Genomic DNA, 72089 nt, shown 5'->3' with positions numbered 1-72089 from the left:
TCCCTCTCTTTCTCTTTTCACCTGAGTACTTTACACCTCTGCCTTGTGCTGTGGCTTGGATTGAACCTGACCCTGGAGCCTCAGGCATGAAAGTCTTTTGTATAATAATTGCTCTACTTCCCAATCCCCCCTGGGCCAACATTTAAAAAAGAAATGTGGGAGAGGGATAAAGTCAAAGGAATCTTACCTTTCAGTTCTTTCTTTTCAATGACTCTTATTGCTATAGTTTATTACCAAATAGCCTGTGGTTCTGAGAGACAGCTACCAGGTGGTTTCATTGATATGTTACATAGAATTAAATCACATAAACTTGTAAAAAAAAAAAAAAAAAAAGAGGAAAAAAGTAGCCAAACTATCCATAAGAGTTTGTGAAACTATCCCAGAAGGACAGGGCATAGAACTGTGGTAGTGGCTGTTGTATGGAACTATATACCCTTGTAATCCTATGATCTTTTAAACCATAGTTAAATCACTTCTTTTTTTTTTTCCGGAGGTAGGAGTTGGGAGAGGTGGCAAATAAATCAGTTCTTCTACAATAAAGCAAAATGAACTTGAAGGGGGCTGGGGAGACAGCATGCATAATAGTTATACAAAAGACTTTCATGCCTGAGGTTCTTTGAGGTCCCAGGTTCAGTCCCTAGCCCCATTATAAATGAGAGCCAAGCAGCACTCAGATCTTTCTGTCTTTCTCTGTATCTCTCTCTCTCATTAAAATAAAATAAAATATCTTTTTAAAAATAAATAAACTTGACGGGGAGTCGAGAGGTAGCACAGCGTGTTAAGCACACGTGGCTCCAAGTGCAAGGACCAGCATAAGGTTGGAGCCCCCAGCTCCCCACCTGCCGGGGAGTTGCTACACAAGCAGTGAAGTAGGTCTGCAGGTGTCTGTCTTTCTCTCCCCTCTCAGTCTTCCCCTCCTCTCTCCATTTCTCTCTGTCCTATCCAACAATGACAACAACAATAATAACTAAAACAATAAAAAAAGGAAAAGAAAAAAAACTTTACATATATATATATATATATATATATATATGTATACTTGATGACAAATGTAGACATGTTACTACTAATAAAGTAGTTGTAAGGAAAAGAAACTAACCAATACTATAACTTTTTATTTTTAATACCAGAGCACTGTTCAGCTCTGGCTTTTGGCAGTTTGGGTCACTGAAGCTGGGAATTTAGAGCCCCAGGCACAGAGAGTTTCTTTGCATAACCATTATGCTATACTCTCTCCCCACTGTAACTATTTTGGTATTTATCAAGAAGAATCCATTTCAAGTATGACTTCAGGACAATATTCAAATAAGCCTTATGTGGAACATGATTTAGCCTTCAATTTTAAGATGATATTGCTTAAGTCAACTTATTTATAAAACATAAATATATTAAATATAGTAGGCACAGAAAATAATGTTTATGTAATTTTATTAGAAAAAGAACTGTAGGTGCATTATTGTTGGGGCTATGTGTAAGCTTGATAGAGCTTAGGGAGAACTCCCCCATCCTTGGATGGAGGTCTGAGAAGATACCCTCTTGTGAGTCTCTCTCAACCGAGGTGAGCAAAGGAGAGAAACTGTCTCTCAGACTAAGTTCTTCCCTTCTTGACTTTCAAGCCCACAGAAACCTCAGTACCCCTTTCCATTAACTGCAGGCCACATAGCCACCTATTTTAAGATTCACTTACTCAAAGTTCACCCCACCTTCTGATCACAGAGGAGAACACACCTTATCACACACTCCGTCATACACCTTAGACCCCAGACAAGAGAAATTCCAAACTATATGGCCTTTTGATATCCATCTTCTCTCTGTCTCACCCTACTGATTTAACCCCTATGCTTCTCTCAAATACCTTTGGATAATTAAGTTGCTTGCATCATGGAGAATAACTGTCTTGTATCTCACCAATTCCTGCCATACCAGTCCCCTACCATAGGGGCAAGCTGACCTTTAAGAAACCTGTAATTTCTGCGTGTGAAGCGACTCCCCTGCAGGTGGGCAGCCGGGGTCTTGAACAGAGATCCTTACACTGGACCCTGCATTTTTTGCCACATGCGCTTAACCCGCTGCACTACCGCCAGACTCCCCAAAGCCATTTTTCTACAAGTAAATCTCTCAGTCACTTGTAAAACTGAGAACTCTGTCTACACAAATTCAATTACTTACTTACTCCATTATAAATCCATGAGATCTTGGCAGGAAAATGATCATAATAGCTTATCATATAAGTAAAAATACCAACAACTTACAGCATCAGGTTGTCTTGACCTCCGCTGTGCAATGTAGGGGCTGTCTGCATAGCCCTGCTGTAGAAGGACTTTCTTGTCCATACTTGTAAGGCCATCTGCCATGCCTTCTTCACCCTGCACACACTATATGTGAAAGCTATAAGTAAATCACCAGACTCATATGTAGATTATATGCTTTGTGTCCTTTTCAGTTTATTATAATTTATAATGAAACTACATTTGAACACTACAGTAATTTCAGGTGTGCACCATTTAGAAAATCAACATCCATCTTTGCGGCATCAACTTAAGCACGAGGTCCCATTCTATTCTCCACCACACATTTGACCTAATTAAGTGATTCAAACATTGCCACAGTGCTTTCCACTGCTCGCCTTTAATTTGGTTTTTAGCATTCTAAACGTTTACTTTTGTTTCATTCATTGTTCTCTCATTGCAACTATTCCATGCCAATTCCTACTTCATGACAGAGTTTCTCCCGAGTAAATGAGGGGAAATTGAGCATATGGTTTATTTGAATCACAAGTTTCCAAAGTCAGTACTTTCAGAACTCACAGCAATGTGTAATCAGTCTCTGGACCCTGTAGACGGAATTTTATTGGCTATCCCAAGCTACTAATTTGTTATTATTCTTTTATTAATAAAGTGATATACACAGTAGTTTCTATGCCTGGTATACTTAAATATCCATGCGCAATAAAATAAGGATGTGTTAAAATGTTTACCTGAAGAACAAATTTCCTTCATGATATACAAGTTACTATCCCAACCTCAAACCTGGACTTTCTGGATCTATGCTAGCCATAGTATCCACTATACCGCCATCTAGCATACTAGATGAACTAATTGATTCACTGATTAATTTTTCCCATGTTAATTCCTTTTTTAGGATATATGCTTTGTAAGGGCAAAAGTTGTTTTATTTTTTTCCTTTCGTTACCCTTGTTTTTCATTGTGTCGTCGTTGTTAGATAGGAAGGACAGAGAGAAATGGAGAGAGGAAGGGAAGACAGAGAGGGGGAGAGAAAGACAGATACCTGCAGACCTGACTCCCTGCAGGTGGAGAGCCAGGGCTCAAACTGGGATCCTTATTCCAGTCCTTGCACTTTGTGCCACGTGCACTTAACCCGCTGGGCTACCGCCCAACTCCCAAGGCAAAAGTTTTTATCTGTTTTAATCACTGACTTATCACCAGTGCCTTAAAGGTAATTTACATATAGCTAAGCATTCAATAACTATTTGTTGAAAGGATAAATAAGGAATGTTTAAATTAGAATGATCATTTCTAAACTTATTTCCGAAATGTGTATATTGAAAAATCAAATAAGCAAATGAGGGTCTTTTCCAGAATAAAATATGCATACACTGACCTTTATTTATAAAACACTTTATTCATACTATGTCAATACTTATCAGTTCTATGGGAAGATTAGCAAATAATAATTCTCTAAAGCCAAAAGTAAACAAGTGTCTTCTTTGAAAAAAAATGAAAGTCTTATGTTAAAATTTGGGTTGGTGGTGGGAGTGATATGCATTTATTTCAAGGTGATAAGAAATTACTACTTGGGAGTCGGGCTGTAGCGCAGCGAGTTAAGCGCAGGTGGCGCAAAGCACAAGGACCGGCATAAGGATCCCGGTTCGAACCCCGGCTCCCCACCTGCAGGGGAGTCGCTTCACAGGCGGTGAAGCAGGTCTGCAGGTGTCTATCTTTCTCTCTTCCTCTCTGTCTTCCCCTCCTCTCTCCATTTCTCTCTGTCCTATCCAACAACGACAACAACAATAATAACTACAACAATAAAACAACAAGGGCAACAAAAGGGAATAAATAAATAAATAATAAAAAATAAAAAAAAAAAAGAAATTACTACTTGTGTATTAACGACTGTCCTGTAACCTATTTCCCCCAAGGACATTGTATAAAAAAGACAGAAAAATTTTTGAACCACTTAATCACCACAAATAGAGCATGCACGTACAGATGCCTTCATTCTATCTTTCCAACATTACAATCAGATCACTCTAAATTTCACAACATAGACCCTGCAAATAATTTGTGGCCAGATGTTAAAAGATTGTGAAATGATCCTCCCTAATACCCTAAGCAAGAGATTATTATTTGTGTCCATCTGTAATGATCTAGAAAATGTATTTTAAGATAAAAGAAACCAATGACACCCATATTTTTTCTGGTTGCTCTTCCAGCTAAAGACAGTGTGATTTAGAGCATTCTAAACAGTTCCCACATAGACTAGGAAAAAAAAAGATATGTCTACTTATTAACTTATCATTTTAAGTTTACCTACAAAAAATATAAAACAAATATAAGCAATCTCCCACCAAAATGCATTATTCTTATTAAAAACTTAATTGAATTAAGAATTATATTTAAATGGTTTTGTTTTGGTCATTGTAAACTATACTTTCAAACTTTCCAAATTCAAGATTGACCATTCCTGTATGATTATGGCAAAACATTAAATTATATTATGTTTACTCTTATAGTCATGAAAAGGGAGGGGGCTTACACTTAACTGATATTAGATGAAAGTATAACAATCGCAGCAGTTCCTTATGTTAAAAATAATGTCCAAAAAAATCAACTCCAAAAATGGGGAAAAAGATTATAACGGAGTAAAGACAGCTATAAAATGAAATCGCATCAGTATAAAATATGAGATATTTTAAGTTTAAAAGTCAAGCTGTGAGACCAACAGAGTTCATAAAAGCTTCATCGGACATAGAAAATACTTGTCTTATTTCCAATTGATAAAACTGCTGACAGAAAAAAGATGACTGCATCATCTGGCTAGAGTTTTCACTTCTGAAAATGGAGATGATAGTCTTTTAGTATTATGAATGAACTAGTCAAAATAAGCAAGATATTTAAAATAATCCGTGACACAGAAATAAAACTTAACTACTAAACTAACACAAGACACACCAGATAACAAAATATTCCTATAATATGTGTACTGTTTTCTGTAAATTTCATGAAAATTTCACAATTCCTCATTTTTATTACCTTGTCATCTATCTTGGAGTTTCTTGGAGACTGTTGATGTGTGATACTTGATTTTCTCTTTCCTGCATTTCTCTGACTATACTGCTTACACCCCTCTTTCATTTCAGATTTGTATTGCTGATAGTTTAGCTTATCTTTGTCTGATGGTGTTGGCAAAGTTTCAAGTATTATGTTCTGCTCCTAAAAAGAAGGAAGAAAAAAATTTTCCACCCAAAAAAATTGAAATAATTATTTCTCTCTCTTATTTACTCTATCATATTTTGTGATTATTTTATTAGGGAAATAATGATTTAAAAGACACATGACTATCATTACTCATCTTCTCTGATAGGTATCTACATGCCTGCCCAACCACTAACTTAAGTTCTCCTCCATCATCATGCACTGGTTTAGACAATGCCCACCCAACCCCTCTTGCCCCTTCCCTTTCCTTCCTTGTGTCTTTTTTAAATTATTATTCTTAAAATACTTTATTTAGTTAGTTAGAGACAAAGAGAAATAGAGGGGGGTGGGGAGATAGGGAGGAAGACATAAAGACACCTGCAGCACTGCTTCGCCATTTGTGAAGCTTTCCCCATTGCAGGTGGAGGCTTGGGACTTGAAGATGGGTCCTTGTGCATCGTAGCATATGGATGCAGCCAGGTGTGGCATGTCACCACTTGGCCCCTCCTTGTGTCTTAAGGTCAGCCTGTAAGTGAGATCATCTAGTATTCTTCCTCAAGGAATCTTGCTAAGTGAGATTAACTGTAGCATCTTCATTATTTGCTTTTACATATAAGCCTTAAAGATAGACAATTATAACATATGTTCTAAACAGATAAGGTGATAATTTAAAATATTTAGCCAACACAGTATTACTGAGATCAAAGCAGATAAAAGTGCTCAGAAAGTACACAGGGCACCAGTCTACAGTACTTATAAATATCAGTAAGCATGCATCTGTTTCTTATTTGAAAATCAATCCTGGCTCTAAAATAATGTGAGAAAGAGAAGGGGAGGAGAAGAAGAGGGAGGTGAGGGAGGTGAGGGAGGGGAGAGGAAGGTAGGGGAGAGATGGGGAGGAGAGAGGAGGGGAGGTGAGGGGGAAGGGAAGGGAGGGGAAGGAAGGGAGGGAGGGGAGGGGAAGGGACCTTTAGGAAGAAGAGAGAAAGTTTTTTTTTTCTTCCTAGGATTTATAGCTAAGACTATTTAAAGTTCTGGAAAAAAATCCACTGCCAATAATTTCTTCCAGTATAATGATGGTGGAGGAACTAAAGAGGCCATTTCAAGAACAGTGAGATATTCGATAGTGGATAAGAGAACACTAAAATAAGCACAAAGCAAACATGAGGGGGCCCCCTATTGGGCTGGAGAAGAACAGACACTCCAAATGGAGTATAAGGTCAGTAGAAGCTTTGAAAAGCACTGCACATATATGTCTGTCCCAGAGAAGAAAGATGCAATAAATTAGCAAGATGACAAATGCAGATGGCACACCAAGGCAAAGATCATGTGTTCCCTAAGTTACAAGGCTACAGCCTGCAAGTTAGACAAAAGGCTCTCACAAGAGCCTCCTATGATGGCACCCCAATATCAAAATTTGAACATTAATCCCCCAATAAAGACATTTGGGGGGGATTTATGATGACTCAGGACCATTTTGATTACTACAAAGACATGATTCAAAGGCAAGGGGAAAAAATTGGACTTCCAAATTTATAGGAAAATGAGTTTCTGTGGTCAGACCCAATAGAGTGCACACATTACCATGCAAAAGGACTTGAGTTCAAGCCATTGGTCCCCACCTGCAGGGGACGAGCTTCATGAGTGATGAGGCAGTGCTATAGATCTCTTTCTTTCTCCCTTTCTCCCTCCCCCTTCCATCTTTATTTTTGTCTCTATCACAAAGAAAAACAAAAAAAAAAAAAAGGAAAAAAATGGCCACCAGACGCAGTGGATTTGTCATGCATGCACTAAAAACCCCACCGATAATACTGGTGACAAGAAAAAAAAAAAACTGTTTTCATGTGTTTCAGGTTGTTTTTGTTTTTCCTCCAGGGTTATCCCTGGGACTCAGTGCCTACACTATTAATCTGTGGGGAAGAGGGCCCACTGTCTGGGAAGTCCAAGTCATTATTTCCATGAGAATCTGAGCGATTTGACCCCTAGCCCTCTCCTCTTCACAGAGGCAGGTAGGCTGGTCCCTCCTGTCCTTGTGAATTTATGATGCAATGGGCTTTGAACAAAGGCCATGAATTACTGTCTATGGCCAACCGAAACCCACTGCAAATATCCTGGCTTTGCTCAACTACCCCCTTCCCCCTGCCCTGAGGTGCTGTTGAATCACCTTTAGAGAGAAGCCTGTCTATGCCTGGTGAGCTCATGACCAGACCTTATTCCCTAACTTCTCAGTAATGAACAAACACCTGATAGGTGAAGACTTAACCCTGTATTGTGTGTGGTTTAATGATTACCTTAACCTTTTTCATAACCCTTGGGTATATCTACTTGCTTGTACCCCCCAATAAACAAGTTGTCTCTCTGAAGCTTCTCCCAGAGAAGGATGTAGTGTGATTGATTCCTCTGTGAACTTTCCCTCGTCACCAGGACCCCCAAGGACCCCCAGGGGCCACCCCAGTCTCCGCTGTCAGTGGCCAGGGAGGGGAGAGGCCAGGACAACCCATATGAATCCACTGCTCCTGGAGGCTATTTTTCCCCTTTTGTTGCCCTTGTTGTTTATCTTTGTTGTTATTATTGTTGTTGTCATTGCTGTCGTTGTTGTTGGATAGGACAGAGAGAAATCGAGGGGAGGGGGGAAACAGAGAGGGCTTCCTGCATGTGAAGCGACACCCCCTACTGGTGGGGAGCCCGGGCTCAAACCGGGATCTTTACGCCAGTCCTTGGCACTACGTGGCTTAACCTGCTGCGCTACTGCCTAGCGTCCAGGGATCTTTATAATTTGTCACATGATACAGACTAGGGTACCAGTGGTACATATCAAAAATGAGACTTAGGTGACCATGAAAGTCAGCTACAGGGGAAAGACTGGCAAAGATAGAAACTACCAGACTATTCATAGAATACTTGTCAAAACTTCTGGTCATGAATAAAAATTCTAAATATTTTTGGAGTATATGTTCCTGAGAGACACCATGGAATAAGTATAGCCACTTGCTCCACTTCATACTATCATTCCATACTATCTTAGTAGACTAGAGAATGATAGTTTCCAAGAAATCAATCTTACCAACACTCACTGAGATGTTACTATATGAAATTCTGAAACTGGTCAGAATGTATATTGAACATAATGAGGCTTTAGGTTAAATATAGTGCTGAAACACACACTAAAATTCTGAACGTTGGTAAGAAGAAATAAATAAATACTAACCAGTTTATTCAGATGATTCTGAGAATGTAGTATTTGACATGGTGTGACCCAGCCAAGAGCCGAGCATGAATCTGGTGGGCTAAAATAAATGTGTGCTGTACTAAGTGGAGTATGTGAAAACTCATTCTAAAAATAAAAGCATTAAGCACACTTGGCACAAAGCACAACGATCCACGTGAGGATCCCTGTTCCAGCCCTCAACTCCCTATCTGCAGGGGAGTCACTTCATAAGAGGTGAGGCAGGTCTGCCCCTCTCTGTTTTTCCCTCCTGTCCATTTATCTCTGTTCTAACCAACAACGATGACATCAATAACAACAATAATAAGTACAAGAATAAAACAAGGGAAACAAAAAGGAATAAACAAATATTAATTTTTTTAAATAAGTAAAAATAAAAGCAAGTGATATTGATTATATGTAACATGTAATATTGATTTCAAATACTTATTGCATTAAATACTGTAAAAATTACCTCATTATCTGAGTCAACAAGGCTTCCCAAATCAAGTCGTGGGATCCTGGAAAAAAAAAATCTGTGCATTCCCATAACTTAAAAAATAAAACTTTAATAGTTCTAAACCATATGTCACATTTTATATATGTCTTTTGCTAAATATTCATTAATTTGGAGCTTCTTATTAACAAAGTAATTATTAGAAATAAAATTACAAATATATAAATTATATTTAAAGCAAAGATAAGACTAAAACATCATTTACTATTGATTTTAACCTACTTCAACATTATGTTTTAGAGATTATTATATTTATTGTATGTAATAATATATTCCAATCTAATTATATATTCAATTATGTTGTACTATATGTATTTCACTTCAATTCTATGCTCATTTATAATACACATACTTTCAAACCAGCCATGGTGATATGATTTACACAGTAAATAGGTAATTTTATGAATTATGACACCATCATAATCATTATTATTATATATGACAAAAACTACTTTAATTTTAGCATAGAGTTTTTAGGTCATTCACATGTCTATAAATGCCCCTGTAGTTCACAATAACAGATATATGATATATATATTTGGTTATTGCTGGGACTCGGTGCCTGCACTACTAATCCACTGCTCCTAGAGGCTATTTTTCCCTTTTGTTGCCCTTGTTATTTATCGTATTGTTGTTATTATTGCTGTTATTATTGTTGGATAGGACAGAGAGAAATGGAGAGAGGAGGGAAAGGCAGAGAGGGGGAGAGAAAGACACCTGCAGATGTGCTTCACCGCCTTTGAAGCAACCCCTCGCAAATGGGTAGACGGGGGTGCGACCCGGGATCCTCACGCTGGTCCTTGTGCTTTGCACCATGTGTGCTTATCCCACTGCACCACTGCCTGGCCCCCAAGTTTGCCATTTTCTACTTGTCAATTATTAGTGTATGCCCATTTAACAGTTTAAATGTGAAGAAAAGTGACTTACACAGGTAGGCAAGAATTCTGAATTGACCATGATTTGGAAGTCCATCTTTGCTTTAAGTGAAAAATAAAAAATTACAATCAAATCTTGTAACCCATTATGAATCACGAATAAAAAAAGGAAACAGGAAACAATTTAAATCAGTATGTAAAGGTACTTTATTTATATTTTTCAAAGATAAACAATGAGTAGATACAAATGGAGTATTATAGTTTTTCTCAGTAGACTTCCTATAAGAAATATTTATTATGCTCCTCCCTACTGTGCTTGATATAAAGATATGATGAAAAACTACATAGCTAGTCCCTTTGGTAGTTCTACCTGTTGAAGAAGACATTCACTTAAATAAGAATATGAAAAAGAAGGGCTAAGTCATAATATAGTAACCAAACAGTCAATGGGAAACACTATAATACTGTACATGATAATTGTAACTAATGAAAAAGGCTAATCTGACTCAAAATAATCAAATAATTCAGATTCAGTCCATAATATTGGCAATGATAAGTACCTCAGAGGACTGTCTTTCATAAAAGGGAAAGTTAAAAGCACAGATCTTGAGGCTGAGAGACGGATCACTGGATAGAGTACACACATTACTTTGCACAAGGACCAGGGTTCAAGCCCCTGGTTCCCATCTGGAGGGGGCAAGCTTCATAATAGTGTAGTTCAGCAGATGTCTTTCTTTCTCTCTCCCTTTCTGTCTACCCTTTCCTTCTCTGTTTCTCTTTGCCTCTACAAATCAATTAATCAACCAATAAAGGGAAAATGGCCACCAATAGCAACATATTTGCCATGCAGAAACTAAGCCCCAACAATAACTCTAGTGGCAACCAGAAAAAGACATATGCACCCCAATGTTCATAGCTTCATTATTCAGAATATCTAAAAAGTAGAAGCAGCCTAATGCTCATCAACAGATGACTGGCTAAGAAGATGTCAAATATATACTCCATGGAATACTACTCTTCAGTCAAAAAGGATGATAACTGTGTAGAAGGTGTCAAATATATACTCCATGGAATACTACTCTGCAATCAAAAAGGATGATACTGTGGCCTTTGAGACAAAATGGATGTAACTGAAGGTGATTATGCTTAGCAAAACAAGTAAAGAGGTGAAAGGCAACTACAGGATGTTTTCACTCAAATGTGGACTCTGGAGATCTGATTTACATGAACTTGCCAAAAAAAGAAAATCCAAACAAAAAAATAAGCAAGCAAACTTTTCAGACTTGTGAGAACTATGGTAGCTATCTTTGGGAGGTGGGAGGTGGGATTCAGAAATTTGGTGGTAGGTGTGGTGTGGAATTATACTTTGTCATCTTACAACCTTGTAACAAACTATTAATAACAAATAACAAATTATAAATAAAGCCTATTAAGTAAAACAATAACCCTACTAACAAAAAATAATAAAAATTTTCAAAACTAGGAATTTCTCAAAAATATCAGTCTGTGAGAATACAGGTCAGACAACATGGAAAAAGTTGGGAAAATCATTAGTGAATTACCCTACAAGAAGAAAATGATATAGTATACATACTTGTAGTGGCTTCTTTTTTCCAGAGAATGGCTGAGTTTGGCTTGGAGGAGAAGCAGCAACCCTTTCTAAATCCATTTAAGCTCATGTATTTTTCATGACATATACTTTGAAAAAAAAAAGAAAAAAAAAGAATATTGAATGTTAACTTCTAATTTTAAATAAATTAGACAAATTACATAGTATTACATGGAAAGAAATTACTGAATCATCTTTACTTTTTTCACCAAAGTCAACTTTTAATGAATTAAAGCTGGTATAAACGTTTTCCCCACCCTACCACTGAAGGGTTTTTTTTTTTTTGTAGTTATTATTGTTGTTGTTATTGATGTCATCGTTGTTAGATAGGACAGAGAGAAATGGACAGAGGAGGGGAAGACAGAGAGGGAGAGAGAAAAGTAGACACCTGCAGACCTGCTTCACCGCTTGTGAAGCGACTCCCTTGCAGGTGGGGAGCCGGGGGCTCAAACCAGGATCCCTATGCCGGTCCTTCCGCTTCACTTAACCAGCTGAGCTACCCTCGGACTCCCACCACAGAAGTTTATATCCTAATCCCTATGATATGTTACTAGACATGACAATAGTAACTTTTCTTTAATAATTAAGGGTTTGAAGAAGCAACAATTATTCTTGATTATCTGGTAGGCCTAATGTAATCACAAATGTCCTTACAAAAGGCAGAAGCAGAATACAGTAAGAAGAAAGAGGAGATATAAGGTTACAGACATAAGGCAGAGAAAAGCAAAGTCGCTATGCAGCTGGCTTTGAAGATGCAGGTAGAGATCTAGAATCCAGTAGATACAGAATGGTTTCTCCCGTGGAGTCTCTAAAAGGAACAAAACCTGCTGGCATCTAGATTCCATTCGACCCTATAGAAATTGAAAATACAAAAAAGAAAGAGAAACCTGTAGAGTAATAATAAAATAATAAATAATAAAATAAGTAAAACTAAAATAATAAAAATGGTATTTTATAGCAACAACAGGAAATAAATGTGTGTACCCCTTCTATGTCACGGAGCTATATAAGTTTATTCTTTTCCTAATAATTAATGAGTTTATTTTGCCAAAGAGACTGAGACTCAGAAATGTAAACTTTACCTTGATAAATTATTTGCCACTCAGTTTTTAAAATTAATTATTGGATCAAAATAAAAATCAAAGAGGGAAAAGATGAGAGAAAGAGAGAGAGAGGGAGAAATACCTGCAGCAAAGCCTCACTGCTCATTACAGATGGGACTGGGGGTTTGAACCTGGATCCTTATGCATTGTAACATGTACTCAACCTGGCAAACCTCTGGCCTCTGATTTGCTGGTTGTTTCAGAGGCTGAATTCCTGAAAGTCTCAGACTGATGTGAAATATTATGCCCTTGCTGGTACAAATCATATAAGGAAGGGAAAGGAATTAGCCCCAGAGACTAAAGAACATCAGAAACTTACACTTGGTGGGGGAAGGATCAGCAATTTTCAAATAAATGCACGAACCCATCTGTGGATGTGTGCTAAGGATTACCCTAGTTTTGATGCCCTGAGTTTTCAATTGGGGTATGCTGGGCATGGAAGAGTAGAAGGAGGAAGAGCTCAACTGAATGTCTTTGGTCCCAATTCAAACTGCTCCAAATCCAAACTCAGAGATGGTATTTCTAACATGCAGTGAATATTTTTGATTAACAGATGTCTTACCAGATTTTCTTTCTACAATAAAGAAACTCCCCTCCCACTGCTCTCATCTTCCAATTGTAATTATCATCACCTCTCTGTTAATCCTATCAGAGCAAAGAATAAATTGATGAAGTCCACCGGCCCCCATCCCATAAAAACATCTATAATACAATTTAGAGTTTAATTCCCATTCAGGCGGGTGTGGGGGCGGTTTGAAGACAGGGAGGGTGGGGGGAGAAGAGAATCTTGGAACTTGGTGACAACAGTCCCAAATAATTGAACTGAATTTGGAATGGATCATTTCTAACCTCAGATAAAACTGATTACTCCACAGCACTTATGATTACATTTCAGTGCATCAATGATGTTCCAGAATGAATTCTCCCTCAACTACCCATCACCTCTGCCCTGGGATTCATTTACTCAGTCCTCAATCAGAATATAAAGTCACCTAGACTTGACCTAACAAGCCAAGTTCAGAGTGGGAGGGCTGGAAAATGTATCATCCAGAGCTATTACACTAAGAACTCTCTTTAAACAGTTTCAGGCCCCAGAAACTGGAATCCTACAGCTTTCTGCAGAAGCTAGTCCAGCTCCGGCCTGTATGTGCAGGTTACCTGGCAACAAGCTCCTCCACAGAGAGCCTCCAACCTCCTTTAACTTCCTGGAAGAAGAGTAATCCCTTTCTCCCTCCTTGTCACCTCCTGACCCCAAACAGAGATGTCGCCCCTCTCTCCAGCTGGCCAAGTACTGCTAGAGACACCATGGGCCTCACAGAAAATGGCATACCAAAAAGCTTTCGGTAAAGAAATCTTTGCAGCTTGCAGAGTCTCACCAAGGACAGTCTGTGCAGCTCAGCTAAAACCTGGCAGGAAACTGGAGAGGATTTTTTTACTGGCGCTAAACTCAAGGAGATAATGAAAGCCCGGCCCGGATCAAGGCGGTTCTCCTGTAATTCTTAATTTAAATGAATTCTATACAACATATTTTAAAGAATGTCTTGTGGATGTTCACATTGATGTCGTGTGTGTGTGTGTGTGTGTGTGTGTGTGTGTGTGTGTGTGTGTGTATGTTTGGAGGGGAGGATTAATCTTATCCATTAATTGAAGTGTTGTGATTTTGAAGATATTGTAGTAAAGACATGAGCCTTGCCCTATTGGGTTTGCATTTATTCAACTGAAAGGAAATATGAGAACAGTAAATTAAATAAGGGGATAAAGGTTATGGGGAAATATGAAGCAGGTAAAAAGACCAATAGGGGTGATAAGTGTAGCCAAGATTATGTATTTTGAAAAGACATAATTTGAACAAATATTCTAAAGAAATTAGGAATGAATAGTGTAACTTATATGGGGAAAATAATTATAGGCAAACAAAATAAGAGCAAGTCTGTAATACATGCTGAAAATTAAAGTTTAGCTATTTTGTTTCATTTTTTCTTTTCTTTTTTATTTTTAAATAAGGGCTAAGGAGTGTATAATATTTCATCTAATACACAGAAGAAATAGGGGTAATTAGGTCATATCCATTTACTACATTATTTTAATTCTTTTTTTTTTTTTTTTTTACCAGAGCACTGCTCAGCTCTGGCTTATAGTGGTGCAGGGGATTGAACCTGGGACTTTGGTGCCTCAGGCATGAGAGTCTTTGCATAACCATTATGCTATCTACCCCTGCCCCATTATTTTAATTCTTAAAAATTAACCTGGTGTGTTTTTGGGGAAAGGTGGCACACATGATTAATTGCACAAATTATCATGTGCAAGGGCCTGTGTTCAAACCTCCAGTCCCCAGCTACAGAAGCTTCACTAGTGGTGAAGCAGTGCTGCAAGTCTCTCCCTCTCTCTCTTTTTCTCTCTCTCTTCTCCTGTCTCAACTTCTCTTTTCCCTATCAAAAATAAATAAATAACTTTTAAAATAATGTGTATTTTTATTTCAAAACTGGCTTTGATCTGAACATTTAAGTATACATAAACATTTTCAATGGGACTAATTTTGAAAAGGAAGAACAAATTAGGAAAAATAACATGATTTGTGGAAAGAGAACTGAATTAGATTTATAATAAATTATAATTCAGAAAAGTTACAGCAGCAGTGGGAAGATAGCATTGTGGCTTATGTAACAGACTTTCATGCCTAAAGCTCTGAGGTCCCAGGTTCAATCCCCCACACCACCATAAACCAGAGCTAAGCAATGCCCTAGCAAACAAAAATCAATCCAGAAAAGTTATAGCATGTTAAAGAGAATGGTTCTTAGAAATATCTCAAACCACGACTGTGCTTTCATTGATGAGTTGACATCATTTGTGTGTGAAATAAAGGATAAAATGGAGGTGACCCTCCTATATCTGTTCCCTTTTCATTGTTTCAAAATGTTTATACTCCATTATTTCCAGACTTTGTACATGTACACATATTTTGTATGTAGTACATACTACTACACTTCAGAATTAATAAATAATTGAAAACTGATATTACAGCATATACTAAAAATACAAAGCGAAGTGAACAGAATTCGCTAAGAAACTAATGCTTCCAAAGTCTTGGTCATTATTACTAAATACGGAGTTAGCGTTATCTGCGTCGCTGTTTAATGAAGTCTACTAGACAAAAAATTGGAGTTCAGCTCCCAACTTGACTTTCAAAACGACACATTTTTGTCACAAGGAGCTACTTAGCTACACTTTTCCAAGTGTCTAGTTTAATTTTTCTAGGCAACCACTCTTCAGATGAGAAAGCAAGCAAATTATTAAATGGCAAGATAGTAATTTAGGACTACACTGTATCATCCAATCTACAAAATGCCTATTATTGTTTTATCCTCAGTGTCTAAGGAAATACCAGGAATCTGAGTCGAGAAAGCTAATTTTTACCGTTTTCTATGGGCCTGGCCAGTTTTCAGCGTTGAATATACATTATCGTTTCACCTAGCACTGTTCTGCCTGCATATTGCAATCCGGATTACCCTCCAAATGCCCTTGACAGAAGTACTGGACTGAGTTTGAAGAAAGCACCTTGGATCCATAAAACTGTGCCAGTGGGCGACTCAAGATGTTTATTTGTTTGTATGTTTGTAACCCAAAACTGCAGTGTGTTAGCCAATCCCGCTGTAACACCACACTGACTCCTGTGTGCCCTGGCCCAGCCCGCAAAAGCATCCCCGTGCTGGGATCTGGGCTCGAGATAGTGCAGGACGGAGCCAATGGAGAACGTGGTTCCCCAGAGGTGGGCAAGAGGGGCTGGCCCAGCCGTTAGCGGTAGGGTCGTCTCTGTGACCCACGATGGTTTCGAAAAAGAAATGGAGTTGTTGGTGGATCATAAACATCTCGCTGCAAGTCAGTCAGTCGGCTCTCAATATACCACTTATCACGGATCCGCGTTTTATAGATAATTGTGTCAAGGCTCATAATAAAGTGCGTGCCATGGTCTCTCCCACAGCAGCCAATATGAAAACCATGGTGAGAAAGAACAACGGGGCTGGGATCTTTTTCCCCTGGGTCATTCTAAGGTATCTATCTGGGCAATAACTTACGTGAACTCTGTGAATTCATTTGAACTGAGCGCGCAGTTAAAAACTATTATATAGCCAGTCCTGTCTCCCCATGGTAGTTATAGGAGTGGGTGAGAAAGGAAACACTTGGATGTGTCCCTTAACTAGATGTAGCTCCCTTTTGCTGCAAGGGAGTGGAAGGAGAGGGCTGGACGGATGGAGAAGGGGCAGGTTAGAAACTATTTCTCACTAAGGTTTACATGTGATTTTGCATAGGTCCCTCCCCCCACCTCTTTTTTTTTTTTTTTTTAAATTACCACTTCCCAAACCAGGCAAGGTAGATTCAACAGACAGATACTGCATGGTGATGAAGATTGTCATGTTCCCTGACTTGCTTTTATAACTCCATATGAAAACAAGGTTAAGTGTTCTGGGAGGTGGCACAGTGATAAAGTTTTGGACTCTCAAGCATGAGGTCCTGAGTTCAATCTCCAGCAGCACATGTGCCAGAGTGATGTTTTCTCTCTCCTCCTATCTTTCTCATAAATAAATAAAATCTTTTAAAAAAAGAAAAGAAAAGAAAACAAAGTTAAAAACAACATTGCATGTATAGTACTTATCTGAAAAAGAAAGTTCTACAGGATGTAAATAATAAAATCAGCACTTGAGTAGTATTAGTGTCACCTTCATGAAAAAAAGTGTGACATTTTATCCCTAAATACATTGAACTCATTGATATTTACCCCCCACATCTTACACACAGCATGGCTAAAGCTTCCTCTACTAAAGAATGTACAGAAATAATACTGCATTATTAAAATGACGCATACATTTTTAAAGTCTAATCAATTCATGACTATTAATTTATTACTGTAGAATTACCTTGCATTAATTATAGCTACTTGCTTGCAAGTAAATTTACGATTGTGAAATTATAAGTAGAAACCTTGATAGTAGTTGCTTTATTTATGTTATGTAGGTGTTGACATTGTAATTCTTATATTAACAGAAAATAAAATGAAAGTAATTATAAAACCAGAGCCAAGGCACTAAAATCAATTTAAAACTGTATTTCTTATTCAGCCACAAAGGAAAAAGAAAAGATCTTTTTGAGGGAGAATGAAGTTTCAGATAAATTTGGGAGATACTGGATTATACAATGATGAATTGACCTCCTTCACTCAGAATTGATAAAATATTTTAACATATAATGTGTGTTTTAATCTCCAATATACTGGGATGGTCAGTGACATGAAAATTATTATGCACTGTATCCTTCATACTTTTCTGAGTTTCTTTTTTTTAGGACTACCTTATTACAAAAATACTAATTAAATATGTTTGTGTGTTTAGTTTAAATACATGTATACATTCTGTATAAACACACATATGTGCCCCAATTTCTAAAGGAAACAATAAAAGGATAAATAAATAAAGAACTTAAATTTATATACCTACTTGCAAAATAGAAGGAAGAAAGGAATAGGCTTCAAGTTTACATTATTTCATAGTTTGACTCAGTATGTATATAAATGTCTTTAGTTATTTTGTTCTTTCCACTTTCTGGTGTTTATTTCTTTGTGAATATCCATATTTCCACCTGGTATTATTTTCTTTCTACCTAAAAGGCATTAACATTTCTTATACTGTAGATCTTTTAGTAATACTTTTAAATTCTTATGGCTATAAAAGTCTATTTTATCTTGTTTTTTTTTGTTGTTGTTTGTTTCTATCAGTCAATATAGAACTTTAGGTTGAACATTAACAAGACTGATTAACTCATTAACAAGATAGACTCCTCTATCTGCTATCTTCCTACAAACTGTGGAAACTGTGTGAAGTCTGCTGGATCATTTTCTTTGCTCCTATGTATAGCACGTGTGTTTTTCCTCTGGCTCCTTTTAAGATTTTCTCTTTAGGCTTGGTTTTCAGCAATTTGCTAATGATGTGCCCTGGTATTGTACTGTTCATGTTTCCTGAGGTTCACTGAGCTTCTTGAATTTGTTGATTTTAATTAAACTATGAACATTTTAGCCATTGTAAATATGAAAGATTACAACTATATATCTATGATACCACTTGAAGTAGCCTCACAGCTCACCCATGCTCTTTTTCATTGTATGCTCTAAATGTTTCTTTGTCTACTAACTTTAATATGCCTCAGTTCTGGTTCAATTTCTATTTATTAATTTTCCCTAATTTGGGGATCTATTTCCCACAAAATTTCATGCAGATAATTTATATCAGCTACTTGGTGTGTAAATTTCACTTCGTTGGGCGGTGGTTATTCTTATGTTTCTATAAATGTTGATATTTTGTGGCATGGATTTATGCTACTTGGGAGTTTTAGTGTTGCTTTTAAGGTTTCTTAGGCAAAACTTGTGGCCTAAGGTAGGGATATTTGTTTCTCACTCTTTTTTTTTGTGTCTTCAGGGTTATTCCTGGGGATCGGTGCCTGCACTATGAATCCACTGCTCCCGGAGGCTATTTTTCCCATTTTGTTGCCTTTGTTGTTGTGCTTGTTGTAGTTATTACTGTTGTCATAGCTGTTGTCGTTGTTGGATAGGACAGATAGAAATGGAGACAAGAGGGGAAGACAGAGAGGGGGAGAGAAAGATAAACACCTGCAGACCTGCTTCACCACTTGCAAAACGACCTCCTGCAGGTGGGGATCTTTAAGCTGTCCCTTGTGCTTTGCCCTTAGCCCTCTCTCTCTCTCTCTCTTTCTCTTTCTTTCTCTCTCTCTCTCCCCACACCCTCAAAATGACTTTTATGCCTGAGCATCAGAAGTTCCATGTTCAGTCCCCAGCACCACCATAAGCCAGAACTGAACAGTACTCTGATTAAATAATAATAATAATATTAATATTTAAAAAAAATCTCAGCAATTATGTTTCTGTTCTCAACATCTTTGGCTTTCAATTCAGCTATTGTAGCCTGATATTTTGTTGTTTGTAGCTCAGTTACTGTGTTCTGATACTCAGCTACTCTGACTGATAGTTCAGCTCTGGGACTAAAATTGTATAGACATTTTTGAGTCTAGAAGCTTTGCCACTCTCCCTTATCATTTCCTTTCTTACAGTTTTTGCTATGTAGTCACTCAAACTTCCTATGTACCTAGTCATGTCATCTGTGAATAAAGATGCACGTTAATCATTACACATTTTACATTTTTGTTTGATATATTTATAGCTCATATATTCTCTTTTCTATATGCTTAGTTTTTATTTATTTTGCCATCAGAGTTGTCCCTGGGACTCAGTGCCTACACTATCATTGGTCACTTTTTTCCTCCTTTCTTTTATATGATAGTATAGTGAAAAATTAATAGGACAAAGGAAATAGTGACGGGGTGGGGTGGGGGGAAGACACCTGCAGCACTGTTTCACTATTTGTACAATGTCCCCCTTGCATGTGGGGTGGGGGAGATGTGGGTGGCTTAAACCCGAGTATGCCATCACCTGGCCACAAGTTCACATTTTCTACTACCCAAAATAAGCTCTACTGTAATTGCATATTTATCTTTTAAAGATTTATTATTTCACACAAGATAGGGCTGACAGAAGGCAGAGCACCGCTCTGGTACACTTGAGACACCAAAGATCAAACTGAGAACTTTAGGAATGTAAATCTTGTGCTCCACCAACTTGATCTGTTTCCCTGGTTATGTCTCTACAGTTTAAAACATAAAAACATCTTGTTTTGTTCTCAGATAGAAGGGGGGAATTTTTCAATATTTTTCCTTTATATATGATATGTATTGTAGAGTGAGGTGTTTTTTTTCTCCTTTCATGTTTTAGTTACTCTTCATCTAGTTGTGTAAATATTATTCCTAGTATGTTATAAGTTTTCTTCTTGAGTTATAACTAGCTGCTCATCTTTAGTTCTTTTTTTAAATTTTTTTACTTATAAAAAGGAAACATTGACAAAACCATAGGATAAGAGGGGTATAACTCCACACAATTCCCACCACCAGAACTCTGTATCCCCTCCCCTCCCCTGATAAGCTTACCTGTTCTTTATCCCTCTGGGAGTATGGACCCAGGGTCATTATGGGGTGCAAAAGGTAAAAAGTCTAGCTTCTTTAATTGCTTCCCTGCTGAACATGTGTGTTGACAGGTCGAGCTATCCTCCCAGCCTGTCTCTCTCTTTCCCTAGTGGGGTGGGGCTCTAAGGAAGCGGGGCACCAGGACATATTGGTTGAGTTGTCTTTCCAGGGAAGTCTGGTTTGCATTAGTTTTATTTGCATGTCATTCTGAACTACTAGACTGTGAAACATGTTTACATAACATTTGAATATATGTGTTGAATTCTCCTTCTATACAAGGTATCTGCTCTAGTTATTGGAGATAGAAAAAGAATTTTTACACAGTGGTCATTTGATAAAGCTTTCTGAAGCAGAACTACTAACAAGTGACTGTGAATATAAGGAATACCAAAAATATATGTATTAAAATAAATGTAAACAAAATTTAGTTGGTTGCAATTGTTGTAAGTTTGATACAGATAAACCACAAAATTTACTTTTTTTTTATTTTTCAGAGTTGGGATCATGAGTTAGCAACACTTGCGAAATCATGGGCAATGGAATGCAAATTTAGACACAACAGCTGTTTAGCACTATCATATAAATGTGGTACAAAGTATCAATTTGTTGGAGAAAATATCTGGTTAGGCCCATTAAGAAAATTTACTGCAGACTCAGCTGTTGTTGCCTGGTATAATGAAACTGTATTCTATGATTACTACACTCATAAATGTAGCAAAGTTTGTGGTCATTATACACAGGTAAATATTTGGCATGTTATGACTATATCCTATTGATGCACAATTCATCATGACTTTACTAACATTTCCTTAAAGTATCTAGGAAATTCAACTTCATTGGGGAAATTACTTACTAGAAATACATTTATATGTAGGTGATTTTTTAAACTATTACTCTATTATCATCTGACTTGCTTCATTCTAAAAAAAACCATAACACCACATTTGTAGCCATTTTATTTATTCCTCTGAATATAATGAATTTTTTTTATAATTTTTAAAAATTATCTTTACTTATTGGATAGAGACAGCCAGAAATAGAGAGGGAAGGGGGTGATAGAGAGGGAGAGAGACAGAGAGACATCTGCAGCACTGCTTCACCACTTGCAAAGCTTTCCCCCTGCAGGTGGGGACAGGGGGCTCAAACCCAGCTCCTTACGCATTGTAACGTGTGTTCAACCAGGTGTGCCACCACCCAGTCCCCCTTTTTTTCATTTTATACATAAATCTAGCAAGAAGTTTACTTAATGTTCTAAACAGTGAGCTAAAAAATGTCTTTCACTTACATGTTGAACTTAAAACCAATATGGATAATAACATCTAATCCTATAATGAAAGCAGTAGATGTTAAACTTAGATATGTTCAACAGTTAGTTCTAGAACTACTAAAGTGAAAAAGCATGTATTACAATTTGGATATATTAACCCAATAGAAATGCATGGTGTAGTCAGATATTAATAAACTAAAGTTTAAACAAAATGTATTAAATACACATATTTGTAGTTACATAATTTAGTCATATTCTAAGACATTTTAAAAGGGAAATCATTAACTTAACTACTTTTAACTTACCTCATTAAGTAATAAACTAGCTCAGAATTGATCCAAAGCTACATACAAAGCTACATCAGAAGCAAAACTCTTCACACAATCCAGTGTGTTGTGGTTTTGATTGCAATAAATAAGAAAATAAAATCTTATTTTGCAAATCTGTTGGGAATTGGGCCCACTATCTGGGAAGTCCAGGCCATCGTTTCCATGAGAGTCTGAGCAGGTAGACCCCAGGTGAGCGAATGAAGGATGGCTTCTCCAGGTGGGGGCTACCTTTCTGCACATGCCCTTCCTTTCCCCTTATAACAAAGGCCATGAATTACTGTATATTGTATGGCCAGACTTGAAAACCACCCCAAACGTTCTGTTGCTCAACTACCCCGCCCCCTTCTCCCCTCCCCTGAAGTGCCTGTAATTTACTCCTGGGGACATATGCATTATGAAGCTCATGATAAAACCTTGTATGGTAACTTTTCACTTGTGATCAAATAGTTCATATGTCAAAGTGTGACTATGCATTGTGTTGCTTTGTGCTTGAGTTAATGATTACCTCAACATTCTCCCTGGACAATGGGTATATCTGCTTACTTTCTCCCCAATAAATGAGTTGCCCACTTCTCAGAGGCCTCTCCCAGAGCTGGATGAGTCTGGCTTTATTCTTGCCTCTCTGCACAAGTCTCCCCAAGTCTCCCCCTACAGGTAGAGCCACCCCATGACTCCCAGGGGCTCCCTCTGACCTTCACTGCCAGTGACCAGGGTGGCAAGGGACCCAGAGCAAGAACCCGCAGTCCTGTCACGGTACAATAAATAAATTATAAACTATTCTGTTATTTATTCCTAGCTAAGTAGTTCTAATGAATGTTGTCACAACAAAATATTTTGAGAAAATATGTTGAGACTAGAAAACTAAGGTAGTTATCAGCGATGCAGGTGAGGCAGTGAGCTGGTATTGGGTGCAGTGTGAAGTGCAGAACTATATCCCTGTAATCTTAGGATCTTTCAAACCATTATTACTCAGCCACTAACACTGAATAAATAAATAAACTTTAAAAATACTTGTGTTAACTGTTTCATATAAAGAAAAATCACATCGGGGTGGAGTTTGGTGACTCAGAAAATACAGTATATTTCTTCTATTCTGAAGTCCCAGGTTCAATCCTAATTGGGATATACTGGAACAGTTCTTGATACTTTCTATCTCTTATAAAATAAATAATTGGGGGTCAGGTGGTACCTCAGAGGGTTAAGTACACATGGCACAGAGCCCAAGGACCAGCATAAGGATCCCGGTTTGAGCCCCCAGATCCCCACTTACAGGGGGATCGCCTCCCAAGCAGTGAAGCAGGTCTGCTGGTGTCTTTCTCTCTCCTTCTCTGTCTTCCACTCCTCTCTTGATTTCTCTCTGTCCTATTCAACAACAATGACATCAATAACAACAACAATAATAACCACAACAACAAAACAAGGACAACAAAAAGAGAAAATAAATAAATATTAAAAAAATTAAAAAATAAAATCTTTTTAAAATAGCAAATAAATATTGGTATGCATTCATTTCTGTCTCATGGCAGTGACTGTTTCCACAATATATTTTGCATGAAGTTGTTTTGCATATTTTATTTTAATTTTTTTTCTCCTTTAGGTAGTTTGGGCCAATACAAATAAAGTTGGTTGTGCACTTGCAATGTGTCCTAATCTTGCAGGTGAAGGAGCAGCAATATTTGTATGTGACTATGGACCTCCGTAAGTCATTTTGCTGTGAAAATAGTTTAACTTGAAATACTTTTGAAGTATTGCTTCTTCACCTATAGAATTTACTGTATATAATAATGCACCTTATATCAACATATTAGAAATCTTCAAATCTGTTTTGTAAATTTTTATATTATTGCATACTTATAATCAGACTTTACTAGGGTACTGAATAAATTTATTGTTTAAAAGAAGAAAAATGAAAGAAGCTGTTTTGAGACTGTTTAAATAAAAAAATGCTTCTGGCAGTTGGGCAGTAGCACAGCGGGTAAGCTTAGGTGGTGATAAGCGCAAGGACCGGTGTAGGATCCTGGTTCAAGCTCCCTGCTCCTCACCTGCAGGGGAATCAATTCACAGGCAGTGAAGCAGATCTGCACGTGTCTATCTTTCTCTCCCCCTCTGTCTTCCCCTCCTCTCTCCATTTCTCTCCGTCCTAACCAACAACGACGCCATCAATAACTACAACAATAAAAAACAAAAAGAATAAATAAGTAAATATTAAAAAATAATAAATAAAAATAATGCTTCCAGGGCTGGGAAGATGGCATAGTGGTTATGCAAGAGATCTTCATACCTGAGGCTCTGAGATCCCTGGTTCAATTCCTAGCATCATCATCAACCAGATCTGAACAGTGTCCTGGTGTCTCTCTTTCTCGTGTATCTTTCTCTTTGTATCCTTTTTTCATTAAAAATAGACAACTAGGGAGGCAGGCAGTAGCTTAACTGGGTGTGACACTGCCAGGCCCCCTAACCAGTTTTTACAATAAAATTGTGGTTGTCACATACATGACTGCATTGAGTTCACATCTAATTTGTGTTTTATAGAATATTAACCTCCATATAGACCAGGGATATTATTTATTTATTTATTTTTCTTTTTATTGTGGGAATTAATGGTTTACAATGCAGCCATTGACACATGGGTACACTTCTCCCTGTGAAAGTTCTTTGCAGAACACTCTCACACACAATCTGGATCCTTTTACAATCTGGATCATCATGCACCAGGCCCCCAAGGTTCTCATCAGCCCTTCTCTCCCCCTTCTTCCCCAGGGTCCTTTGCTTTAATGCAATACACCACTAAGGATGTTTTATAAAGAATAGTTTTAATAGTTTAAGTTTTTTCTTCTGTCTTCCTTCCTTACTTTCACTTCTTTTTTTTTAACAAATGAACATAAAATTAAAAAATTAAAACAGAAATTTGTGTTTTTGCTTTCAATGCTCATGACTTCAGTGAACAACCAAGAAAACCTGCATCCATGTATGTATACAATTATAGACATTGGTCAATATTTGGCTAATCAGCCTTTCTCCTTTTTGTAGAGGAAATTATCTAAGGACATTCCCTTACATTAACGGAAAAACCTGTTCTTTGTGTGACAAGGATGAAACTTGCGTAAAGAAACTCTGCCAACGTAAGCAAACAAGAATAGGCCTATCACTCTTTGTAGAGTTTCTAGGTTCCATAAACTTGTTATATTTCGAAGTTTGGGTCTTCAAGTTTTTAGAGAATTTATGGACAAGATTTGGATGCTGTTTTATGATGATAAAAATCATCTGTCATAAAGATGATCCTTCCCTTCTTCACTGATTACTTTCCTTCTCAGGCTAAGGAATAGAGTATAGCTGTGATACAATGTTCTGCTACATTATTGGCTGAGATGTTTCTTCTATATATTTATTTGTACTTACCATCTCTTTTTATTTTTATTTATTTTTCTATTTACTGGGGGATGAATGGTTTACAGTCAAAAGTAAAATACAATAGTCTGTACATGCATTACATTTCTTTTTTTAAATTTTTTATTTAAGAAAGGATTAATGAACAAAAACATAAGGTAGGAGGGGTACAACTCCACACAATTCCCACCACCCAATCTCCATAACCCATCCCCTCCCATGATAGCTTTCCCATTCTCTATCCCTCTGGGAGCATGGACCCAGGGTTGTTGAGGGTTGCAGAAGGTAGAAGGTCAGACTTCTGTAACTGCTTCCCCGCTGAACATGGGCGTTGACTGGTTGGTCCATACTCCCAGTCTGCCTCTCTCTTTCCCTAGTAAGGTGTGTCTCTGGGGAAGCTGAGCTCCAGGACACATTGGTGGGGTCTTCAATCCAGGGAAGCCTGGCCAGCATCCTGGTGGCATCTGGAACCTGGTGATTGAAAAGAGAGTTAACATACGAAGCCAAACAATTTGTTGAGCAATCATGGATCCCAAGCTTGGAATAGTGGAGAGGAAGTGTTAGGGAGGTACTCACTGCAAACTCTAGTGTACTTCTGCTTTCAGGTATATATTTTGCAGCATTTCTACATAACAATACAACCCCCACTAGGTCCTCCTCTGCCATCATGTTTCAGGACCTGAACACTGTCCCCTAACCCACAGTCTTTTACTTTGGTGCAATACACCAATTACCACCTCTTTTTAAAATCAAGGTTTGTTAATTTTATGAGAGAGGGCAGAACAAAGTACCACTCAGCCCTAGTTTATGCTGTGCAGGGGATCAAATTCAGAATCCCATGTGTGCAAGTTCTGCATCCTGCACCACATTTTCAGCCACCTTCTCTTTTGATTATCTGTTATTATTGTTGTTGTTGTTGTTATTATTATTATTAAAGTAGTGGTACACTTAGATGTAGTATATTAACCAATGCCTAAATTAATTGTGCTTTCAAACCACTGTGTTTCTCTTGCATTATCATCCTTTGGTTCTCAGAAGAAAGTTTTTTGTGGTTTTGTTTTTTTTTTTAATTTCCACCAAGGTTATCACTGGGGTTCACTGCCTGCACAACAAATTCACCACTCATGTTGGTCCTTTTTTTCCTTTCTATTTTATTTGATAAGACAGAGAGGGAAGAGAGAGAAGAAGGAAAGAGAGACACTTGTAACACTGCTTTAACAGTGGTCAAGCTTGCTCCCAGCAGGGATGGGTGTGGTAGTGGTTGAACCTGCTGCATTCTTGTACAAGGTGAAGTGTAAACTCAACCGGGAGAGCCATTGCACTCACTTCCCCAATGATAACTTAGTAAGAATAAGTGTTTATTTTCTCAGTTGAGGACAGAGTGTGAAACGGTGAAAAGAGATAATTTGAGAACTGTGAAAGAAAATAGTCAAAAAAAAAAAAGGAAACCAGTGTTAAAACAGACACAAAAAAGATAAATATTAAATGATTTCATTTATATGTAGTTCAAAATCAGGCAAAATTAACCTGTATTTAGAACCAACGAGAAGAAAAAGAAGTAACAGAAGTGGATACCAGGGGCCAGGCGGTGGCACACCTGCTTGAGTACACATATTACATTGCGCAAGGACCCAGGTTCAAGCTCCTGGTCTCCACCTGCAAGGGGAAAGTTTCACGAGTGGTGGAGCAGGGCTGCAGGTGTCTGTCTCTCCCTTTTTCCATTTCCACCTCCCCTCTCAATTTCTGGCTGTCTCTATCTAATAAATAAATATAATTTTTTTTTAAAAAGTGGATACCAGTAGTATTTTCTATGTCTTTGCTATAGTTATTTACATGTTCACATTGTAATGAAAACATTCGTGAGACCTGATAGGTGGAACAGTGGGAAAACCTAGAACTTACAAGCATGAGGTCCCAATTTCAGCCCTTGGCACTGCATAATCCAAGAATAATGCTCTAGTTCATATTCATGTTATACTTCAGTTGAAGAATGAATTGGCTCCTCTAATTTCAGGCTTCATACACATAAGTTAAAAAAAAAATTCAAAACCCAGGGACCAACTGTTAGACTACTGCTCTTGTCCTCTCTTGTCTCTGTGTCTTCCACTAGGGTTATGACTGGGGACTTGGTATGTGCACAACAAATTCACCACTCCTAGTGGTCATTTTTCTCCTTTTTTTTTCTGTCTATTTTATTTGATAAGACAGAAGTTAAGAGGGAAGGGGGACATAGAGAAGGAGAGAGACACCCATAGACTTGCTTCAGCAGTACTGAAGTGTGTCCCCCTTGTCCCCTGCAGGTGGACAGTGGAGGCTAGAACACTAGTCCTAGTGCATGGTAACGTGTGTGCTTAAACAGGTACGCCACCTTCCCAGTCCCACCCCGATCTATCTTTCTAAAATAAATATTTAAAAATAAAATGACTTTCAATTTGTAAACCATTTTCTAATCAAAATGATTCATAGTTGACAAACTTTTTTTCCACTTTCCCTTCTAGACTTGTATCAAAAATTCTGTCATTTATGACCTAGAATCTCTTCCTATTCTACTCCAAAACCAAACTCAAATCCAATAAATCTGCTCTTTTTCAGTTAAAGAAAATTCTGACTCAAGAGTTTTGTGTGTGTGTGTGTGTGTGTGTGTGTGTGTGTGTGTGTCACATGCGTTCTTCTTGGTGTGACAGATTGTCTTTAAATATGGCCACAAGCAATCCCTCTGCTCACCTACATGTAAACAACTTCTGCCATCAAGAAGGAGAGCCTAGGCCTGGGGCCAGGCGGTAGCACAGCTGGTTAAGCGCACGCAGCGCACAGCGCAAGGACCCAGCATAAGGATCCCAGTTTGAGCTCCCGGTTCCCCACCAGCATGGGGGTCGCTCCATGAGCAGTGAAGCAGGTTTACATATGTCTTTCTCTCTCCTTCTCTGTCTTACCCTCCTCTCTCATGTGTCTTTTTATCTCCTTTTCTGTCATACCCTCCTCTCTCGATTTCTCTCTGTCCTATCCAACAATAACGACAACAATAATACTAACAACAACAACAACCATAAACAACAAGGGCAACAAAAGGGAAAAAAATAGCCAACAACAGCACTGAATTCGTAGTGCAGGCACCGAGCCCCGATAACCCTGGAAAGGAGAGTCTAGGCCTACGAAATAGCACAGTGGTTTATTCAAGGCACCAGAGGTTCCAGGTTCAGACCCCTCGCAACACCATAGATGAGAGACAAGCAGTGCTCTGCTTTAGAGAAAGGGGGGGAATAGTAGAGATTACTTCTCTAACCCCTTTAAAAAGAAATTGATATGATGCTGATCCTGGCCCTAGTCTTTTTTTTTTTAAGTTTTATTAGTGATTTATAAGATTATAATATATTCTGTGTCGTACCCCCCCCACAAACCCCCGGCCCCTGGTGATAACCACCATAGTTCTCCTAAGATCTTACGATAAGTTGACTACTTTTTTTTGTTTGTTTTTCAAGTTCATGTGTTTCAATTCTCAATATTCTCCCATGAGTGAAATCATCAGTTACTTCTTTACTTACTTTACTAAGAATAATCACCTCCAGTTCCATCCACTTTGTCCCAAAGGACACAATATAGTCTCTTAATTGCTGAGTAGTACTCCATGGAGTAGATGTCCCATAAATTCTTTACTCAGTCATCTGTTGATAGGAATTTAGGTTGTTTCCACAGTTTGACTATTGTGAATAATACAACTATAAACACAGTGGTGCATATATCCCTTCAAATTAGTATTCTCGTGTCTTTTGGATAAATGCCTAGGAGTAATATTATTGGATCGCAATATAGTTCCATTTTTACTTGTTTAAGGACTCTTCATACTATTTTCCATAATGGTTGCACTAGTTTGCATTCTTCCCAGTTGTGTAACAGAGTTTCTCTTTCTCCATATCTTCCACTTATCATGTTCCTGTTTTTGTTGTTGTTTTGTTTTTGTTTTAGAAACGCCATTCTCACAGAAGTAAGGTGGAATTTCAATGTGATTTTAATTTTCATTTCTCTAATGATAAATGAAGTGGAGCATATGTAAATGAAGTTCCACATATGTCTGTGGATCATGTGTTTCTCTTCTTTAGAGAACTGTCTACTCATATCTTTCCACCTTTTTATTAGGTTGTTCTTATTTCCCTTTTGTTGAGCTGTTTGAGTTCTTCATAGATGTTTGATAAGAACCACTTATTATGTGTGGTGCATAAATATCTTCTCCCAGTTTCTGAGTTGCTGGTTTATCCTTGTAGAAATTATTTTGATGTGTAGAATCTTTTCAACTTGACCTAGTCCCATTTATTCAACCTTGTTTTTTTTTAAATTTTTTATTAAGAAAGGATTAATGAACAAAAACATAAGGTAGGAGGGGTACAACTCCACACAATTCCCACCACCCAATCCCCATAACCCACCCCCTCCCATGATAGCTTTCCCATTCTCTAGCTCTCTGGGAGCATGGACCCAGGGTCATTGTGGGTTGCAGAAGGTAGAAGGTCTGGCTTCTGTAATTGCTTCCCCGCTGAACATGGGCGTTGACTGGTCGGTCCATACTCCCAGTCTGCCTCTCTCTTTCCCTAGTAAGGTGTGTCTCTGGGGAAGCTGAGCTCCAGGACACATTGGTGGGGTCTTCAATCAACCTTGTTTTAATTTCATCTCCTGGGCCTAGTCTTTGAAAGATATGGCAGCTTTGAGTCCTTTTTTTCTCTTTTGGGAATCCACCCCACCCCACAGCATATCAAGAAATCCATGTTGTCCTGTTGGTGAGGTCACATTGAGCAAGGCCATTCAGAGGAAAGGTCATCTTTCTGCTTCAGCCCCAACTGAGTTCCAACTAAATGAAGCCACTGTGTCACTGAATAGTGATGACTCTTAAAAAATCACTCCATTTCACTAAATCTTCAAATACTTGCATAGAGGTATGTGCACGAGGTTTTGTTATTTTTTTTTTCTAATTTATTGGATAGGATAGAGAGAGATTGAAAGGGGTGGGGGGTAGATAGGGAAAGTGAGGGAGTCGGCGTTAGTGCAGCGGGTTAAGCATACGTGGCACAGAGTGCAAGGACCAGCACAAGGATCCCGGTTCAAGCCCCCATCTCCCCACCTGCAAGAGGTCTCTTCACAGACAGTGAAGCAGGTCTGCAGGTGTCTCTCTTTCTCTCCCCCTCTCTGTCTTCCCCTCCTCTCTCCATTTCTCTCTAACCTATCCAACATTGAGGACATCAATAACAATAATAGCTACAACAATAAAACAAGGGCAACAAAAGGGAATAAATAAATATTTTTAAAAAAACAAAGGGACAGTGAAAGATAGACACCTGAAGACCTGCCTCCTGGCTGCTCGTCATCTTAGCCATCCCCTCTGCAAATAGAGAGCAGGGGCAGGAAACCAGGACCTTATTCATGGTAATGTGTGCACTTAACAAGGAGTGCTACTGACAGGCCTTTTTAATTTTTTTTTCCTCCAGGGTTATTGCTGGGCTCGGTGCCTGCACCATGAATCCACCGCTCCTGGAGGCCATTTTTCCCCCTTTTTGTTGCCCTAGTTGTTGCAACCTCGTTGCGGTTATTATTGCCATTGTTGACGTTGCTTTGTTGTTGGATAGGACAGAGAGAAAAGGAGGAGGGGAAGACAGAGAGAGGGGGAGAGAAAGATAGACACCTGAAGACCTGCTTCACCGCCCGTGAAGCGACTCCCCTGCAGGTGGGGAGCCGGGGCTCGAACCGGGATCCTTATGCCGGTCCCTGCGCTTTGCGCCACGTGCGCTTAACCCACTGTGCCACCGCCCGACTCCCGCCTTTTTTATTTTTTAAATCTTAGCTTTTATTGTATTCCATTTCTGGTTTCCATTTTTGTTATTCTTTTTTTTCTTCCCCCTTCCACCCTTGTTCTTATCCCTTAAATTACTAATAATACTTATCGTTTCATCTACGTACTGATTAAATGATGTTTCATTGATTCAGTATTAAACTGCTCTTTTAGCCACATTATAAACCCAGCTGGGAGGGAGTCGGGCTGTAGTGCAGCTAGTTAAGTGCACGTGGTGCAAAGTGCAAGGATCCTAGTTCCCGCCCCTGGCTTCCCACCTGCAGGAGAGTCATTTCACAAGCAGTGAAGCAGGTCTGCAGGTGTCTATCTTTCTCTCCCCCTCTCTATCTTCCCCTCCTCTCTCCATTTCTCTTTGTCCTGTCCAACAACAGCTACATCAATAACTACAACAAGGACAACAAAAGGGAATAAATAAATATCAAAATAAATAAACAAACCCAGCTGGGTTATGAGGTTTTTTTTTTAACCAATGGTTAGATGCTTGATTAAATTTTACATTTAGTTTTAGAATTAAAGTTAACTTGTCGTCTGGGAGGTGGCGCAGTGGTAGAGCTTTGAACTCTCAAGCATGAGGTCCCAAGTTTGATCCCCGGCAGCACATGTGCCAAAGTGATGTCTGGTTCTTTCTCTCTCCTCCTGCCTTTCTCATAAATAAATAAAATCTTTAAAAAAAAAGAATTAAAGTTAACTTTTCAAGTTAGAACACTAAAATTTTCAGTATTTTTATGATTTTTACTTTAGGATCATAGTCTCACTGAAAGCTGAGAGCATAACTTCTTTAAATGTTTTGGCCACATGGCATAAGATTCTAGTTACTTATTTTTTTTAGTGTTTTGGGGGTGGGGGTTCTATTGAATTGTTTTGTTCTGGTGTATACATGTGCATGTTTGTAGACTTTTAATTTAAATATTATCTAATATTAAAGTTTGGGGAGAAATCCGAGCAAATGTTCTTTTAAAAATATGTTCTTTTTAAATATGTTCTTTTTAAAAATCATAGTAGATTGTTCTATACCTCTCAAGTGAAAAAGCAGGTCTTTTTTTTTTTTTTGCCTCCAGGGTTACTGCTGGGGCTCCATGCCTGCACCACAAATCCACTGGTCCTGGAAGCTATTCCCCCCCCCCCTTTATTGCTCTTGTTGTTTTATTGCTGCTGTGTTTATTATTGTTGTTATTGATGTCACTGTTGTTGGATAGGACAGAGAGAAATGAACAGAGGAGAGGAGGACAACGAGGGGGAGAGAAAGAGAGACGCCTACAGACCTGCTTCACAGCTTGTGAAGTAACTCCCCTGCAGGTGGGGAGCCGGGAGCTCCAACCCGGATCCTTAAGCAGGTCCTTGCGCTTTTGCGCCACGTGTGTTTAACCTGCTGTGCTACCACCCGACTCTCGCAGGTCTCTATTTTTGTCTTACTATTTTAGTCATATAAATTCTAATGAAATTAATATATATTATTTTATTGGAAGTTAATTAATGGATTACAGTTCAGTTTTTGACACGAGTGCAGTTTTTCACTTCTCTGTGATAGGTGTCTTCAAAAACTATCACCTTCAATTTAAGATCCTTTCCATTATCATGCACCAGGACCCTCTTCCCTGCCCCCATGGCCCTTCCTTCCATTCTTCCCACAGTCCTATGCTTTGGTACAATATACTGAGCCTAAGTTATACTCAGCATTTTTCCTTTCTTTTGTTTTTTAATATTTTTATTTATTTATTATTGGATAGTGACAGAAAAATTGAGAGGAGAGGGGAAGATAGAGAAAGAGGCAGAGAGACTGCTTTATCACTGGTGAAGCTTTCCCCCTACAGGTGGGGATAAGGAGCTTGAACCTGAGTCCTTGCACACTATAGTGTGTGCACTCATTTTTACTTTCTATATTAATTCTTTCATATTTTAAATTCTGTTCTATGTTGCATTTACTTAAGTTCTATAACTTCTAATTTATTCTTTTTCTCTTTTTTGATGATACATTTTTAAAGGTGCTTTTATTTTTCCAATTTGTTTTACTTACTGTGGAAATATAGTGAAACTCAGTCTTTTTTAAGAGAGATATTTATTTATTTATTGGCTAGAGACAGAAAATGAGAAAGAAGAGGGAGAAAGGAAGAGAAAAAGAGATACTTGCACCATTGCTTCACCACTCATGAAGATTTGCCCAGGCAGGTAGGAGCCAGAGGCTTGAACCCAGGTCCTTCAGCACTGTAAAAGATGTGCCCAGTAGAATGCACCACCACCTGCCCCCACCCCATGATCAATTTTTATATAATACACACTTTTAATTTTTAAAAATTTATTCCCTTTTATTGCCCTTGTTTTATTTTTGTAATTATTATTGTTGTTATTGATGTCGTTGTCATTGTTGGATAGGATGGAGAGAAAATGGAGAGAGGAGGGGAAGACACAGAGGGGGAGAGAAAGAGAGACACCTGCAGACCTGCTTCACCACTCATAAAGCATCCTCCCTGCAGGTGGGAAGGCGAAGGCTCCAACTGGGATTCTGGTGCCAGTCCTTGCACTTTGCCCCAAGTGGGCTTAACCTGCTGCGCTGCTGCCTGACTCACACACTTCTACTTTTTTGTCTTTGTTTCTGAGACAGGAGATATAATATAGACTAAGTCTGATGACAATTCAAAAGGTGGATAAGAAGAATAAATATGATAAATCATAGAAAGTGATTTGAGAACAAAATAGTTATTCATACACTTTGACCATTAATATAGTTAAGTCCATCTGATCTAGCTTATTTCTCCAAGCACTGATCATGCTCTGAAACAATATTTTATTTATTTATTTTTTTAATTGCCACCAGGATTATCGCTGGGGTTCGGTGCCAGCCCTATGAATCCATCACTTGCAGCGGCCATTTTTACTGTTTTTTTTTTTTCTATTAGGCAGGACAGAGAGGTGGGGGGAGATAAAAGGAGAAAGATAGACACCTGCAGACCTGCTTCACCGCTCATAAAGCATCCTCCCTGCAGGTGGGGAGTGGTGATTCCAACCTGGGTTCCTGCACTCAGTGATACATGTGCTTATCCCACCAGCACCTGTAATTTTTATATATATATATCTGATAGTGACAGTTTTGTATAAAGGAAAAGTTAGATGCCAGAGCATTATTTTGGTACATGTGATGCCAGGGATCAAACCAAGATCCTTGGGCATGCAAGTCTCACGTTCTAGCAGATGAACTATTTCCCCAGTTCTTTCCTTAACTTTTTCTGTAAGGAAAGAAATTTTATTTTCCCCCTTAATGTCTACTTATATGCTAACCCATTGGTTATAAAGAAATCAAGCAGAAGCTCAAAAGTGAATACATGAATCTTGGTAAACAAATGTCTTCTTAGCAAATTTCAGGATCCTGTTAGAATGGCAAATAGGTGAGAAAATAATTGGTGAAAGACAAATTCTAACTGAAAATGTAAGAAATATAAGTGAATGCTTTGAGTTATATATACTTATACATAAATATATTTTCTATTTTAGGAAGCGCAAAACCTGCAGAGACATCAAACTCACGCCCAAGCTCACGCCCACAGGGCTCTCGTCCAGCAAAAGGGTCAGCCTCTCAGCAAAAAGCATGCAGTGTTCTAGCATTGTACCTACTTTCTATTTTTCTATGAGTATGGTAACTGTTATGTAAATACAAGAGAAATTCGCAGACATGACAATAAATGAGTAACGAGTGTCTAAATGAAACTCCTATTAGTCTAATTATGAAAACTTCTACCTTTTTTTGTCTCATCTAAATTTAATGTCTGTCCCTCTCCAGAAGTTGAGAATAGAAGGACAATTCCTCAACATAATTAAGACCATTCACAACAAACCCACAGCTAACATTATTCTCAGTGGAGAAACATTTTCAGCTTTTTTTGAGAATTAGACAGGACTGTCCTCTGTTGCCACTATTATTCAACATAATCCTCAAGGTCTTCACCATTGAAATAAGACAAGGAAGAGGTATTAAAGGTATAAAGATTAGAAAGGAAGAACTCAAACCATCGTTGTTTGCTGATAATATGATAATATACCTAGAGAACCCCAAAGGCTCCATCAAAAAATACTGCTAGAAATAAATTCAGCAAAGTAACAGGATACAAGATCCACACATATAAATCTGTGGCATTACTATAAACAAACAAGGAGTCAGAGGAAAGGGAAATAAAAGACTCAATCCCATTTACAATCCAGCCCCAAAATATATATACCTTGAGGTGAATCTCATAAAGCAGGTAAAGGACCTTTACTATCAGACATTGTTAAAAGAAATAGAGGCCATACAGACATGGAAGAACATTCTTTTGTTTCTGGATTGGAAGAATAAATCTTAAAATGGCCATTCTACCAAAAGCAATCTACAATTTAAATGCAATCCCTAGCAAGATCCCAATCACATTTTTCAAGAAGTTGAACAACTGGTCCAAAAATGTACATGGAACTATAAAAAAATGAAAGCAAATAAAAAACATGAAGAGTCAAAGTACTTTTGAGGGGAAAAAAAAGGAAAAAACAGGGAGTAACTTGCTTCTCAAGTTTAGTTTATACTACAAAGCAACAGTAAGTAAAAGAGCACAGTACTGGAATAAAAATGGACACCTGGATCAGTGGAACAGAATTAAGAGCCCATGACAGAGGAGCCAGTGCCAATGGGGTTCTGATTCAATGGGGTAAAGGAGGTCTCTTCAACAAATGGTCCTAGGAAAATTTGACAGCCACATGTACACAATCACCAGTTAACACCATACATCAAAATCAAATTAAAATGGACATAGTTGTTGGTTCAGAAACTGTAACATTAATAAAAGAAAATATAGATGAAACATTGTAGGATCTTCAAATCAAAGATGTGTTGGAAACTATATAGAGTCCATGGGCCTGGGAAACGAAAATAAGAGTAAATAAATGGGACACCATTAAAACTAAAAAGCTTCTACACATTGAAAGCAGACTACATATAGATAACTCAGTGTGCTCCAGTAAATGGGAGAAGATATTTGCGCATCATACATCTGGCAAGCGACTGATACCAAGTTTCTATAAAGAACTTGTACAAGAAAAAAAAAAAGAAAGAAAAAGAGAGAACCAAAACACTAAACACTTTTTTTTTCCTAAGAGCTACACATGGCCTATTGACATATGAAGAAATGTACCACTTCACTTATCATTAGAGAAATGCAAATGAAAACTACACAACTCACATTCAACTCACAACTGTGAGAATGTCCTACATCAGCAAAATCACAGGTGTTTGAGAGGTTGTGGAGCAAAAGGGACTCTGCTATACTGCTGGTGGGAATATAAACTGGTGCAGCCCTTTTTGAAGATTGTATAAAGAGTCCTTAAGCAAGTAAGAACGGTATTACCTTATGATCCAGCAGTATCATTCTTAGGCATGTGTCCAAAGGACACACAAACAGTAATTCAAAAGGACAAAATGCCCACCTATGTTCATAACTGCATTATTCACAATAGCCAAAGAATAAAAGCAGCCTAAGTGTTCATAGATAGATGACTGACTAAAGAAGGTATGGGGTATATACTCTATGGTCTATTCTTCTTATTATTATTATTCTTTTTTTTTACTTCTTATTATTATTCTTTTTTTTTAATTGCTGTGGCTCTGTGCCTGCACCATGAATCCACTGCTCCTGGAGGCCATTTTTCCCCCTTTTGTTGCCCTTGCTGTTTTATCGTTATTGTGGTTATTATTGTTGTTGTTACTGATGACATTGTTGTTGGATAGGACAGAGAGAACTTGAGAGAGGAGGAGAAGGCAGAGAGGGGGAGAGAAAGATAGACACATGCAGACCTGCTTCACCGCCCGTGAAGCGACCACCTTGCAGGTGGGGAGCCGGAAGCTAGAACCATGATCTTTGTGCCATTCCTTGCACTTTGCGCCATGTATACTTAACCCGCTATACTGCAGGATCCCCTGGTTTATTATTCTACAATCAAAAAGGTATTATTGTGTCCTTTGGGACAAATTGATAGAACTAGAGGTAATTATACTTAGTGAAATAAGAGATGAAATACAACTACCAGATGGCTTCACTCAGATGTGGAATCTAGGGAACAGATAAGCATGAACTTATAAAACAACAACAAAACCCAGAAGCAAACTGTGTGTAAGACTTTTTGAGAACTCTGGTGGTTCTCACTGAGGAGGGAGTGTGGGGACACAGAACTTTGGTGGGGGGGAGTGTGGTGTGAAACTATACACTGTATTCTTACAATGTTGTAACCCACTATGAATCACAAAAAAAGAAAAATATAATGATTGATTTTTTTCAAGCATAATTAAAATATGTTCTGATTTTTATATAACTATGTTGTTACTTTATCAGATTCCTTATTCATCCTTTAACATATAAGTTCCTTAAATCAGGGTAACTGGAACTCTATAGAACACACAAAGAATTTTTACAGAATATTCATCTCTGATTTTGAAAAATATGGAATATTGCAATGACCCTATTATAAACTTTCAAGAAGTAGCATTTCTCAGAAAAATGGTGTTTCTCTGGGTTTGATGTGTTGCACTCTAGGGTGGGGGGAGGTGTTCGTGTCCTGGAACATGACAGCAGAGGAGAACCTAGGTGGGGGATCAGAACGCTATGTGGAAAACTGAGAAGTGTTATACATATACCAACTACTGGATTTTGCTGTTGACTATAAACCCTTAATACTCCCAATAAAAAAAAGAAAAAGAAATGTCTGCAGTGAAGCTGTGGGTAAAGGTTAAAAGGGGTAGTGTCCACTTTACTAGCCAAATGAAAAAATTCTGTGTCTAGCGTTTAGCTTGTATCTATCCCTTATATGTTTATGACTACAGCCTTTTTTTTTAAACCACAGACTCTTAAAAGTACATTTTGTGGGGCTGATGTAACTCGCTATTTTTTCATTCTGAATAGATCTTGTTTGTAACTATGACTTTAAGGAGACACCTATTTCAGTTGCAATTTCTAAGCAAATAGCTCCAGGTTGAGCTTTTCAAATGACTCATAGCAGTTACCTTACAACGTGTTTAACACTTGGAAATAAAATAACGAGACTTGTTTCACAACACATTAGAAAACATAGTAAATTCAAAGCATTCACTTAACAAATCAAGAAGTTGGTGACCCCACACATGAACGTGTGTGTGTGTGTGTGTGTGTGTGTGTGTGTGTGTGTGTCTGTTACAAAGCAAAGGACTCTGGGGAAGAAGGGAAAATAAGGGGGTAGAGAAGGCATTGGTGTCCTGGTGCATAATGGTGGATGAGGGCAAACGCTAGAAGAAGAATGGTGGATGAGGACCCAAGTTGGGGGTAAGACACCTATCATAAGGAGATGAGAAACTGTACCCATGTGCCAGTAATTGTACTATCAACTTTAACCTCCCAATTAAATGAAAATTAAAAAATGAAAAAATAGACCAGGGAGGCAGTATAATGGTTCTGCAAGACTTTCATGTCTGAAGCTCTGAGATAACAGGCTCAAGCCTCAGTACCACCACAGGCCAGAGCTGAGCTCAGCAGTATTTATTCTCTTTCTCTCTCTCTCTGTATCTCTCATTAAAATAAAATAAATATTAAAAAGAACAGCATACAGTGAAACAAGAGGTGAAAGAAAACTATAAAATATGATGGTTTCACTCAGATATGGAATCCAGAGAACTGAAACACATGAACTTATAAAAAACAAAAATTAAAAAATAAAACCTAAACTGTTTTAAATTTAAGATTGTGAGAACTATGGTGTTTATCACTAGGAGGGTGGGGACACAGAACTTTGGTGGTGTGTATAATGTGGAAGTATACTTAAAATTTTGTGAACCACTATTAATCACAAATTTAAAAAAATGACAAGAGAGTTGAGAGAGAAAAGGATACTTACAGACACCATTTGGAGGAGAGGAATGGCACAGCTGCTGGAGCACACAGGCTACCATGCACAAGCAAAGAAATGCAAACCCCTGGTCCCCACCTGTGGGGGAGGAGGGGGGAGCTTCATGAGGGGGTGAAACAGTGCTGCAAGTATCTTTCTGTCTCTCTCCCTCTCTTCCTCTTGTCCTCTTAGTTTTTCTCTGTCTCTATCCAAAATAAATTAATAGATTGAAAACCATTTTTTAAAAGAGAGAACAGTTACATACATTAACTGTATTTTATTATGAAGCAATATGCATCTTTAATACATCTTCTAAAGAAGATGGCATAAAAATGAATTAAAAGTAAATGACAAGGATTTTTGTGCCAGAAACACAATAAGAATCCAATGATAAGTGTTATTTGCTGGTACTGATGTCTTTACAGCTGTAATTAATCTGGAGGTGTTTGGTTTTTTTTGCCTCCAGGGTTATTGCTAGGGCTCAGTGCCTGCACCACGAATCTACTGCTCCTGGAGGCCATTTTTTCCCTTTTGTTACCCAGGTTGTTTTACCACTGTTGTGGTTATAACTATCGTTGTTATTGATGTCATTGTTGTTGGATAGGAAAGAGAGAAATGGGATAATCTTCTCCGTTCTTCCGGATTCTTTCATTTGATAATTATGTTTACATAGGACAAATTGTCAAGAGGAAAATAAATTTAATTTCTTATATAAAGCGGTTCCAACTATTTGAGACCCCAAGATTTAGTATATTGAGGATTATAGCATCTGCCATCCCTTAGCATAGTATATGAGAAGGGGACAGGGAACTTCAAAGGGAAACAAGATAACTCACCAGAAGATATGAAAAAGAATTGTCTGACAAGTAAATGCTCACCATGCCATACAGACACAAAGGGTCACAGGAGAAGAATCTGAGAAAAACCTGCTAAATGTTGACTTGCTTCCTATACTGAAAACTTTTGTATGTCCAAAATCATAAAAAGGAGGATCAGAACTGAGTTGCTAAAATTACCCGTACTTTATTATTATTATTATTATCATTATTATTATTATTATTATTATTATTATTATTATTAAAGATTCACTATATATGAAAGAGAGAACTAAAGCTTGGACCTGAGTTGTACAAATGGCAAAGTAACACACTCAACCAAATGAACTAATTTGCCAGCCCCAAAGGGACTTCAACAGTAAAAAAGAAGCCCCACTTACAAGTAGCAAGAAGTGGGCTGTGGAGAATATAGCATGACGGTTATGCTAAAGACTTACATGCCTGAAGCTCTGAGGCCCCAGATTTAATCCCCAGCATCATCATAAACTCAGCCTAAGCAGTGCTTTATTTTCTATCTATATATCTCTTTCTATTTCTCTCATTAAAATAAAAGTACATATAACAAAAAGTAAGTAAATTCCTTTATAGCAATATCACTCATGTCATATCATACATGCACCAATGAAGAAAAATTAAAATATGTGAAGCAATTGTCAACAGAGATAAGGAAAACTCAACAGCATTTTAATAAATAGTGGGAGACATTTAACACTTCATTATCACGAATAAATCGATCAGACAGAAAATAAGGAAACAACAGTCTTAAAGGAGGAGTTGAACCAGTTGAGATTAAAAAATCATTTACAGAACTCTGCCCACCAAAAGCTGAATACACTTTCTCCAATGTTGACGAAATTTACTTATTTACTAGGATAATTCACATCTTGGAACATAAGTGTCAATAATTTCATAGAGATTTAATCACATCAAGTATCTTTGGGGTCATAACAATAAAACTAGAAAGCAACCAGAAAAACAAAGTTGGAAAAAACTCAAACATATGGAGACTACACAACATTCAGCCTAGTTAACATTGGAGCCAAAAGGAAATTTTTTAAAATTAATATCTGGGGGAGTCGGGCGGTGGCGCAGTGGATTAAGCGCACGTGGCGCAAAGCATAGGGACGGGCGTAAGGGGCTCCCCACCTGCAGGGGAGTCGATTTACGGGCGGTGAAGCAGGTCTGCAGGTGTCTATCTTTCTCTCCCCTCTCTCTCTGTCTTCCCCTCCTCTCTCCATTTCTCTCTGTCCTATCCAACAACAAAGCAACGTCAACAATGGCAATAATAACCGCAATGAGGCTGCAACAACTAGGGCAACAAAAGGGGGGAAAAATGGCCTCCAGGAGCGGTGGATTCATGGTGCAGGCACCGAGCCCAGCAATAACCCTAGAGGAAAAAAAAATTAATATCTGGAAATAAAATAATGATGCAAGTTATTAAATCATATAGGGTACAACAAAACAGCACTAAAAGGAAAATAGTAACAATAGAGTATTAAATAAGGAAATAAGAATATCTCAAACACCACAAATCAACTCTAAAGAAACAAACGAAAATGCAAAAGTCAGTAGACAGAAGTGATAAAAATATAAATCAGGGGCCAGGTGGTGGCGCACCTGGCTGAGCGCACAGGTTACAGTGTGCAAGGACCCAGGTTTGAGCCCCCAGTCCCCACCTGCAGAGGGAAAGCTTCACAAGTAGTGAAGCAGGGCTGCAGGTGTCTCTCTGTCTTCCTCTATCTTCCCCTTCCCTCTCAGTTTCTGGCTGTCTCTATCCAATAAATAAAGATAATTTAAAAAAATTTTTAAGGGAAAAATATATATAAATCAAAAAGGCAATATAAAACATCAATGAGAACAAGTTCTGGGTCTTTGCAAGGATAATAAAATTGATAAACCCTCAACTAGGTTTACTGAGAGAGAGAGAGACGGAGAGACAGAAATAGATACAGAGGAAACCCTAATAAATATGTCACAACAGATACCAAAGAAATGCAAAGGATCATAAAAAAATACTATGACTAGAACTTTGGTGGTGGATGAGATATGGAACTATTCCTTACAATCTTGTAAACTATTATTAATCATAAATTTTTCAGAAATGGCTTGATAAAAAAAGAGATTGTTACCAACAATTTTATGTCACTAACTTTGATGACCTAGAGGAAGTGGACAAATTCTTAGAACTATACAACCTCCCCAGAGTCTGACAATACATGAGTAGATAAAGCTCAAATATATATCTCATTGACACACTGCCTGGGAAAAACTTAATAAAAGAATAAAAGCATGAGTAAAACTCTCATGTAAGGTCTATTGCAGATATATTTTAAAAGGATTTTTTTTCTACGTAGTGGGGTTAGATTGATAGTGGAAACCTGAGAAATGTTAAATATGTACAAGCTACTCTATTTCAGTGTCAACTATAAACCATTAATCCCCCAATAAAGAAAAAAATAAAATTTAAAATATTTTTTCAAAACATTTTTCATCAGCCAGTACCAATGCTTTTTCTTTGGCAAAATTCTGTCACTTTATCAGAGATGTTTGAGAATTTCCTTGATGCTATCAAGCATGTTATATTATATACAAATGTGCACACCTAAACAAACACGTGATTTAATTTTTTGCCTGGAAGTTATATTCTTCAAAGCACGTTGTCTTGAATAAAATGTCTGGAACTTAAGGGATCTGGTCAAAATCTGCCATTACTCTTGCCACTTTTTTGTGTAAAAGAAACCACTGTTTAAATGTTTATCTACCAAAGGAGTCTGGCGGTAACGCAGCGGGTTAAGCGAACGTGGCACAATGCGCAAGGACCGGTGTAAGGAAACTGGTTCGAGCCCCGGCTCCCCGCCTGCAGGGGAGTCACTTCACAGGCGATGAAAAAGGTCTGCAGGTGTCTTTCTCTCTCCCTCTCTGTCTTCCCCTCCTCTCTCCATTTCTCTCTGTCATATCTAACAACAACGACATCAACAACAATGGAAAATAACAAGGGCAACAAAAAGGGAAAATAAATAAAAAAAAGAATGTTTAAATGTTTATCTACCTCAAAGATATTTTGCATAAAAATGAACATGAATATTCCAGGTTGTCTATAAAAAACTGGTGAGAGGGTAAGAGGAAATAGTTCATCCTCCTGAGAATCTGATGATCCTTAGTCTACCTCCTAAATGCTACCCCTTCCGCTCTTTGTCTCACAGTTGCGCACAAAAGATCTTTAAATCACAATTTTCAATTAATGAGGAAGTTCCCCTCAAATAGAACAATCTTTCGTTCGTATGGAAAATAATGTGCATGTGCTGCATCAACTTTCCAACTCAGTAATGCTCAGAGATACACTACTCAACTAATAATGAACAGTAATATTTACTCAGATAATGAAGAATCGTTTTTGCATTGTTCATTAGTACCACATAAATTACGACTATCCCACCTTCTGCATAATTAGAAAGGTCCTCAAAACTCTTAGTAATTCAGAAATGGATATGCACTGCACAACTGGCTCCTTAGTAATTGCTGACATGGGATGGTGGCAGGAATGAAGTCTGGATAGTGTGCAATTCCAGCCTGAACTTTCTCCACTCTTCATCCTGTGCTTCGAGTGCCAAGCAGGAAGCCAGCCGCCAGCTCAGCCCACGCAGCCACGGCGCGCGAGGCCGAGTGTGCGCATGCGCATTGCCCTATGCGCGTTAGCTGCCTGGACCATGGAGGCTGCTCTGCTCATCTCCCAGGCGCGGTGCGCCCAGCTGCACCCCAGGCCGCAAGGGGGCGTGTGGCAACTGTGGCTTTTGGAGCTTAGTCTCCTGCTGCTGGGGTCCCGAGCGGAAGAAGACTTTTTGCCAGATGAGGAGGACGTAGATTTTATCAATGAGTATGTGAACCTCCACAATGAGCTCCGCGGCAACGTCATGCCCCGCGGCTCCAACTTGCGCTTCATGGTGAGGCCCGAGGGCAGTTGCCCCCCAACTTCCAAAACCCCCTGGAAGGCCTGGGTCCTGTGCTGAGACGGAAGGATGCAGGGGAGGGGACTCGGTGTGTGTGTGTGTGTGTGTGTGTGTGTGTGTGTGTGTGTGTGTGTGTGTGTGTGTGTGTGTGTGTGTGGTCACGTTACAGTGCACAGGGGCCCGGGTTCAAGCCCCTGGTCCCCACCTGCTGCAGGGGGAAAACTTCACGAGTGGTGAAGCAGGGCTGCAGGTGTCCCTCTGTCTCTTTCTCCTCCACCCTTTTCAATTTCTCTTTTTCACTATCCAATAATGAAAGAAAGAGAGAAAGGAAAAAAGAAAGAGAGAAAGAAAGAAAGTGGAAAAAGAAAGAAAGAAAATAGAGAAAGAAAGACAGACATAGAAAGTTCCCACACACAAGCAAAAGCCATGGTGGCTCGCACACTTGGTTATTATCACGGGTGTGCACAGGGCTGGGACAAAGCTTCGGAGCGGTTCTCACCAGAGGTGTGTGGCCCCCTAAAAAGGACAGCAGCGTGAGAACATGGTAGTTTCATGCAGTGACATTTTCAAGTTTTAAAGTCGGTGCAGAAATTGCTTAGGGATAAGGAAAATGCCAGTTGAGGCAAAGATCCTTGGGGTTAAATTAGGGAGTTTCAAGTCAGGTACTCAGGAAGGACTAACGGACAAGTGAGATTAATTATATATTCATTTTAAATTTGATTATTCTTTCTTTCTTCCTTTTTTGCCACCAGGGACTATTATGTCTGGGACTCAAATGTCTGCACAATGCCCATACTGTTACTGGCAGCTAGCTAGTTTTCTTTTCTTGTTAAAGGGTAGGGGTGGTGGTGGTAATGGTGGTGAAGGTGCAGCACTGCTTCACCACTCCTGAAGCTTTCCCCCCTGCAGGTGGGGATCAACAGCTTGAACCCAGGTCTTTGCACACTGTAATATGTGCACTCATCCAGGTGCATCATCACCCAGCCCCTTGACAAACATTTTAGCAGGTGTTCAATTATTACATATAAGAGAACTTTACGAGAGAGAGAGAGAGACAGATAGACAGACTCCAGAACACCATTCTGATACATTTGATGCCAGAGATCAACCCAGAAATCTGAGGTATGCACGTCTAATGTTAGGCCAGTAGAACTATTTTCCTAATGGGCAAATATTTATTCTAATTTGTACTTGCCATCATTAGTACTATTTATTATCTTTACTCTTTATAGCTCCTCATATCTCGTGCCTTATATCTCAACCTTATATCTCAATTTTGTTGTTTTGACGTATATCCTTTAGTACTTTGTTTAATAATGATGTGTGAATAATAAATCTAACCATTCTGTAATGTGTGTGCTTAACCAGGTGCACCACTCAGCCATTCTATATCTAACTATACTAACTCTTGAATGATTTTGTTTGATCTCAACACTATCTTTTGGCTTCCTGTGTAGCTTCTGAGATTTCTCCTTGTAGTTAAACTCAGGAGCTCCCAATTTACCTAAACCAATGGCATCACTTGCAAACTTGCTGGAAATGAAAATGTTCAGTTTTCATTCTAGACCCAACGATACCATAATTCTTAGTTTAGCTAAGTATATTATACCCAACAATCTGTATTTTAAGAAGTCCACCAGAGGTTTCTGAAATACTTTAAAAATTTTGTTGCAAATGGTTTTATTTCTGTCCTTTTGAAAATGATTAGTCTCTACTCATAATTTAAAGGCTTTCTTTTTGCTGTCCTATAGTTTATTCTTTTGCTGTTCCATAGTTTATCCTTTAGCTATTCTATATTTATGTGGTGATGACTGAGGTTTCACCACACCAGGATAACTTTTTCAGATAGAGAAACAGAGATGAGAAAGAAAGAGAGAGAGGGAAAGAGGGAGGGAGGAGGAGAGAAAGAGAGAGCGCACTTTACAATGTGCAAGGACCGAGATTCAAGCCCCCAGTCCCCACCTGCAGGGGGAAAGCTTCACAAGTGGTAAAGCAAAGCTACAGGTGTCTCTCTGTTTCTCCCTCTCTATCTCCCTTTCTCTCTATTTCTGTCTGTTTCTATCTAATAAAGATAGTAATAAAAATATTTTTTAAAAAGAGAGAATTTGGGGCGTCAGGTGGTAGCTCAGCAGGTAAAAGCGTAGGTGGCACAAAGTGCAAGGAGCAGCCTAAGGGTCTCGGTTCAAGCCCCCATCTTCCCACCTGCAGGGGAGTTGCTTCACAGGTGGTGAAGCAGGTCTGCAGGTGTCTATCTTTATCTGCCCTCTCTGTCTTCCCCTCCTCTCTCCATTTCTCTCTGTCCTATCCAACAACAACAACAATAATAATGCAACAAGGGCAACAAAAGGGAATAAATAAATATTAAAAAATCTTGAAAAAACTTTATTTAAAAGAGAGAGATAAGGTGGTCTTATCTCTATATGCACAGATTCTATATGCATAAAATCTTATTCAGTGGTAACAATGGAAAAATCTTGACATTTTCAACAACTTGGTTGGACTATGAGGCACTTTGTAAACTGAAATAAACCAGGGAAGAAGGAGGAGAAGGAAGGGGAAGAGGAGGAAAGAAGGAAGGAAGGAAGGAAGGGAAAAAGAAAAAGAAAAGAAAAAAGAATATGGCATGGTATCACTGAAATGTGTCATTTAAATGTATAAGACCTTTTTTATTTTTACTTTTTTGCCTCCAGAGTTATCTCTGGGGCTCTGTGCCTGCACCACAAATCCACTGCTCCCAGAGGCTATTTTCCCCATTCTGTTGCCCTTGTTGTTGCACTTGTTGTTATTGTTACTGTTGTCATACCTGTTGTTGTTGTTGGATAGGACAGACAGAAATCGAGAGAGGAGGGGAAGACAGAGAGAAGGAGAGAAAGACACCTGCAGACCTGCTTCGCTGCTTGTGAGGCGACCTCCACTGCAGGTGGGGAGCCCGGGGCTTGAACCAGGATCCTTATGCCGGCCTTTTTGCTTTGCGCTGTATGCGCTTAACTCGCTGACCTACAGCCCAGCCCGCGTATAAGCATTTTTTTAAGTGGAATTCTTCAAACTCAAAAAACAGTTGTGAAAAGCAAGGTGAAGAACATGAAGCTATATTAATTTTATTCAAAAGACCTGCGTCTTAGGTGAAAGTTATATTCAACAAGAATAAAGTCTACCCACACCCTGTATTTTAAGGTCTAAGTTAAATGGTCAACATTTAAATGGATTGAAGCTATTAGTACATAAAGTGTGGTGAGCTTTGTTCCCAAGTCTTTTTTTTTTTTTTTTCCTCCAGGGTTATTGCTGGGCTCGGTGCCTGCACCATGAATCCACCGCTCCTGGAGGCCATTTTTTCTCCCTTTTGTTGCAGCCTCGTTGTGGTTACTATTATTGCCATTGTTGATGTTGTTCGTTGTTAGGACAGAGAGAAATGGAGAGAGGAAGGGAAGACAGAGGGGGGAGAGAAAGATAGACACCTGCAGACCTGTTTTACCGCCTGTGAAGTGACTTCCCTGCATGTAGGGAGCCAGGGGCTCAAACCGGTATCCTTACGCCGGTCCTTGCGCTTTGTACCACATAAGCTTAACCCACTGCGCCACCGCCCGACCCCCTGTTCCCAAGTCTTTTACATCTCTCTACCCTTCAACTTTCATCCTTTCAGCCCCTCTTTCTTCCATATTCTTTGGTTTGTATGTAGTTCCTCAGTTAACATATAGCTAATAGCTCTTATTTTCCTTACCTTTTTAACTGCTTAGGTCTATCTGGATGTAAGGGTGAAAAATTCATTTGATGGAAATACTTGTGTATATTTTAAGACCCATTTGCTCTTTTGGAGCTTGTACGTTCAAGAATGATTAATCCTTACTAAATAAAAATAAAATAAAATAATAAATGTTTAAGTTCATAGTAACTGTACCTAAGTGCTTGCCAGAGACTGAGGAGTGGGAGAGATAGGAAGAAGTTGGTAAAATTGGTAGAAACTTTCAGTAATAAGATGAAGGCTGACACAATGACTTTAGTTATAACACTAAAGCTAATAACTTTAGCCTTATTTTCTGTTTACACAAGATTGAGCAAAGGATTTTGTATCATAATTTGTTTGCACACCATTATAGGAAGTGATGAAATGAAATGCTTATCAACTAGAACTTGAATATTAGATTTCCTGGTTTTAAATCCAAACTTCATTACTTGTTGGCTACAGGCAACTAGGGGAAAAAATGACTTAGCTTCTGTTTTGTTGCTAATTCTTCTATGAAACAGAATAGAAATGCTGCATACCTCTCTGTGCTGTTCTGAACTCTTAAGTGAAATAATGCACTAACAGAATAGTGACTGGCTCATAGTAAGCAAATGATGTGGAAACAACATAAAAAATTAGGCAATAGAAACATGCAGCTCAAAGCACTATTTGCACATGAAAAACAATCTCCAAGGTTATCGAATAGTAGAATGTCCACATTATATGCAATTTATACAATGGAGTATTATGTAAAGTTTGTATAAATTCATACACCTAGTTGTGTTAATATGGAACAAGCTCTCTGAATGAAAAAATGCAAGTTGTGGGCCAGTGATATTGTTTATGGTATTATTACAACAGTATAACAGAAAAATTAACTCATACCCATCTAAAACAACCAAACATATGTAATATATGACTGTCTTTATAGAAGTAGAGAATTGTACATGTAAGCCATTTTTATTTATTTATTTATTTATTTATTTATTTATTTATTTATTTTGCCTCCAGAGTTATTGCTGGGGCTCGGTGCCTGCACTACGAATCCGCTGCTCCTGAAGGCCATTTCCCCCCTTTCTGTTGCCTTTGTTGTTTATCGTTGTTATTGTTATTGTTGTCATTGCTGTCATTGTTGTTAAATAGGACAGAGAGAAATGGAGAGAAGAGGGGAAGACAGAGAGGGGGAGAGAAAGATAGACATTTGCAGACCTGCTTCACCGCTTGTGAAATGACCCCCACTGCAGGTGGCAAGCCTGGAGCTCGAACCAGGGTCCCTTCTCAGGTCCTTGCGCACCATGTGCGCTTAACCCACTCCTCTACCACCCGGCCCCCATCAGCCATTTTTTTAAAAATTTATTTATAAAAAGGAAACATTTTCAAAGCCATAGGATAAGAGGGGTACAGCTTCGCACGGTTCCCATCACCAGAACTCTGTATCCCATCCCCTCCCCTGATAGTTTTCCTATTCTTTAACCCTCTGGGAGTATGGACCCAAGGACATTGTGGGATGCAGAAGGTGGAAGGTCTGGCTTCTGTAATTGCTTGAGGCCTTATTATTTTTTTTAACGATGATTATTACTGTTAGGGAAGTTGGAAGGTCAGTGTTCCAAAGGCCTGTTACATTTTCTTTATCGTATTTACATATAATCTATGCAATTAAGAAAACTGAGGAGATGTTAGTATGAACTTTCAGAAATGTCTACTTTTAGATATAATGTAACATGTATTTAACATTGTACTTTTACAACTATTTTGTTAATTTTTCTGTACGTGATTATTTTATCCTTAACTATACAATTAACTTAATAAGCCTCTAAATATGGTAAAACTACACATTCATCAGAGCATCCATAAAACTTAATTGTACCTCTATATTTTTATTGGGGGCATTAATAGTTTACAGTCAACGGTAAATACAGTTGTTGGTACATGTGTAAAATTTCTCAGTTCCCTGCAAATTACTCTTACCCCCAGCCTAGGTCCTCCACCATCATGCACCAGGACCTGAAAGCATCCCTCCCACCTCTGAGTCTTTTACTTTGATGCAATACATCAAACCCAATCCAAGTTCTGCTTTATGTGTCCCCTTCTGTTATTGCTCAACTTCTGTCTATGAGTGAGATCATCCTACATTCTTCTTTCTCTTTCTGATTTATCTCACTTCACATGATTCCTTCAAGCTTCATCCAAGAAAAGGTGAAGAGGATGAATTCACCATTTCTAGTAACTGAGTAGTATTCCGTTGTGTATATGTACCACAACTTTCTCAGTCACTCATCTGTTGTTGAATACCTGGGTTGCTTCCAGATTTTTTGGCTATTATAAATTGTGCTGCTATGAACATTGGTATGCACATATCTTTTTTAGATGGGTGTGTCTAGTTATTTAGGATCAACCTCAGGAGAGGAATTGTATGCCCAATTCAAGCCTTCTGAGAGTTCTCCAGACTGTAGTCCACAGAGGATGGACCAATTTACATACCCATGAACAATGCAGGAGGGTTCCTTTGTCCCTACAGCCTCCCCAGCATTTGTTGTTGCCATCATGTTTTGATGTGTGACATTCTCTATTGTACCTCTTTCCCTGTTGATTAAAGTTGTGTGTGTGTGTGCAAACAGATATGTAAATATACATCCCTGATTTTCCTAACCATTGAAGAACCAAATTTTGGACAAGAGGGCAAAATTTATGCCTCATTTCCCATTGTTCCTTATAATATCAGTCTACCTATGTCTACATATGGTCAGTGCTCAAAAATATAATTCTTGGGTAAATATTTTTAATTACTGCATTGCTGTGTATATAAAAATATGAGATAAATGCCTCCTGTATGTGCAAGAGTAACATAATTATCTGCGTCATTGAACAATATGGTCTTTAATTGGAAAAATATGTAAAGTCCTTTGTGTGGAACAGTTTACATTTTGTATGTGATTATCTCAAAAACGTTAGCATCAAAATTTCCATAAGCACAAAGTTAAACCTAATTGTTAAAAGATGAGAACTCAAGAGAAACAATATGAACATTAAAAAAAAAAAACCTTTACTTTTTAATTTTGTTTTCTTTATTTCCTTTTTTTTTTCAGACTTGGGATGTGGCATTGTCAAGAACTGCTAGAGCATGGGGAAAAAAATGTATATATGAATCTAATCATTATTTAGAAGAACTAAACATGGCCCACCCTAAATTTAATGGTATTGGTGAAAATATCTGGGTTGGTCCTGAAAATGAGTTTACTGCAAGTATTGCTATCAGAAGTTGGTTTGAAGAGAAGAAAAGGTATGATTTTGAAAATCACACGTGTGCTGGCAATTGCTCCCATTATTTACAGGTATATATATATATATTTTTTAATTTTTATTTATAAAAATGAAACACTGACAAAACTATAGGATAAGAGGGGTGCAACTCGAAATACTACTCAGCTGTAAAAAATGGTGACTTCACCGTTTTCAGCCGATCTTGGATGGACCTTGAAAAAATCATGTTGAGTGAAATAAATCAGAAACAGAAGGATGAATATGGGATGATCTCACTCTCAGGCAGAAGTTGAAAAACAAGATCAGAAAAGAAAACACAAGTAGAGCCTGAAATGGAATTGGTGTATCGCACCCAAGTAAAAGACTCTGGGGTGGGCGGGTGGGGAGAATACAGGTCCAGGAAGGATTCAGAGGACATAGTGGGGGTTGTATTGTTATATGGGAATCTGGGGGATGTTATGCATGTACAAACTATTGTACTTAGTGTTGAATGTTAAATATTAATTCCCCAATTTAAAAAAAAAGGAGGGGTGCAACTCCACACAGTTCCCACCACCAGAACTCCGTATCCCATCCCATCCCCTGATAGCTTTCCTATTCTTTATCCATCTGGGAGTATGGACCCAGGGTCATTATGGGGTACAGAAGGTAGAGGTATATGTTTTTTATATTATTAACTCAATAGACTCTTTAGCTGCTGCCAAGTTTTTATTAACTATTTTAAATTTTATAGACAAGACACCTACAACACTGTCTCACTATTTATAAAGCTTTCCTCCTACATGTGGGGACCAGGGGATTGAACTTGTGTCCTTGCACATTGTAAGATATGCACTCAATCAGGTGCTTCAACACCCAGCCCCTGACTATATTTTATTCTACAATGGAATTTTCTTTTAAAAAAAAATAAAGATTTTTATGGCTGATGTTTTAAAGTGCCAGGCTCAATCCCCAGATCCACCATAAAGCAGAGCTGATCAGTGCTTTGCTTTTTCTCTCTGTATCTCTCATTAAAGCAAAATAAATAAAATATTTTAGAAAAAGTAAAATCTGTTAGCATTGCTTGCCCTTCCCTTGTATAGTCTTACTGTCTCTTCTCCTTTCACAACTTCCATTCTTCCAAAATCTGTTTTTCCTATATTGCCCCTCTATTAGGAGCATAGAACTTTTAGATTCAATCAGAGGTTACAATTGTTTCAACAGGTGTAACTTTCTTTGACATAAAACATTATTCTGGACTGGAGTTTCTCAAACTCTTTAAGAATCTATTAAAATATTTCTCTAAATACAGCTTTGAAAATGCTTCCCTAAATTGATACCTATCCATTTATCAAACTAAAGGATAATTCATATTCCTTGAATAGTTTAAAGAATCTGTGTGAATCAAATACATTGCTATTTACAAGATTCAGTGTAAAATTTTGGAATTAAATTGCAGATTTTCTTTTGAAATTTTTATTTTAGGTTGTTTGGGACAACTCTTATAAAGTTGGTTGTGCTGTTACTCCATGTTCAAGAATTGGACGTATTCGGCATGCCGCAATTTTTATATGCAACTATGCACCAGGGTAAGTTACTTTATTTTAAATATATATGTAGAGAAAGGAATTTGGTTAAGCTATGTGGCGTGAAGCACCAGGACTGGTATAAGAATCCCAGTTCGAGCCCCCAGCTCCACACCTGCAGGGGAATCACTGCACAGGCGGTCAAGCAGGTCTGCAGGTGTCTATCTTTCTCTTCTCCTGTCTGTCTTCCCCCTCCTCTCTCAATTTATCTCTGTCCTAACCAGCGACAGCAACAACAACAACAACAATAATAACCAGAACAATGATTAAAAAAACAAGGGCAACAAAAGGGGAAAAAAATGGTCTCCAGGAGCAGTGGATTCATGGTGCAGGCACCGAGCCCCAGCAATAACCTTGGAAGCAAAAAAAGAAAAAGACATTTGGTAGGGCTGGGGAGGCAGCATTGTAGTTATGCCAAAGACTTTCATGCCTCAGGCTCTGAGGTCCCAGGTTTAATCTGCAGCACCAGAATAAACCAGAGCTGAGCAGTGCTCTGTTCTCTATCTTCCTCTCTGTATTTCTCTTGCATAAATTTAATTAGTTAATTAAAAAACAAATTTGTAATTTTTGAAGTTTAACTTTTCCATTCTTTCAATATATTCTTCTAAATGTCTTTGTAAACTCCAAATGTGATATCTATGTATTAAATGTTTTATAGTGAAATATTTTCAATTATATTTTGAAGTAAGTCACAACTGGGACATATTGATTTTATATAAAGGCTAATAAAGAAATACTTCTTGGAGCCAGACCTTCCACATTCTGCTTCCCATAAAGAATTTTGGTCCATACTCCCAGAGAGGGATAAGGAATAGGGAAACTTTCCAATGGAGGGGGTGGGACACAGAACTCTGATGTGGGGAACTGTATGGACTTGTACCCCTGCTGTCTTACAATCTTATTAATCATTATTAAATCACTAATAAAAATTATTTTTTAGAAAAGAGTTACTTATTGGGGGCTAGGCATGGTGCACGAGGTTAAGTGCACATAGTACTAAGCACAAGGACCCATGCAAGAATCCCAGTTCGAGCTCCTGGTTCCTCACCTGCACCAGGGAGGCTTCACAAGTGCTAAAGAAGATCTGCAGGTGTGTCTTTATCCCTATCTCCCTTTCCCCTCTCAATTTCTCTCTGTCATATGGAATAAAATGGAAAAAAGTGGCCACCAGGAGCAGTGAATTCATAGTGCTTTCTCAGAACCCCAGCGATAACTTTGGATACAAAAGAAAAAAAAAAGAATAACTTCTTGAAAGTATTTTAACTCTAATAATACTTCACAATATTTATCCTCATTAGTGTAGGATTTAAATTATTTGCCAAAATAGTACATTCCCATATTTATAATGAAAGCCAATGGGGGGGGGGGGGAGATGTGTGGAAATTTCTGTTGTGAGAACTTTTTCAGCAGTATGCCAGTTAAATATTTTTTAAAGATTTTATTGATTCATTATTGAGAGAAACAGAGAGGGGGCAAAAAGACAGAGGAGAGAGAGAGAAAAAAGAGAGAGAGAGAGAGAGCATTACTGTGATAAAAGCACTGCCTCAGATCAGACTTGGTACCTTATGCTTGAGAGGCCAAGGCTTTGTCCTCTGAACCCCTTCCTAGACCACTAGTACATCAGTTTTGTAACATGAAAGCCACTTCTGTAATTGATTATCTGTTAGAGGTTGGTTGCATCATTAATTGGGGATACTCCGAGATGAAAGAGTACTTGAGAAATATTCTAGTCAAGCTGTCCATATGAAGCAGGATTTCTTTCCACTTAACTATGTTTGATTGCTTATATCTGAATATCTCTGGTAAGCTCTGTTGGAAATCTCAGGTTTTCTTATAGTGTGATAGTATAAGCAATATTATAATGTGCAACTAAGTAAGAAAAATATTTTAATCAACATGTCAAGTAGACACTGAAAATCCATTACATGATAATTTTGCAAAGAAAATACTGCCTGATAAAATGCTCCTTTGGAGTAAATTAAAAAGAAAACAAACATTGATTACTGATTGAATTCCTCTAACAGAGAAAATTACTGAACTATCATGTATGCAGAATGAGACTCAGAATGTCCCTGATGTGAAACTTGTGTACCACAAAACATATTTGGGATATAGAGGCATGGCAAAGCTTCTTAGGATTCCTTTCACTTTACAGACTAGAAGCACTGAGATTTGTATCTACTACACTGAGAAACTTTGGGAAATTAATTACTGCTCAGTAGTGAACATTAAAATAGAAAACTGGGTACTGAAGTGGGGAGAAGGGAGGGACTTCCTCTAGGCACTAATTTGCACATATCCACTCAGCAACTATGCACAAGTCTCCGTTCTGTCCACTTTAAAAAAAAAAAAAAAAAGACTGACAAAATTTAGTCTGTAGTCTTTGAAGGGAAGCAAACAATAAATAAATGAACACATCAATTTAAATATTTACTTAGATACAATAAATATGCCTTTAAATATAATAATAGTGTTAGGGAAGTGGATCAGTGAGTAGAGCAAGTGGTTTCTATGCTTGAGACCCTGGTTTTTTTTTTTTTTGTTTTTTTTTTGAGACCCTGTATTTTATCCCTGGAACCACATAAGACCACCAAGGAGAGTGACACAATAGGTGGGTAGGGCATCGAGCTTGTGTGCATGAAGTCCAGAATTCACTCCCTCACATATCACATCACATATACCTGAGTATGCTCTTCTTCTATCTTCTCATTTATGAAAAAATAGATTTTTTTAAAAAAAATTCTTTATTTATTAATGAGAAAGATAGGAGGAGAGAAAGAACCAGACATCACTCTGGTACATGTGCTGCTGGGGATTGAACTTGGGACCTCTCAGACCACTAAAAAAATATTTTGTAAAAAAAAAAAAAATAGAAGAGAGAAATAGAGAAAAATAATGGAAAGAAGAAATAAAGAAAACCAGAGAGAGAGGCAGGTGAAACTCCAGAGGAGCAAAGCTTTATGTTGTCTTTCTCCCATAAGAATATACAATAGAAAATTGAACTGGGATAAATAAATAAAATCTTTAAAAAAAAAAAGAAAGAAAGAAAGAAAAAGAAAAGGAAGAAAGTTGAACTGGAGACTGGAGAGGTGGAATAGTGGTTATCCAAAGAGACGTGTATGCTTGAGGCATCAACTAATTTTTACAGAAAGTGACATAAAGCAAGCTAATTTTGCACATTCAAGTATAATTTCTGGTGAAAACCAACAGAATTACTACTTTCCTTGCCCTTGAATAGGTTGAAGAAGTAGTCATCGGGGTCAGGCGGTGGTGCAGCGGGTTAAGCACATGTGGCGCAAAGCGCAAGGACCAGCGTAAGGATCCCGGTTCAAGCCACCGGCTCCCCACCTGCAGGGGAGTCGCTTCACAGGCGGTGAAGCAGGTCTGCAGGTGTCTATCTTTCTCTCCCCCACTCTGTCTTCCCCTCCTCTCTCCATTTCTCTCTGCCCTATCCAACAACGAATAGCATCAACAAGGGCAATAATAATAACCACAACGAGGCTACAACAACAAGGGCAACTAAAGGGGGAAAAAATGGCCTCCAGGAGCAGTGGATTCATGGTGCAGGCACCGAGCCCAGCAATAACCCTGGAGGGGAAAAAAAAAAAAAGTAGTCATCGAGTTTTGGGCAAAGACAAACATATTAGAAATAGCAGTCAGCTAGGGAGATAGTAAAAAGTTTATCGGTCTTATGTGAACAATGAACATTCCTGTCACCGACAGAACTGTGTTCTCATTTTGGAAGTGTAGTTATAAAATTCAAATTTTGACCTAGATATATGTATATATGTCTGAGAGCCAGTCCGTGGCACAGCAGATTAAGCGCATATGTTGGGAAGCGCAAGGACCAGCATAAGAATCCTGGTTCGAGACACCGGCTCCCCATCTGCAGGGGTGGGGTCGCTTAAAAAACGGTGAAGCAAATCTGCAGGTATTTTTCTCTCTCCCTCTCTGTCTTCCCTTCCTCTCTCAATTTCTCTCTGCCCTATCCAACAACAACAACAGCAATAACAACAACAACGATAAACAACAAGGGTGACAAAAGGGGAAAAAGTAAAAAAATAAAATAAATCTCCAAAAGATGCTCTTTAAAGTCCTTGCTTGGTCTCAGTGAACTGCTGTTGGTATCTTCTAATTCTGCTTTTAAAAACCCCTTCTGTTTCATTTGGTTTAAATCCCCCCTGCTTAACACTGCATTCTATTTACATAACCACTGTATTCTATTTACATAACCACTACCATCTATTTACATAAATCACTTTTACATTTACATAAAGCACCACCTTCCCTCCAGGGCATTGGTGCTTTAGTGGTAGAATTCTCACCTGCTCCACCCCCTCTCCTTGTCACACCCTGATCCTCTCCTTGTCACACCCTGATTTTCACCAGTCACTTTTCTCTCCACCCTCTCTGCATCACATCCTGTTCACACCCTACTTGGGAAGTATATATAAAGACAACATTGTTCGTTTTAGTTAGTTGTTAGTTTAGTCTAGCTTGGTATAGATTGCGCTGCGTCCTGCATGAATAAAGAGATACTGCGTACAGCTCAACCATGAGTCCCTGGTCGTCTATCTCCTGTCAATGAAGCTCAGCCCAGCCCGACAAACTGCTCCACTGCTCCTTGGAAAACACAAATGCCTAAAAATAGAGAATTCCACCTGTGTCTTTGGACACTACCAGGACTGATTTGAACATTTCTTTCTTTTTCTTTTGTTTCTCTCCTTTTCTCTTCTCATTTATTTTATTGCCACCAGGATTATTGCTGTGACTCAGCGCCAGTACTTTGAATCCATATCTCCTGGCGGCCATTTTTTTCCTTTTCTAATTTTTATTCGATAGGACAGAGAGAAATTGATAGAGAGGGAGAGAGAGAGAGAAAGATAGACATGCACAGACCTGCTTCACCACTTGTGAAGCATATCCTCTGCAAGTGGGGAAAAGTGGCCGGAACCAGTGGCCTTCCACTTGGTACTGTGTATGCTTAACTGCAGGGCCCCTCTGATTTGAAATTTCAATAAACTTTTCTGATTATAAATACTTATCTACTGTGGTCCAATAATGCCAACTACAATTGTTGTATTGTGCTGTAGATTCAAGTTGATTTAGGTTAAACCTTAGAAACTCCAATACAGGGAAGGTTGGCCTATGACATGTGTCAATGACTAAATTAATTTTTAAATTAATTTACTGGCACTCTGATGGGGATTTTTCTTTAAATGCTTTCTTAGTGGAAAACATGAAAGTAGAAAAGGAATATACAATTTGCAAACAAACTTCTGGGTGTCTTTCATGGCCAGGAAACCTTGTCATTTCAGTATATTTTATATGTTATTGGGTATTATCAAAAACTTCTGGTAAGACTCAGAAATTAGCTATTTGTTTTTTTTAAATACTTTTTTATATCTATTTATTTATTTTCCCTTTTGTTGCCCTAGTTGCTTTTTATTCTTGTTGTAGTTATTATTGTTGTTGTTATTGATGTCGTCATTGTTGGATAGGACAGAGAGAAATGGAGGGAGGAGGGCGGAGGGGAAGACAGAGAGAGGGAGAGAAAGACAGACACCTACAGAACTGCTTCATCGCCTGTGAAGCGACTCCCCTGAAGGTGGGGAGCTGGGGGATCCAACCGGGATCCTTATGCCAGTGAGGGCTTGAACTGGGATCCTTAAGCCGGTCTTTGGCGCTTCGCGCCACATGCACTTAACCCGCTGTGCTACCACCTGGCTCTCAAGCTATTTGTTTTTGTTGTTGTTGCTGCTGCTGCTGCTATTGTTTGTCTTGTTTTGTTTTCTTACTAGAGCACTGTTCAACTCAGATTTATGGTGATGCAAGAGATTGAACCTGGGACTTTAGAGACTCAGGCATGAAAGTCTATTTGTATAACCTTTATGCTATCTATCCCCACCCCCTATCTAAGTTTTTAAATAAGTCTTCTGATAGCTAAGAGTATGCTTAGACTTAATATAGTTTTATAGCTTTTAACTGCATGCTTAGAAATTAATCTTATCTAAATTATCAGGATTAGTGACCCTCCCCTCACTCTAAATTATTTTCCCAGCTTTCTATCATCTTCCCTATTCATATGTACTGTGGGGTTTCTTTTCCTTGTGCAACTCTGAACAACTAATGTATTAGTTTTCATTGTTCACATCTACTATGTACAGTGGGTCAAACTGCCTTTGTAAAAGCTCATTTAAATGTAATTGCTTGTTTATATATTTATGTATTTTTATGTAGACCTCACAGGAATTTAAGAAATATGGTTTTGGGGACAATAGACATTTCAGGATTTAAAAATAATTTCTTAATTATCTTTATTTATTTATTGGATATAAACAGCCAGAAATTGAAATGGAAGGGGATGATAGAGAGGGAGAGAAACAGACACCTGCAGTACTGCTTCACTACTTGCAAAGCTTTCCCCATGCAAGGGGGGGGGGGGGATCGGGGCCTCAAGCCAAGGTCCTTGCACATTGTAACGTGTGCTCCACCAGGTGTGTCACCACCCAGCCCCACTTTTCAGGATTTTTATAAACTCAAAGAAGATATATCATTTCTATAGACGTTTTTATACATATGTGCCAACCAGAAAGAGATTATAAACCAATAGAAAGAAGTTAGAGTGCTCTAAAACTCATATTTAGATTATAGTACTTTGATTCAAGGACATGAACTTAGTTTTAGAAGACATTGATTCCCTGGGAGAGGACAGAGTTGGCTTTAAATTTATTTTATTTATTTCTTTTTTAATTTTTTATGAGTGATTTAATATTGATTCACAAAATTGTAATATGACAGGGGTATAATTCCATACGGTTCTCACCACTAGAGTTCTGAGCCCCATCCCCTCTATTGGAAACTGCTTTAGTTCTCCCAAGGTCTATAACTATCCATCCATATAGATTTCCCTCCCATCCTTCATCAATCCTACCTTCACTCCCTTTCTAGTTCACTCCTTCACACATTACTACTTCCAAGTGTCTTTGCTCATTTTCCTCTTCTCTCTTAGATAAGCAAACTGTGCTTGTCTTCCTCTGGTATCTTACAGATTCACTTCCCTTTCATTGATTAAAACAAAGATTTCTGGTGACAAATGCTTCAGCTCCTGGTGCAGCTGGGGTACAGAATCATCTGGTTTACTTCCCCTAGCATTTACCCCTCTGGTAATATGGACTAGAATTCTTTCTGGTGGGCAGAAAGTGGGAATTCTGGCTCCTGTAATTGATTCTCTGCTGGACATGGACATTGGCAGGTCGATCCATACCCCCAGCCTGTTTCTATTTTTCCCTAATGGGGTAGGGCTCTGGAGAGGTGAAGTAAGGATGGGATTTATGCCTTTAAATTAAGACCCTATTTATTGTCCTTTCTTAATTAAGTCACTTTTATGAGCTAAAAATTAGTAACCATTATTTAAATAATAAAATTTAATACTATTTTTTCTTTTCTTTCTATCTTTTTTTCTTTTTTTTGTAGAAGAGTTCTGACAAGAAGACCTTATAAAAGAGGACAATATTGCACAGAGTGTAGCAGATTTGACAGATGCACAGACTTTCTATGCAGTAAGATAAAGAAAATAACTTAAACATGAAAAATCCATACATTGTGATGTTGATAGTGCTCCTTTGATCAAACTAATACTATACATCAAGGAAGAGTTGAAATAGTATCTTTACTGTATTTTTCTACACCACATGGTCTTTTCTACCCTCTTTTACCCTATTTTGACTCCTAAGAACATGCCAGAATCCCTGAGTGAAGGAACAAGAATTAGCAGTGAAATGAACATTTTGGAAAAGCCTCACAGTTTATTCCTAAAACAGCAAGACTATCCCAAGGTATTTATAAACTATAGGCTATACAAGGATAGTTATTTGATTTTTTTAATTATTATTTTAACCAAAGCAACTACTTAACTCTGGCTTATGATGGTTCTAGTAGTTGATCCTGCAATTTTGGAGCCTCAGACTTGAAAGTTTTATGTATAACTATTAGTCTATCATCCCAGCCCAAAAGAGACACTTGCAACACTGGTCCACTGCTCTTGAAACTCCCCCTTACCCTGCAGTGGGGGGCTGGATATTTGAACCTTGATCCTCATACATGGTAGCATGTCTGCTCTCCTGGGTGTCCCACAGTCTGGTCCTCTGAGATATTGTATGCCCTTTTGTCATCTTTGTTTTGCTAGTGAGTTGTGTCCCCTGCCCCCCCCCTTTTTTTGTAAGTTCCTGAGGCAGAGAACCTAGTGAAGACTACAGGAACTGTGAAGTAATAAATATATGTTGGGTTTTTATCTATTTATTTCTGTTTGATGATTTTTAAAAAGAGTCAGAGACAGAATGAGTGAAAAAAAAATCACATCACCAGAGCTTCCTTCAATGCAGTGGGGCCTTTAAGCTACTAAATTTGTTACACAACTTAGAAAACTAATGTTAATAATACTGATAAAAGACTGGTATGTGAACTTTACTAAAACTCTCCAAAAGATGCAAACTGATGAATCACAAAGTTAAAATGTTTACCAGAAAAATATTACCAGAGAGCAGATAAAAAATAAGAACAGATAAACTAGCATCCAAAAATTTTGTTGTTGTTGTAGTTTTTATTGTTATTGTTACTGATGCCGTCATTGTTGGATAGGACAGAGAGAAATGGAGAGAGGAGGGGAAGACAGAGAGGGAGAGAGAAAGACAGACACCTGCAGACCTGCTTCACCGCTTGTGAAGCGACTCCCCTGCAGGTGGGGAGCCGGGGCTCGAACCGGGATCCTTACACCGGTCCTTGCGCTTTGTGCCGCGTGCGTTTAACCCGCTGCTCTACCACCCGACTCCCCAAAAAATATTTTAAAGACAACTTTTTAATTATTTTTTTTACTTTTTCCCCCTTTTATACGACATAGAGAAATTGAGTGGGGTTGCAGGGAAAAGGAGCGAGGAGGTAGGCATGGCTTTACCACTTTCAGGTAATGACCAAGTGCTTAAATTTAATTCCTTGTACATGGTAACATGTACACTCAAACAGGTTTGTCATAGTCAAGTCCCCTAAGAAGAGAACTTTAAACAAGTTTTAAGTACAGAACTATAAAGATCAAGGAAGAGGAGCAAGACATGCTGTTGTTTGAAACTACAAGAGTGAAAGAAAAAAATGAACTATGAAAGACATGAAGTTCACATTAAAGTATCTCAAAGAATCAAAAATACTGAAAAAGTAAAGAAATACTGGAAAAGATCATAACTGAGATATTCAAATAAGTAATTAAAAGATTAAAGAGAAAATTAGAAGTGTGCAGTGGTAGATCAGACCAAACATGTAAATAAAGACATTTTTTTTAAAAAGGACAAAACTCATAGAATGGAAAATTAAAATATAGAGATTTGATGAAATCATAAGATTCTTTGTAGAAACAGAAAATTTTGAATCTAGTCACTATAAGTAGATACTTCAGATTGTAAATTGTTGCAGCTATTGTAGAAAAGATTATGATTATTTATCAAAAAATGAAATTAGAATCAGGGGCCGAGCTGTGGCACATGCAGTTAAGCACACATATCTCCAGGAGCAAGGATTCAGGTTCAAGACCCGCTCCCCACCTGCAGGAGGGATGTTGTGTTCACACACAGTGAAGCAGGTCTGCAGGTGTCTGTCTTTCTCTCTCCCTCTCAATCTTACCCTCCCCTCTCAATTTTTCTCTGCCCTGTCAAAAATAAAGGAAAAATGGCAGCAGGGAACAGTGGATTCATAATTCCTGTACCAAGCCACAGAGCCCCAGAGAGATGGAGAGAGAGAGAAAGAGAAAAAAAGCAAGGAAGGAAGGAAGGAAGGAAGGAAGGAAGGAAGGAAGGAAACAAGACAAGGATTTAGGATGGCCAGTTGATCCAGCAACTCCATATTAGGTACTTATCCAAAGAATAGTCAGTTGCTAACTAAGAATGATTTATGCACCTTGTGCTCGTTGAAACATTATTTGCAATAGCTCAACTATGGAAACAACCTAAGTGTTTTATCAGTGTATGAATGGATAAGAAGAGATATAGGGGGAGTTGGGCGGTAGTGCAGCGGGTTAAGCGCATGTGGCTTGAAGCAGAAAGACTGGAATAAGGATCCCAGTTTGAGCCCCCGGCTCCCCACCTGCAAGGATATTGCTTCACAGGCAACGAAGCAGATTCTGCAGGTGTCTTTCTCTCTCCCTCTCTGTCTTCCCCTCTTTTCTCTCTGTCCTATCTAACAACAATGACATCAACTACAAAAAACAAGGGCAACAAAAGGGAAAATAAATTTAATTTTTTTATTATTATTTAAGAAAGGATAAATTAACAAAACCATAGGGTAGGAGGGGTACAACTCCACACAATTCCCACCACCCAATCTCTATATCCCACCCCCTCCCCTGATAGCTTTCCCACTCTCTATCCCTCTGGGAGCATGGAACCAGGGTCATTGTGGGTTGTAGAAGGTGGAAGGTCTGGCTTCTGTAATTGCTTCCCTGCTGAACATGGGTCTGCTGGGTCCATACTCCCAGTCTGCCTCTCTCTTTCCCTAGTAGGGTGGGTCTCTGGGGAAGCGGAGCTCCAGGTCACATTGATGGGGTCTTTAGTCCAGGGAAGCCTGGCCGGTATCCTGATGACATCTGGAACCTGGTGACTGAAAAGAGAGTTAACATACAAAGCCAAATAAATTGTTGAGCAATCATGGACCCAAAGCTTGGAATAGTGGAGAGGAAGTGTTAGGGGGGTACTCACGGCAAACTCTAGTGTACTTCTGCTTTCAGGTATATATTTTGCAGTAGTTTACGGGTACGTGTGAACATATGCTTTCTCTAACAGAAACTGGTGTATATCTAGGTTTTGGGACTTTGTTAGAAAGTGAACCACCTGAGATGAAATTAGAGTATACTCTGAAAGGAAAGGTCTCACCCGAGTAATGAAGTTGAAGGGTTGTCATTCCACACGTGAAGTCTCTGGACATAGTCTGAAGTGAAGCATGTTGAAGTGGCCATCGTTGCGTTGATTAGGTTGTGATCGGCAGATGCAATATTATTTGATATGGATTGGGAGAGGCATACGGGAAAGTGGGCCCTATCCAAGGGTTCCTGGACTGGGGGAAGTAGAGGCTCTATAGTGGAGATGTGAGGTTCCTGCTGTCTTAGGGTTCAAAAAGACAATCGATAGTTAATGTGATCATCACATTATTTGTTAATTGGGTTAACTTTGAAAAGTCCTTTTGTTATGGTTTGCTGTACAGTACCCAGTATCTTGTATATAGCTGTGCTATTGGTTGCTTCTGATCTACTTGGTCTAGGCTTTTGAGAGAGTTTGCCTATCAAATACACAGCCTATATATTAAAAAGATTCAAGCCTATATATTAAAAAGATTCAGTCTGTGTTTTAAAAAACTTTGAGACATACAATGAATTTTCCCCCTCTCATATTAATTAACTAGTGATTTCTATGACTACATTTTACTAGGAGTGTACATAAACACCATTCCCACCACCAAAAGACTGTGACCCATCCCTCCCACTCACTCCCACCCCCCCACTGGCCCAGGAAGCTGCATGTCTACCCCTCACCACAGGGCTTTTACTTTGGTGCCCTACTTAACAATTTGGTCAGGTCCTGCTTTTAGGTTCCCTTTCAGATCTTCTTACTCAACTTCTGTTGATGAGTAGGGCCTGAGAAATAGTTCACTCGGATAGTGAGTTGCTTTAACTTGTACATAACCCAGGCAGGCCTTAGCTCAAGCAGTACTGCAGGTGTCTCTCTTATTCTCTCCCTTTCCCCTTCCCCTTTCAATTTCTCTTTGTCGTATCAAAAAAGGAAAAAAAAAAAAAAAAAAAAAGGTCACCAGGAGCAGTGGATTTGTCATATAGGCAATTCATGGTGGCGATTAAAATTTTAAAAAGAGAAAGGAAAAGAAAGTAGAGAAAAGAAAAGAGCAAGCTATGTCATAGGAAGAAGGGAAACAAAGTAGCTACCATTTGAAGATTTCCTAACAAAAAAACTGCACTTCAAAGGGCAAGAAAGGGTCCAGGAAGTATTCAAGTAAAAATGTAAAAGTATTTACCATACAACGCAGCGAGTACCACCTTAGCATGCTTCACTTCGGACTGTGTCCAGAGACATCAGGCATGGAATGTCAGCCCTTCAGCCTCATTACTTCGGTGAGCCCTTTCCTTTTATGGGATTCTCTAATTCCATTTCAGATGGTTCACTTCCTAATAAAGTCCCAAAATCTAGACATAGACCAGGTCCAATGAGCTAGAGCATATATTCACATGTATCCATAAATTAGGGAAAAATATATAACTGAAAGCAAAAGTACACAATAGTCTGCACTGAGTCAGTATAAAGTTCATAATGAAATAGTGTCTACTTAGACTTAGATATCCTCCTCACCTACTTCCTATTACAGTTCTCTCACTCACTCCAAAGCTAACCTTAGCAAAGCAAGGACTGCAAAAGCTAAATAAGGGCAAGAGACTGGCATACTTTAATGATGACTCTTTAGTCACTAACAGGCCACCCCATCAGATGGGTCCCTAGTCGGGAGGCCTGAGATTCCCAAACAGATATGATGGGCCTAGATCTCGAATAAATCCCTCTCCCAAATATTACCAGTCATCTCTATCAGGAAAAACACAACAGACCCCGTTGTGGGCCCCCATAGGACCTTGCCCTCAAGTTTGATCAACAACGGTAGAGAATGTCCCATCCTCTGAAGGGAGGATGAACAACTTACTCTATGCTCCACCCTAGGAAGATGGATCTTGAAATTGGGGCAGCTTGGAATGTTCCTACTCATGACCACAGAGTGTGAGCTCAGATCTACAGGGATGCAGAGGTCATATAGACTCTTAAGCTGAATATGGGCCCCAGATCACATCAAATAAATGGGGTTTATATCAACAATATTATACACCTTTCCCATATTTGGGAGCTACTCTCTTCCCTGATCTAGCTTTCTGGTCCTTTTCCCAACCATGACATCATCTTCTCAGATAATAACTTGGATCCACCTGCATATCAGATCTCAGGCTCAGGGAAAAACAAAAACAAACCAAAAAACTAGTATAGCCACAGGCCCTTTGGAATATAACTAAAATATGCCAACTAGCTATCTACAAAATGGAGCCCCCCCGTCTTCATCTGCACTATTCCAGCCTTTAGGTTCATGATTAGTCAACAATTTGGCTTGATATGTTAACTCTCTTTTCAGCCATCAGGTTCCAGATGCTAACATGATGCCAAACAGACTTCCCTGGACAGACAACCTCACCAATGTGTCCTGGAGCTCTGATTCCCCAGAAGCCCCCCCCCCCCCCCCACTAGGGAAACAGATAGGCAGGCTGGGAGTATGGATCAACCTGTCAACGCCCACCCATGTTCATCGAGGAAGCAATTATAGAAGCCAAATCTTCCACCTTCTGCATCCTACAATGACCTTGGATCCATACTCCCAGAGGGATAAAGAATAGGAAAGCTCTCAGGGGAGGGGATGGGGTATGGAATTCTGGTGGTGGGAACTGTGTGGATTTGTGCCCCTCTTATCCTATGATTTTGTCAATCTTTCCTTTTTATAATAAAGAAAAAATAGGGAGTCGGGCAGTAGTGCAGCAGGTTAAACACAGGTGGTGCAAAGCACAAGGACCCACATAAGGCTCCCAGTTCAAGCCCCAGGCTCCCCACCTGCAGGGGAGTCACTTCACAAGTGGTGAAGCAGGTCTGCAGGTGTCTATCTTTCTCTCTCCCTCTCTGTCTTCCCCTCCTCTCTCCATTTCTCTCTGTCCTATCCAATAATGACACCATCAATAACAACCACAATAATAGCTACAACAATAAAACAAGGGCAACAAAAGGAAATAAATAAATATTAAATAAAAATAAATAAATAAAATAAAGTATTTACCACAGGGAACTAACAATCTGGGTTGAATAAGGAAGACATCTACTATAAATACTCTTTAACAATTGCCTTTGGAGAATAATTGCCTTTGGAGAATAATCTTCCAGTTTTTACTAGCACTTCTGTAATTTCCAAATCCTAATCTACAGCTAGACAGAGAAAGGAATTTTCAAAGTGGTGCTGGTTCCCAACTTTAGCTCAGCAATACAGAATCAGCTTTACACTGTCGAGGTGGGAATGCCATGTTGCCAACTGGTATCTTAGCTTAGCGAGTACAGATTCAGGTTGGCCTCTGATTTCTCCATAATAGCAGGCAGTGGAGAAGTCAGGTGGTGGTGAATGCACATTCAGTTGAATGCACACACTACCATACACACACACACACACACACACACACACACACACACACACACACACACCTACAGTAGTAAAAGGCTACACTGACAGAACTTTTATGTAAGCATTGAATCTCAATTAATATATAAACACTAAAATCTGAAGGCAGCTGCTACAAAACAAACTGCATGGGGCTGAGTGGTGGCACATACATTACCATGAGCTGATCTGCAAGATCTAACCCTCTCCTATTAAGTAAAATAGAAAGAAAAAAAAAAAAAGGAAAAAAGGCCATCAGGAGCAGTGGATTCATGGTGCTGGTACCAAGCAAGCCCCTATAACCTTTGTGGCCATGGCAGTTAGAAGAAGGAGAAGAAAAGAAGAAGAAAAAAAAAGATAAAAGAACAAGAAATGAGAAATACGAAAGAAACCAGGGCTGCGTGGTGGCACATCCAGTTGAGCACACATGTTACAATGCACAAGGATCCTGGTTCAAGCCCCTAGTCCCCACCTTCAGGGGTGAAGCTTTGCAAGTGTGAAGCAGTGCTCTTGGGGAGGGGGGTGCCTCTCTGTGTCTCTCCCTCTCACCCCTTTCAATTTCGCTTTGTCTTTATCCAATAAATGTTTAAAAATACAAAGCATACTGTAAACATACTCATTAATCCAACTTTGGAGAAGACAAGTAGCAGAAAAAAAAATGTGCTTAATTCTCTCATCTTTTATGGCCAGGAGTCAAAAAAAATTATTTATCAGTCAAGCAATAGAGATGTCAGTGAAATTACATGTATATAAGTATTGTCCTGGAAAATGGCTCACCAGGTAGAGTGCACACTTTACTGTGCGCAAGAACCTAGATTTGAACCACTGGCTACTGCATGAGAGCACCTGTAGGGGGGACTCAGTAGAGGTGGAGAGGTGCTGCAGTGCCTTTTTTCTCCATATGTGAAAATTTATTTATCCTCCCATTCTCCTTCCAAGTGTAGTCTAGGAGTGGTGTTTTTCTGGCCTTTTCTATCCAGTTGAACAAAGGGAAGAAGATGTATTTTCTTAAAAGTCCCAGATAGTATTGAGCTAAATAGCAAAAAGAAGGCGTGAATACTAAGCTGCTGCTACCTAGAAAAAGGAAGAGCAGTGCAAAGCTTATGAAAACCATTACATGAGGAAGATTATTAGCTTCAGAAGACTAATTTGGAATTACTGGGAGGCAAGAAAGGTGAAAATAGTGAGAGAATCTGGAATGTTGAGGGCAAAAGTTAAGTGACAAGGTGACAAAAATTATTTAGATTGAATTGGTACTAAAATTCACATCTAGTCTGTTATTTTCATGCTCTTTCTAACTGATCCAACTGACCTTTAATGGGAAAAAAAAAAAGTTGTCATTTATAACTTGCTAGCTGGATGAGGAATATCAAAGATGATGGCATGATGTTTGAGAACTAAAATAATATCACATTTGTTTGGAAAATTATATCCTAAGAAAAGAAAGAGCTATAAAATTTCCTTATGAATTTTCATTTACTCCCTTAGGTAATGCAGATCGTGACCAAGCCACATGTATGTATTATTACCCTTTATTTCTTGAATGATTTGGCTACTTCCTGTGAAATCCAGCATTTAACTGCTTCTTTATTTACAGATTACAGATTTTGGTATCCAAGATGGGAAGTTCCTCGACCAATTGTGTGTGATCCACTGTGTTTATTTGTTTTCTTCTTGAGAGCACTATGTTTTTCATTCAGTACTGTACTTGTTTTTATAGTCCAATCTCACTTTCCAAATATATTATTGGAAGAAGAAATGTTAAATCTCTCTGAGGTAGCTGAAGACTCGCTAGCAGAGAAGGAAAAAGAAGAAAAAGGGGAGGAGGAGGAAGAAGTGGAGAAGGAGGAAGAGGAAGAAGCAGAGAAGGAGGAGGAGGAGGAGGAGGAAGAAACAGAGAAGGAGGAAGAAACAGAGAAGGAAGAAGAAGTGGAGAAAGAAGAAGCAGAGGAGGAAGAGGAGGTAGCCGAGAAGGAGGAGGGAAAGGGGGAGGAGGAAGGAGAGGAAGGTCAGGAGGAGGAAGAGGAAACCTCATAAGGCAAAAGTATAATGCAAAAACATAAAAAGGAAAGAGAAGTACAGAACTCTTTCAGAGACTATATAAACTACTGTTGCAAATCCATCCTTTGCCTTGTCATTCCCATACTAAATTAACAAATTCAAATGTGAAAAAGAAGAGAGACCAAAAAAAAAAAAAATGCTACTGTAGAGTAAATATTTTAAGGAAAATTCTTGGACTCTTAAGATCAGCTAAAGATGGGGTGATAGAAAGTAAAAGGGTTTTGACCAGTCTAATTAATATGAAAATTCGACTATGTCATTCTGACAGAGGAGGAATTTTTAATTTGCTGAATGTGTTTATGTTTCTGTTTTGAATTCTGACTAGATTAGAAATGTCTCAAAGATTAAATAAATTTCTATACATAAGTGCTTTAAACCATTCTAAATTCAAAACAACCATTTAATAATTTTTGTTTTTGTTTTTATCATTACTATCATACTTGTTAGTGGCTGTGGTGGTATTTTCAGATTCTATTAAAGTATCTAATAACTTTATCTTTGTAATATATGCTTTTTTGGATAGTTTAAGTGACACTAGTACATGTTGTTAGGAGACATATTTATTTTTTCTGCCTACTGTTTACCATCTCCTTAAAGTCTGGCTCTAATTCTTTAATAAACTATATAAATATTTTTGCCCAGCCAAGGGCTGATAAATGTCAAAAATTAGTGTGACTGAGAAATCTGGCTAGTTTTTAATTTATGTGATAAAATGAAGTTAATTGTTAAGTAAGTATATACTTCTAGTAGTATAATATGTATAGGAAACATTCATAAACTAGTAATACAGATTAGCTAGTTATTTACAATAACTATACATTAAATGAGTGCAAATACATAGTAGGGAAAGATACATCAAATGGTAGAAATTTTATGTTTACTAATTGAATTTTATTAAATGTGATCATAAATGATGCAACATGAAAATGATACAAAAGGCAACAAACTATTCTCTTGGATATAAAATTTCTTGGGTTTTGCTAGTTGCTTTTTTTTTTTCAAGAGCCCTGCTTTTTATTTTTAGACATGTTTTATATAACTAGCTAGCTATATATTTTTCTATGAATTCAGTTTCTTTTAAAACAAAGATTTATGTTATTTATTACAAATGAGAGTTTCATATGAGATAAGAGAGAAGTCAGTCTAAGCACCACTCTGGTAGTGCTTGGGATCAAGCCAGGAACCTCAGGCATTTAAGTCCAATGCTCCACCAGCTGAATCATCTCCCCAGCCAGTGAAGTTAGCCTCTTTTCCTTCTAGGTTCCAGAGATAAAAATATTATATAGACGGGAGTCGGGCTGTAGCGCAGCGGGTTAAGCGCAGGTGGCGCAAAGCACAAGGACCGGCATGAGGATCCCGGTTCCAACCCCGGCTCCCCACCTGCAGGGGAGTCGCTTCACAGGCGGTGAAGCAGGTCTGCAGGTGTCTATCTTTCTCTCCTCCTCTCTCTCTTCCCCTCCTCTCTCCATTTCTCTCTGTCCTATCCAACAACGACAACAACAATAATAACTACAACAATAAAACAACAAGGGCAACAAAAGGGAATAAATAAATAAATAAAATAATAATAATAATAATAAAAAATATTATATAGACAAACAGACTGGTTCTCCATGGTGATTTTATTATTATTACTTTATATCCTGCTTCACGATATTAAAAGTGTTTTCAAAACATTTTTTTTTCAATCCTCAAAAGCACTCTGTGGAGATAGTCTCTTGCTCCTGGTGTTCAAATGAACAAACTGATCTTGGACCCATAATGCATGTTCATATCCCACTGCGACATTCTGTGTATCTGCTGTATACCTAACTTCTGGGTTTCTGCTTTTCAACATAGTCTTCTGGTGATTTCATGGACTCTGATTGGAATAGGCTGGTGGTTCTTTTATTTTTTGATAAGACAAAGAAAAATTGAGAGAGGAGGGAGAGCTAGAGAAAGGAGAAAGAGAGATACCTGAAGCACTGTGTCGCTACTCATGAAGCCTCCCCTGCAGGTGAAGACCAGGGAGCTTAAACCCAGACCCTTGCACATGACAACATGGGCGTTCAAGTTGGTGCACCACTGCCTAGTCCAGGTCAGAGATTCTCAACTGTGGGTGAGTTTATCACCTCCTTCCACCAGATCGTTTGGCAGTCTAGAGACAGCTTTGATTGTCACAGTCACAAAAGTGCTGCTGGGACCTGGAAGTCAGAGGCCAGGGGTGCCGCTAAGCAACCTATAACACAAATTCATTTTCTGACCCAAAATGGCAGCTGAGCTGAGGCTGGGAAGTTCTGTTGCAGTCTTATACCTACCCAGGATATATATATAAATTGTGGACAAATTAGGTATTATTATGCTTCCTTAAACTTTTTTTTTTTTTGCCTCCAGGGTTATCACTGGGGTTTGATGCCTGCACCACAAGTCCACTGGTCCTGTTTTCCCTTTTGTTACCCTTGTTTTTTTCATCGTTGTGGCTATTATTGTTGTTATTGATGTCGCTGTTGTTGGATAGGACAGAGAGAATTGACAAGGGAGGGGAGGATGGAGAGGGGAAGAGAAAGACACCTGCAGATCTGTTTCACTGCCTGTGAAGCGACCCCCCCCAGCAGGTGGGGAGCCAGGGCTCGAACCAGCTTAAATTGTTTATTGTTTTTTGTTTTAGTGTTTGTTTATTTGCTCCTGTTTGTTTCTGTTCTTGCCACCAAAAATACTGCTGAAGCTGGGTTCCTACACAACTCCACCAGTTATGGTGGCCATTTTTTTTTCTTCTTTAGACAGAGCATGAGAGATGGATAGAGATAGGGAGTGACGGAGAAGAGAGACACCACAGCATCGATACACCGTTGATGAAGCTTCCCTCCTGCAGGCACTCCCATGTGATGTCCAGGAGCTCAAACGCAGGTGTACATGGGAATAGGTGCATTTGAG

At 38.5% G+C, this 72089-nt stretch overlaps 3 protein-coding genes across 3 annotated transcripts in view; 2 read left to right on the top strand and 1 right to left on the bottom strand.

Moving 5' to 3' along the window:
• CAPS2 (calcyphosine 2) overlaps nt 1-14070 on the bottom strand; it is a 55383-nt gene extending 41313 nt beyond the window's left edge. Inside the window, exons 1-7 of the mRNA XM_060193517.1 lie at nt 13903-14070; nt 11627-11730; nt 10085-10134; nt 9116-9161; nt 8644-8769; nt 5274-5453; nt 2253-2375 (exon numbers count right to left, since the gene is read on the bottom strand). Coding sequence (XP_060049500.1) covers nt 2253-2375; nt 5274-5453; nt 8644-8769; nt 9116-9161; nt 10085-10134; nt 11627-11701 — 600 coding nt within the window. The 5' untranslated portion in view covers nt 11702-11730; nt 13903-14070. The remainder of the gene's footprint in view (nt 1-2252; nt 2376-5273; nt 5454-8643; nt 8770-9115; nt 9162-10084; nt 10135-11626; nt 11731-13902) is intronic.
• Nucleotides 14071-16536: 2466 nt separating this feature from the next.
• On the top strand, nt 16537-35335 carry GLIPR1L1 (GLIPR1 like 1). Its single transcript, XM_060193459.1, has 5 exons — nt 16537-16743; nt 21318-21563; nt 24017-24117; nt 25450-25541; nt 35129-35335. Exons 1-5 carry the CDS (start codon nt 16567-16569, stop codon nt 35263-35265), a joined length of 753 nt encoding a protein of 250 aa, XP_060049442.1. The 5' UTR covers nt 16537-16566; the 3' UTR covers nt 35266-35335.
• An 8680-nt stretch (nt 35336-44015) lies between these two features.
• GLIPR1L2 (GLIPR1 like 2) lies at nt 44016-69771 on the top strand. Its single transcript, XM_007526535.2, has 6 exons — nt 44016-44285; nt 51099-51344; nt 52738-52841; nt 60315-60400; nt 68604-68630; nt 68713-69771. The coding sequence occupies exons 1-6, from the start codon at nt 44016-44018 to the stop codon at nt 69150-69152; spliced, it is 1173 nt and encodes a 390-aa protein (XP_007526597.2). The 3' UTR covers nt 69153-69771.
• The last annotated feature ends 2318 nt before the right edge of the window (nt 69772-72089 follow it).

This window comes from Erinaceus europaeus, chromosome 7 (assembly GCF_950295315.1).
Source record: "Erinaceus europaeus chromosome 7, mEriEur2.1, whole genome shotgun sequence".
In the NCBI taxonomy this organism is placed as follows: Eukaryota; Metazoa; Chordata; class Mammalia; order Eulipotyphla; family Erinaceidae; genus Erinaceus; species Erinaceus europaeus.
The sequence above is the reverse complement of the archived record's forward strand: the minus strand, read 5'-3'. Positions and strand labels throughout refer to the sequence as shown.

What these genes read in the sequence shown, in the direction of transcription:
- GLIPR1L1 (XM_060193459.1), top strand. Translation starts at nt 16,567, where the DNA reads ATGGTTTCGAAAAAGAAATGGAGTTGTTGGTGGATCATAAACATCTCG. An exon ending in CAGCCAATATGAAAACCATG is followed by an intron (nt 16,744 to 21,317) that starts GTGAGAAAGAAC and finishes TTTATTTTTCAG; the next exon opens with AGTTGGGATCATGAGTTAGC. An exon ending in TTTGTGGTCATTATACACAG is followed by an intron (nt 21,564 to 24,016) that starts GTAAATATTTGG and finishes TTTCTCCTTTAG; the next exon opens with GTAGTTTGGGCCAATACAAA.
- GLIPR1L2 (XM_007526535.2), top strand. Translation starts at nt 44,016, where the DNA reads ATGCGCATTGCCCTATGCGCGTTAGCTGCCTGGACCATGGAGGCTGCT. An exon ending in ATTGCTCCCATTATTTACAG is followed by an intron (nt 51,345 to 52,737) that starts GTATATATATAT and finishes TTTTTATTTTAG; the next exon opens with GTTGTTTGGGACAACTCTTA. An exon ending in ATATGCAACTATGCACCAGG is followed by an intron (nt 52,842 to 60,314) that starts GTAAGTTACTTT and finishes TTTTTTTTGTAG; the next exon opens with AAGAGTTCTGACAAGAAGAC.